Source organism: Hippoglossus stenolepis, chromosome 22, assembly GCF_022539355.2.
Source record: "Hippoglossus stenolepis isolate QCI-W04-F060 chromosome 22, HSTE1.2, whole genome shotgun sequence".
Classification (NCBI taxonomy): domain Eukaryota; kingdom Metazoa; phylum Chordata; class Actinopteri; order Pleuronectiformes; family Pleuronectidae; genus Hippoglossus; species Hippoglossus stenolepis.
The window spans coordinates 3,859,499-3,926,787 of NC_061504.1; the positions used below are offsets into that span (position 1 = coordinate 3,859,499).

The 67,289-nt window shown below is 41.5% G+C and overlaps 8 protein-coding genes and 1 non-coding gene across 9 annotated transcripts in view; 5 read left to right on the forward strand and 4 right to left on the reverse strand.

The window, feature by feature from the left end:
* LOC118101637 overlaps positions 1 to 5,642 on the reverse strand; it is a 9,492-nt gene extending 3,850 nt beyond the window's left edge. The window contains exons 1-12 of the mRNA XM_035147554.2: positions 5,520 to 5,642; positions 5,377 to 5,435; positions 5,219 to 5,279; positions 4,307 to 4,461; positions 4,150 to 4,214; positions 3,932 to 4,025; positions 3,315 to 3,578; positions 2,948 to 3,241; positions 2,443 to 2,694; positions 1,280 to 1,603; positions 915 to 1,036; positions 122 to 341 (exon numbers count right to left, since the gene is read on the reverse strand). Coding sequence (XP_035003445.1) covers positions 122 to 341; positions 915 to 1,036; positions 1,280 to 1,603; positions 2,443 to 2,694; positions 2,948 to 3,241; positions 3,315 to 3,578; positions 3,932 to 4,025; positions 4,150 to 4,214; positions 4,307 to 4,461; positions 5,219 to 5,279; positions 5,377 to 5,435; positions 5,520 to 5,521 — 1,912 coding nt within the window. The 5' untranslated portion in view covers positions 5,522 to 5,642. The remainder of the gene's footprint in view (positions 1 to 121; positions 342 to 914; positions 1,037 to 1,279; positions 1,604 to 2,442; positions 2,695 to 2,947; positions 3,242 to 3,314; positions 3,579 to 3,931; positions 4,026 to 4,149; positions 4,215 to 4,306; positions 4,462 to 5,218; positions 5,280 to 5,376; positions 5,436 to 5,519) is intronic.
* A 1,219-nt stretch (positions 5,643 to 6,861) lies between these two features.
* LOC118101860 lies at positions 6,862 to 9,729 on the forward strand. Its single transcript, XM_035147889.2, has 4 exons — positions 6,862 to 7,084; positions 7,215 to 7,380; positions 8,502 to 8,617; positions 8,917 to 9,729. The coding sequence occupies exons 1-4, from the start codon at positions 6,932 to 6,934 to the stop codon at positions 9,727 to 9,729; spliced, it is 1,248 nt and encodes a 415-aa protein (XP_035003780.1). The 5' UTR covers positions 6,862 to 6,931.
* On the reverse strand, positions 7,521 to 11,937 carry wu:fb74b10. The gene is made up of 3 exons (XM_035147891.2): positions 11,667 to 11,937; positions 10,770 to 10,939; positions 7,521 to 10,556 (listed from the first exon to the last, which is right to left on the reverse strand). The coding sequence occupies exons 1-3, from the start codon at positions 11,857 to 11,859 to the stop codon at positions 10,071 to 10,073; spliced, it is 849 nt and encodes a 282-aa protein (XP_035003782.1). The 5' UTR covers positions 11,860 to 11,937; the 3' UTR covers positions 7,521 to 10,070.
* A 3,640-nt stretch (positions 11,938 to 15,577) lies between these two features.
* Positions 15,578 to 15,660, reverse strand: trnal-cag. The gene has a single exon. It is a non-coding gene; the product is annotated as a tRNA-Leu (tRNA).
* A 1,095-nt stretch (positions 15,661 to 16,755) lies between these two features.
* mapk11 (mitogen-activated protein kinase 11) lies at positions 16,756 to 27,095 on the forward strand. Its single transcript, XM_035147417.2, has 12 exons — positions 16,756 to 17,077; positions 22,785 to 22,914; positions 23,021 to 23,079; positions 23,296 to 23,407; positions 24,183 to 24,212; positions 24,429 to 24,476; positions 24,569 to 24,683; positions 24,775 to 24,846; positions 25,153 to 25,232; positions 25,472 to 25,550; positions 25,732 to 25,905; positions 26,932 to 27,095. The coding sequence occupies exons 1-12, from the start codon at positions 16,965 to 16,967 to the stop codon at positions 27,003 to 27,005; spliced, it is 1,086 nt and encodes a 361-aa protein (XP_035003308.1). The 5' UTR covers positions 16,756 to 16,964; the 3' UTR covers positions 27,006 to 27,095.
* Positions 27,096 to 30,625: 3,530 nt separating this feature from the next.
* mapk12b (mitogen-activated protein kinase 12b) lies at positions 30,626 to 36,210 on the forward strand. The gene is made up of 12 exons (XM_035147418.2): positions 30,626 to 31,017; positions 32,051 to 32,180; positions 32,306 to 32,364; positions 32,460 to 32,571; positions 32,734 to 32,763; positions 33,501 to 33,548; positions 33,633 to 33,747; positions 33,838 to 33,909; positions 34,399 to 34,478; positions 35,133 to 35,211; positions 35,310 to 35,483; positions 35,980 to 36,210. The coding sequence occupies exons 1-12, from the start codon at positions 30,899 to 30,901 to the stop codon at positions 36,042 to 36,044; spliced, it is 1,083 nt and encodes a 360-aa protein (XP_035003309.1). The 5' UTR covers positions 30,626 to 30,898; the 3' UTR covers positions 36,045 to 36,210.
* Positions 36,211 to 36,942: 732 nt separating this feature from the next.
* Positions 36,943 to 41,345, forward strand: LOC118101631. Its single transcript, XM_035147546.2, has 7 exons — positions 36,943 to 37,059; positions 37,942 to 38,004; positions 38,160 to 38,420; positions 38,506 to 38,763; positions 40,366 to 40,614; positions 40,716 to 40,818; positions 40,999 to 41,345. The coding sequence occupies exons 1-6, from the start codon at positions 36,981 to 36,983 to the stop codon at positions 40,802 to 40,804; spliced, it is 999 nt and encodes a 332-aa protein (XP_035003437.2). The 5' UTR covers positions 36,943 to 36,980; the 3' UTR covers positions 40,805 to 40,818; positions 40,999 to 41,345.
* A 934-nt stretch (positions 41,346 to 42,279) lies between these two features.
* rpap3 (RNA polymerase II associated protein 3) lies at positions 42,280 to 48,073 on the reverse strand. Its single transcript, XM_035147580.2, has 17 exons — positions 47,855 to 48,073; positions 47,481 to 47,637; positions 47,202 to 47,387; positions 47,008 to 47,118; positions 46,803 to 46,930; positions 46,592 to 46,713; positions 46,444 to 46,514; positions 46,211 to 46,345; positions 45,807 to 45,934; positions 45,457 to 45,578; positions 45,077 to 45,147; positions 44,797 to 44,889; positions 44,227 to 44,426; positions 43,945 to 44,128; positions 43,612 to 43,709; positions 43,358 to 43,458; positions 42,280 to 43,264 (listed from the first exon to the last, which is right to left on the reverse strand). Exons 2-17 carry the CDS (start codon positions 47,631 to 47,633, stop codon positions 43,179 to 43,181), a joined length of 1,989 nt encoding a protein of 662 aa, XP_035003471.2. The 5' UTR covers positions 47,634 to 47,637; positions 47,855 to 48,073; the 3' UTR covers positions 42,280 to 43,178.
* A 944-nt stretch (positions 48,074 to 49,017) lies between these two features.
* Positions 49,018 to 51,792, forward strand: atp23 (ATP23 metallopeptidase and ATP synthase assembly factor homolog). The gene is made up of 6 exons (XM_035147581.2): positions 49,018 to 49,327; positions 49,518 to 49,563; positions 50,290 to 50,371; positions 50,458 to 50,595; positions 50,898 to 50,981; positions 51,071 to 51,792. The coding sequence occupies exons 1-6, from the start codon at positions 49,180 to 49,182 to the stop codon at positions 51,272 to 51,274; spliced, it is 702 nt and encodes a 233-aa protein (XP_035003472.1). The 5' UTR covers positions 49,018 to 49,179; the 3' UTR covers positions 51,275 to 51,792.
* Positions 51,793 to 67,289: the final 15,497 nt, after the last annotated feature.

The following is a 67,289-nucleotide window of genomic DNA, read 5'->3' on the forward strand; positions in this document are numbered from 1 at the left end:
TGACAAAAAAAAAAGCCAAAGCAAATCAGAGGATTATGAATTGACGAGATGTATTAATGGAAATGCGGGACTGACAGTGCCATTTAACCAGAGTGCACTGGTTTTCACCATCATCACCCACCGTCCCAGTGAATGACCCCATCTCTGACTGTGATGTTGGTCGCATTCAGAGCGCGAATGTGATCCAGCTGGTCGTCCACAGGAAGGGGCACGTCCTCGTCCGTTTGAGAAGCGTCAAAGGACATGAACAGAATCTCTGTTTTGTCTGGATCCTCTGCAGGTTCAACGGTGGCCAGCTCCACACGCGCCGGATGGTCGAAATCTTTCAACAGCTCCAGCAGCTGAAGACACAAACATGCAAAAAGGTAAGAAGTAAGCTAATGTGATTGTTTTTTTCATGTCCTATCTGTTAACAAAGAGAGGGTGTAGTGGCGATTTGTCCTCAAACAAGATTAGAAAAAGCAAAAGAATAAAAAACTCAAAGCCACTGAGGCACCTGAGGAGTGGATGTTATGCAGGGAATTAAAAGTCCATTTGCACAGGCGTCACATTTCTGCCTATGCCCACTGACCCATCTGTTAAATCACCTGGGGCCCAGTGTCTTCAACCAACAGCTAACTGAAAAGTTCTAAAAGTTAAAATTCAACTAGTTGTATTCTTTAAACAAAAACAGAAAAACAGAAAGCCACAAATAGCGCCAACACAGGAGTTCTATATTCTATACTGCAGCTAGCCACCAGGGGGCTTCACTTTCCAGAGTTGTCATTTCATATACATTGGTTTGGTGTAAATCTCAGACTTCTGAATGAGATAGGAGTTGTCATTGTTGCTATGACGCCAAAACTCTCCTCTGGATATAAACTATGATTAGTGCAAACGATTAGGATGAAAACGGAGTCTGCAGTGTGTGACACCTTATCTTTGAAGATCTTCTTCATTTTCTCTCTTGGCTCTGAGGCCTCATCCTCGAGATCCTCAGGCAGGGACCAGGGAACCACCATCACGAGACCTAAGCTGTAAAAGTCGAACTCCAGCTCTACAGTAACAGGAAATAAGAGAAGTTAGGTTTATTGTGAAAGATTATGTATATCATGATCAGATGTGGAACTAGATTTCAGAAAGATAAATGTTTTTTTTCTTTTGTAACTTTCTTGAAAACGTGTTTATCACTTATAGCGTTCAGTGGATTATCTTGATGACAAGATGAATGGAACTAGTGAGTCAAAATAACAATACCACACAACTACAGACGTCCTGTTGGAAGGTGCCTCAGACTGACCTAGGTCCTGACCAGGCCCAGCAGCTCCAGCGGACCTCAGAAGGAACCCTAGAGAGGAATTGGCTCCCTGGAAACACAGCTGAGAATGTTCGGACTCCCACTCTCCGTCACATTCCTCCCACACTTCCAGGACGTAGGTCTTCCCCTCGTCCAGCCTGGGGAGGCGCAGCTCGGCGTCGGCCACTCGGCTGCTCTGGATGGCGGTGCCGTTCTCCAAAGACAGCTCGTACAGGAAGGCCACAGCCGACTGTTGGGAGGTGCCGGGCGTCCACACGGCGGTGGAGTCGTTAGAGCGGAACGAGAGCTCAGACACACCATGAGGTCCTGGATACACAGTTTAAAAAGATACTTTTTTATATATTGTGCTGTACACATAGAAAATCTAAAAACATTACAATGTAGGCCCAAAGCAACAGAGTTGAGCTTTATCACCAATACATCACATGGTGCATTAGTGACCTTGCTCTTATCTAAATCCCAATTGTCAACAATAAGCTGTTCTGATAAGACATTTAAAATAAAAAATAAATCTTATTTAGCTGCTTTCACTTTTTCCAACTCATTAGGCATCAAAAATGTAAATAGGAGAGAAAGCAAAATGACTTATTTAACTCACTGATCCATGACAAACAATGATAATATCTGCTGCGGTTGCTGAATTATAAATTGTATGACTATAAAATCTCATCACTGGCTGGATTGTGGGGAGCTGCTGAAACAACCTGACATACTTCGCTGCATCTTTGCCTCCTGTGGCCCCTACACACTTACTCCATCCTCTGTTTGCAGGCTGGTTGGCCAAACTACAGGGTAGTCACAAAAAACCCTAAGTCTAGTATACAGTATAGTAAAGTGTTTTCATTCTTCATTACCTCTAACCAGAAGCTCAGCTGCAGGATACTGAAGATCATTCACATGACGATAGCTATACTTTCCTCACACTGCACTATGGTTAGACTACAAGGAACCACTAAGTCTCTGGTTGCACCACATATACCAATGTGGAAATTTTATGCATTTATGAGGGAACAGAATATAACTCGGCAAAGAGTCTATCAGTAATTTTTCTTAAATGCGTGAATGTTTCTAAATTAATTTTTGTATTATCCAACTAAATGACTCTGAATCAAGCACATACCTCCGCTAATCGGCCTCTGTGTTACCTGTGTGTGCAGTGACCGTCTTGGTGCTCATGAGCACAGCTTCTCCACACAGCGCCTCCACCTTGGCCTCGTACTGTTGGCATGACAACAGCCCCCCGACAGTGTAGTTGGTCTCGAGTGTGGTGCCGTGCAGCGCCTCATCGTTGTAAACTCTGAACCTGGAGATGAACGAGGCGTTCGTCACCTCCCAGCTCAGGGTGTAGTTGTCGGGGCCAAACGAAGACTGACTCAAGGCCCAGATGTTGGAGTAGACTGAGGAGCAGAGAACATCTGTTCAGCTCTACAGTGTGGAGATTGTGAAGAAATCTTAATATTCATAGAGCCAATTGATAAAAGGTGGTTTGTATTTTTTTGTTCATTTTCTCCACATCCTTTCTCATCAGAGCTAATTCATAAAACAGAAACAGAAAGAAACAATGGGAGCTCAACATCAACAGGAGACCATTGTTATCTCTATCCAGCGATAGCTCATTTAGTCAGTCCATTACCTCTGTGCAGGACTCACCAGAGTTTCCATCATTCAGGATCATCTCGCTGTAGTGGGACTCCACCCCTAACTGGCAAACGGTCTGTAGGCCAAACCTGACCCTGCTGCAGGGCTGCAGGCCGGACAGGGTGAACGCAAAGCCGTCCTCCTTTAACCAGAGGCGCTCCTCCTCTGTGACGTGGTCGGTGCCGTTTAGGTAGAAGGTGGTCAGGAGGAAGAGAGAGTACTTGAGGTTCTCGGGACAGTCCCACGTCAACGATATGCTGCTGCTGTTCCATGACATCACCTCAAAGTCTTTGGGAATGTCTGGGTCTGGTAGAAAAACAAGAAGAGACTGTGAAGGTGTTTACTCCTAACCCTCCTCTAAATCAGCACCAGTACGTACCAGTGAGAGCAGAGAGGCAGGTGAAGGAGGCAGAGCCTGCAATCTCCACACAGGCCACATAGGGGCTGCAGGAGTCCAGAGCTATGAGCTGGTAGTGGTCCAGTCGAGTAGAGTCCATGCCGATTATGGCATAGGAGGTGGGATCAGTGCGGTACAGGGTCACAGTGTGGCTGTCGTTGGTATGTAGACTGTTCTCCAACCAGGAGAGCAGCAGCATAGAGGAGCTCCTGGACTCAATCTTGACAGGGAGACGCAGAGTGTGGCCTAGGACCAGAGAAAACAGCAGGTCAGTCATAAAAAGTGTTAGAGGAGGCACAGACAATAATTAAAAACCATATTATACCATCAATAATAAACACATGTAGTTGGATGACTAAGACGTGGATGATGATAACTAGAAGGAAACTCTGCCAAGGTTCAACAGTCCCCTTAAATTCAAATAATACACACCAATTGATCATCTCATCCAACAGAATTCCCTTGTTTCCCAAAATGCTAAACTCTTCCCAAAAGAAGTGGTTCAACCCTCAGACCTGATCGATATACAGCGAACACAACATTAACCCGAAACAACTTAGAGACCCACACACTAAACACAAACGACCAAATAATCTCACCAGCAGCGAGAAAGAAGTCTTCACCCTGGTAGAAGAACACTGTTCCGTTTTCACATGCAAACACGTCAGTGGGACTCATCGAGTCCAGGAAGCTCTGCAGAAGGGAAAGGAGTTAAAACACACAGTAAGATGAATGTGTAACATTATGAGTATTAAATCAAAGAAAGACCAAATATCCATATAAAACTGTAGTTTGATGAATGTTGTGTTGAAAGTACCTCAGTGGCATTTGTTGGTTGCCTCAGGGGTCTGGGCAGACCTTTGATTTTGTTGAGCCTTATACCTTAAAATGATAGAACTTCATTTAATATATTATAGTACAATATACACTTAGTCAGTATAAATCTCAAATCATATTAAAGCTTGCATGCTTACTAGGAGAGATAGTTAAAGTCCATGCGTGAATGGTGCCTCCATACTTCAGGGTGAGCTTGTTTGCTACAGCTGGGTGCACCGTCAGGGAGTTTACTCTACCCCCCCTCCTTATGGACTTCAGGGTCGTCCTATTCAGCCAGAGGTTTCCATTGTGTCTGAAGGAATAAAAAGATAATATAGCACTGGCACATTATTGCCTGTTTAATGCTACCATGCTTATGACATGAACACACACTTGATTATTATTTGTATAATTACATCTGGAGCAGGTCCGCTCCACAGAGACCGCCATGTTTTTTACAGTAGCCCAAACTGGACAAACTAAACACCTTTTGAGTTTTTAGGACAACTGAAGGCTACCACATGTTCTCTTTCAGGTTTGCAAGGGGAGGGTGAGTTGAGGGGTATTCAGCTGCAACATGCAACTTCACCACTAGATGTCACTAAATACTACACCCTGAACCTTTCATTATGTTTCTTTTGTAAAAATGTTTCACCTTTACTTTTAGATGAAACAATTGTATCTGCCGTCATTGGCTTAAGATTTTGTATCATATCGTTTGAGGTCTTTGATTTTCATGACATTGTATTGATTTGCATTGATTTTTTGTATTTGTCCTCTTTGTAAGGTTGAAAGGTGTTATACAATTAAAATTATCATTATGGTTCTGTCCACAGCCCTGATTTCAATATCATCGAACATATATAAAATAAATTGAAATGAATGCCGAATTCAAGAGGGCAGTATAATAAGTCAGCAGGAGCATTTTACCATTGCTACAAGTTTGCTGCTTAACAGAGAACCAAACTGTGTTTTTCTGAACGAGGTTTGGCGTGGGGCTCTATTTCAAATGCACTCAGTCAGGCATGAGCTTTCACACATAAAAGCACAACATTAAAAACAGTGTGTACCTTTCCAGAGCCTCGTTCTTACTCATCCAACAAATAGAAAATTGTGTATCATCCGTGTGTCCTGGAAGAAAGTGCACACAAAGAATGTCTCTATAAGTCTATGTGACAAACTTTGATTTCAACAATAACCTCGGTGCGACAAAGAACTTTATACTCACCAAACGATATGACCTGCGTCACCAGGATCAAACACATGGAGGAAAACTGGAAGGAGTTCCTGAAAAATATTTTAAAACATTATCAATCCACCAAATCCATCTGAAGATGATGTTGATTCTGTATCTTTCAAGTTATTTCTTACATTTTTCTTGTATTCTTTAGTGAGTCACAGTGTGCTCATTAGAATGAGGTGTGGAGGTGACGCTCCTAATGAGTGACAGCTGTGCCCACATGCACTGAACTCTCTCCAGAGGGAACAGGAAACAGACCACCATGTGTATTTAATCTATCCCACTGATACCAATACTAATTGTAATAGTTACACTTGTAACAGTAAAAGTTACTACCGTGATAATCAAGATACATTTATATTTAAAAAACCTTTTTGATTTCGTTACTCAAAAGCAGTTGATGGCCCAATACCCCAAAATGTAAGACACCAAAAGGAAAATCAAAAACCATATATTCATTAAACTGTTTAAACATATATTCTGTGTATTTAAAAAAAACATATAGGTCCTGCAAGGCAGTGCAGTTTATTTATGAAGGAGGTGTTGTACAGGGACATTTAAAACAAACAACAGAGATAAAACAAATGGATTTAAAATCAGAAAGCAGAGTTTAGAACAATTTACAAGCAAAATAAAAGAGATTGTAAAAGAGTAGAATAAACGAGGTAAAGAGATTAAAATAGGCTGAAGATATACAAAAAAAAATGTTTTCATTTACGTACAAAGAGAAAAATAATATAAAGAAACTAGACAGAAATTAGTAAAATAATAATAGAGTAAATGAGATGATGGTATGTAGGTTTTCAGCCTGGTTCTGAACATTTCAATGGATGGAGCATATCTTAAGACCACCAGACAGTTGTTTGCAGCACTGAGACTAGGTGCTCCATGTTTGGACAAATCATGATGAAAGCGGCTTTCGGCTTCAGAAGCTCGTTGAATGGGATGTGCTGAGTTTCATGACAGAGAACAGAAGGATTTAGAAAAATAAATAAATAATGTGATTCTATGTCTGGCAAAAAATTCTCATTCACAAATCATCCCCAAAGTGTATCGTCTTCTTAACTGAATTTAAGTCCTGAAATCCTTACAGTTAGTTTAAAAGAATAAAAGCACAAAGATTGTTTGACATTTTATAAGGTTTTCCAATTAACACAGGAAACTGAAATAAAGATGCACCCCCTCCCTTTTTATATGATGATTTTCATTATTATTCTAGTGATCATAATCATAATTATTCTCTCCCTCTGTTGCTGTTGTATTCTTTTCCTCTTTGGCAACTACTTTGTACTTGTTATTTTTCTGATTGAATGATGCCATGTTTTTTATTGTATGCACATATTTTTTACACTTTTTAAATCTTTCTTTCTTATCTGTGTTTAAATGCTGTGAAGTAATTCTACATATTCTAAACATGTAAAAAAAATCTATACTCTCAATTAAGAACTGATCTCCAAACCACGCTCTGTCACGCGATACCGCGCGAGAAGTGAAACAGGAAATGACGCGAGACACGACTCGCTGATGAACTGCTGCTCCCACTATGGACGTCCGGCAGAAACAAGCGCTGCTGGTCGTTTGCGCGATGATCTCCTCGGAGGGAAGACGTGAAAAGAAGAAGAAACGAGTTTGGGTGAAGGAGTGGAGTGGTGGACGTGTGCAGCCCGGACTGTCTCTTCTGCAGAGGGAGCTGGAGGTCAGTGATCACACACACACACACACACACACACACACACAGACTCACACTCACACACACACACACACACACACTCTCTCTCTCCCCCTCCCTATCTCCTGATCTGTTGTTGCGTCTCCCCTGTGAACAGACCCAGGAGCAGACTGGCTTCAGGAAGCTGCTGCGCATGACCGCAGAGGAGTTTGATCTGTTGCTGGCGATGGTCGAACCTCTCATAACCAAACAGAACACCAAGATGAGACTGGCCATCTCCCCCAGAGAGCGACTCTCCCTGACGCTGCGCTTCCTGGTGACAGGTGAGCCGCAGCCAGGTTACAGTTGGTCACTATAACCGTGTGGCTGGAGGAGTCACGTGCACTCTGTGTTATTGTTGCAGCTTTATGTTTACTTATGCTAATTAGGCCACGTGGTTTTGTTGACGGAAGCACAAAGGGTGTCACGTGTTCACATTTTTTAATGCAAAAATATAAATATACATAGATGTGCACGAACAGAAAAAAATCACAGGTGAGACAATTCACAAGAAAATAAATAAAATGATAATGTGATTAGATCTATTTAATCTTCTGCTTGGGAACTAATGAAGTGATGCTGCTGACAGAGATATGATATGTGATAGGACGGCTTTTCCAGTTTTGATCAGTTTCAGTATCTAAGTAAAGTATCGGAGGCTGAACCACCAGTCTTCACTCAGTGACAGCACCAGACACATTTTGGACCTCCCCTTTTCTGATTCATTGACCAACCAGCACGAGGAGCAGTTAAGTTTCCCCCCCTCAGCCTCTCGGTGGCAAACATTTTGTCGCAGATTGTCACCAATAGTGGATCTGGAAGTAAAAATCCCAATAATTAGCTTAATAGAGATTTTGGTTATCAGCCACAATATGCAACCATCCAATGTGGACTTAGCACAAGTTACAAGATTGTGAAACAATGTCATCTGCTCCATTAGAAGCCACATGTCTGTATGATATAAACCCACAATCGTCGGGTGTAATATTGATGGCTGTGATTGGTGCATCGTGTTGTTACCATGGAAATGTTTTCCTCCACCGCAATTATTATGTTGGCTACAATCCGTTCGTTCAATATTAGACGAAGAAAAGAGTGAAAATCACAACAAGTTTCAATTCAAGAAGAAGCGGCTCAAAGTCGTTTACAATGAAAGGGGTCATTTGCAATGGTTGATGGGAAATGTTGGTCTCTCACTCTTAAAATAAATATGTTGCCTCATGGTCACGATTCATCTCGTGGCTCGTTGGCCTGGTTCCTGACTTGCAGGGATTTGCACAATTCTCTTTCAGAAATTTAATTAGAGAAGAGGAAGCTGTTCTAAAAGAGGACGGTCACTGTGACACTCTGTTGCTGTTCAGTGTCTGTTTCTGTGCACTGTGTAATTATTTCATTTCTCACGTAGGAGAAACCTTCAAGTCTCTCCGGTTGCAGTACAGGATTGGAACCAGCACGGTTTCACAGATCATCATGGAGACCTGTGCTGCTCTGCACCGGGTCATGAAGAAAGACTTCCTGAAGGTGAGCACCTCTGGCAAAATGGACTGTCCAGATTTCCCACAATGCAACCGTGGACTTGAAATCTTACTTTGAAAGTCTTACATCTACACACCAAGTGTTATTAGCCCTAGTTTTACATTCATATATCCAAAATGAAAAAAATAATCCCTGATTTCCATTTTGAAAACATCAGTGGATCTCCAGAATTTGCATCATGATAAGTAGAATTGCTGTTTCAACAATAACAAATGTAGCATCCACAAATACAATTTCATTTTATGTCTATCAATAATGCAACTGTTCTTTCCTTCCATCACTAGACACCTTCAACAGCGGCAGAATGGCGGACGATAGCCCAGGACTTCGATTTGAAATGGCACTTTCCACATTGCCTTGGGGCGCTGGATTGCAAACATATCCACATTCAACCTCCAGGAAGAAATAGCAGCCTCTACCACAACTACAAGGGCAGCTTGTCGTTGGTTTTAATGGCGGCTGTGGACGCCAACTACAAATTCATCTATGCAAGAGTGGCTACGCAAAGCAGAGAGTCAGACACTGGACCGTTCGAACACTCGGACCTGCGTAAAGCGATGGACCGGGGCTCGCTCAACTTTCCTCCACCTGAGCCTTTGCCCAACTCACACGTGCTGATGCCGTACATGTTCGTCGGTGATGACACGCACCCTCTACGGAATGACCTCATGAAGCCGTACCCTGCACAGGAGGTGGACCACTCTCACCGGGTCCTGAATATCCGGCTGACGAGGGCACGGAGAGTGGCAGAAAATGCCTTTGGGATTCTCGTGAACAGGCTGAGGGTCCTCAGGTCCACCATCTGCTTGGAGCCAGAGAAGGTGGTGAAAATAACCCTGGCCTCCCTGTGCATTCACAATTTCCTGTGCGAGCGCAGATCTGAGGCCTACGCACCTCCAGGCTTCGCCGACTGGGAGACCACCGATCACGTGATTGTCGATGGAGCCTGGAGAAATCACGGCACGGGGAATTTACAGCCGGTGGAGAACAGACAGCCGTGTGACCCGACAGTTACAGCAGAGCAGCAAAGAAACCTTCTGAGTGACTACTTTGTGTCCCCTGCTGGCTTCGTCCCCTGGCAGGAGGAACACGTTTAGCGTCAACCACCGAGTAACTCTCTGCAACCGGATTTTTGCACAGTTTGGCCTTTTTGTTGTGTGTATGCACATTTTGCACATTTTGAATACAGCCATTGTGTTATTCAAATAAAGCTGTGGAATAAAAAATGGTGTGTACTTTGTGTGTAAAGGTCTGATAGAAAGTATATTCTTGTAACTGTGGTTTCAAACATATATTGTCAAAGTAAATGGAGTAATAAAAGTGACACAAAGAGAAAACATGATGTATAGAATCAAATAGAAAATAAAACACTTGAGCATTAATTGATATTGAGCATTAAAGTAAAGAATATAAAACAGTTATAAGGTGGTTGAGGACCCTACGACTTGGACTGAACCAGTGGCATAGGTGCGGTGTTCTGTTTGTATTTGTGTGCCGCTGGCGGCTGCTGCCTTTCAGAGTCCTGGGTGTCGTATATCATGTTGACGATTCGCCTTTTCAGTCTTGTGAGATTTGCCGGGTCTTTGATTAGGCGGAGTTCGGATGCCACCTGGTTACCAAAAGTTGTAAACCCATCTGCTTGATCGGCGTCAACTTTAGCCGCCATTTGTTTTAAAACCAAAAGCTTCTGCAGCTCGATGTCCTCTGTTCTTGCCTTGCGCTTGACTCCCCTTGAAGCCGATTTGGCAGGTTCCCTCGTCGGGGAAGCCCCTTCGTCCGACAACTCGCAGGAGGAGGCCGAGCGTAGCACCCGGGGCATCAGGGTTTCTGGAGTCTCAGGTCTCGACAGTAGTGCTGATTCAAATGAGTCTGAATGATCCTCCTGCTCCTCTGAGTCGTCCAGCTCACAGAGCGACAAGTCAACCTGGAGGAGGTGACGCAGAAAGGGTTCGGTCAACATCACAGGTGGGTAGAGACACTAAATCATGCGATTATTCAACTATTCTCAACTTTACCATCAACGGTGTAATGATGTTTTCATAACTCAGAAAAATGAGTTAAAATAGCCCTCATGTACAGTGTGTATTTCATTGTATATTGTACACTGAGAAACAAGCTTTCAGACTGTGTAACTTACAGCTGTCTCACATGGACGATGCACAATATATGGCTTGATGAAGTCCATCGCGCTGATGAGCCACTGTTGCCTCGGGGTCAGAGGTTTGATCTCGCCCCCGTTGGGCTTGGGCTTTATCAGCCTGGAGTACTGGGTGCGGAGCGACGTAGCCCTGGTCTTCACCTCCTGAACTGCAAGGCAAACATTTACAGAATAAAAGAAGGCAAATGTTATCATTAGTTATGCATTGGTTTGGGTATTTTAAACTATCCTTAGAATACTGCTATTGTATGGTACTATTTAGTATATTACTACAACTACTATTGTATAATGCTATTTAGTATTCTACTATTACTATTGTATACTACTACTAGTGTGTAAACACTATTTGTATGCTACTACTGTTGTACACTGCTCTTTAGAATACAAAAAAAGTTAGGGCTGCAACAATGATTGATTCATTATCAACTACTAAATCAAACTCCAACTATTTTAATAATCTATTAATCGGTTTGTGTTTTTCAATGAAAAGATTGGCTTTGTCTACAAATAGTATTTCCATCTGTAGTGAAATGTGTATATTATGTACATATTCTCTCTAGTTTGTTATATTCTATACTTTCAAATGTTCTCACTGTCCCTCATTCTGACCATCTGCTGTGTAACAAGTGAATTTCCCAGGCGTGAAATCATTAAAGTTTATATAGACATATTATATTATATTATATTATATTATATTATATTATATCACAACAACAAACGCAATTTTTCTCAGGGGTTACGCGGTAACAACCTACAAGCACAATACCTCAGTGTTTAAACAGCAGCCAGAGCAGCAGCTGTCTTCACTGACAAACTGTGACAGCAGCAAACGTTTAAGTGTCTCATGTTCATCCCAATGCAACATGAAGACCGTACCTGGCTGCTGGAGACATTTAGCGATCTCTCTCCACGCCTTCTCCTTCTCCACTCGGTTGTGATACTGAGAACTGGACACGTCGAACAGACACTGGTGCTCCTGCCATATTTCTATCAAGCTGTGCTCGGTCTCCTGACCCCAGATCGCCCGATGGCCCTTTCTTGTAGCATAGCTGCCCGTCCTGTCGGCCATGTTTGTTGATGTCCTTCTTCTTCTTCTTCGCTCGGATCGCAGGCGGCTGGCAGCCAGCGTCACTGCCGCCACCTTGTGTTGGAGTGTGAATCTGCGTTATCTAGGTCCGACAGACAGACAGACAGATAGACAGATAGATAGATAGATAGATAGATAGATAGATAGATAGATAGATAGATAGATAGATAGATAGATAGATAGATAGATAGAGCCTTTAAGGAGCACTCACAGAAAGTGGACTTTCATATGTTCCCTGGTCTTTGCTGCCCTCCAGTGGATGTTGTCAGTATAAGTTCGTGTAAAATGTTAAAACTTGGTAAGAATCCCTCTCAATGAGCTTTAATGTAACAACACAACAGACGTTTACCTAGAAACAGACGCTCACACAGTCACAGTAAATACATGAAAATAAAAAAGTTATGTCAGAAGTGGGATTCGAACCCACGCCTCCAGAGGAGACTGCGACCCGAAAATCACGTTCGCGTCTCCAACATTCAGCGGCCAATCGCAGCGGCGGATTCTTCCCCTCGCTCCAACCTTTCCAACATTTGACCAATCACAAGGCAGAAATGTTGGAGACAGCGGCTTTGGGCGGGGCTGCCTCCGGTGGCGTGAGGGGGTGGTCGTAGAAGACGTGCTGACCCCAGAGGACCTGCGCCGCTAGCTTTACGCTAGCACGTTACGACGCTAAAGCTACCAAGTCATTTATTTGAAACCACCGAAGTTACACATCAAAATGGTAAGAATTTACACATTTAATAGAGCTGCATGACTTGCCCTTAAGTATAGAAGTCATTCCACCCGTATTGTCATGTTGTCATATCCATTTATTTAGCTAAATGCGTTAAAGTAAACTCTGTTATCTGACGGGGATTTCGCTGGTTGTCATCGACGGACATTTGTTAATGTTATTTATTTAAGTGGGTTCTAGGGTTTAGGCTAGTAACATAGAAGTCATTTCCCCTGTTGTCATGTTGTCATTGACATTTATTTAGTTTTCTACGTTATAAACTGGCTTTCTTTTTCTTGTGTTTGCCGAGTTGTGGGGGTGGGGGTGGGGGCTGGGGGTTACAGTATGAATACAGCTTACTCTCAGTATTTACACATTTAATACAGTGGTATGACATAACTATAAATATAAGAGTCATTTCCCCTGTCACTTCATGTTGTCATATACATTTATTTAGTTTTCTACCTTACAAACACTTTCACCATTATTTCACTTTTTATCTGCCGCCGTTGTTTGCTAATGTAATAGGTTATATTTATATATTTATATGTCATGTTCTCATAAACATTTATTTAGCTACCTTCTATAACATAACTTTAGTTTTCATCTGTTTAATAATACCCTTATGCCTTAGACCGCTCGGCCATCCTGACTGTGAGAAACGACATGTTGTACAAAACGGAGAAATATCCCTCACGTCCAACATTTTTATTAAACCTAAAACAGGACAAAAAACGCGTTTGCGCAAACGAGGGAACATTCATAAATCCAAGTGGGACAATGAGGAAGAAGGGATAGAGAAGAAAAAAGAGAAAAACAGTACAGGAAATACCTTCTGTGACCATGTTTCTGTCTCTCACTTTCAGAGTGGAGTCTTTTTGTCAAGTGTCAAGTTAATTAACGTGTAAATAACACGTGACCTCATTGTTGTCTTCATCGTCATTATAATCATCACTATTGTTATTATTATTGTACATGGAACAAAGAATAAAAGAAAAACTCTTTTGAATAAACGAGTTAAAACACACAACAAATACAATTAAGACTTCAAATATTGAAATTGTGATTTTTTTCCCTCCAACAGTAAAGTAACAGTAAAGTACTCAGTGTCCATGTGCTGGTATCCAGGGACATTATGTTCGTTAACTCAAATCAATAACGTCAACCGACACTGACTATACCTTCAAAATGCAGTGATGGAAGAGGAACTCAAATGTTTAACTTGAGTACAAAATATGTAGAAAAGTAAAAGTACCACTCTAACTTTTCTATTTGAGTAAGTACTTGCTTTTAAGTGAACATATTACTCAATACAATTATAAAACTGTCATGAAGTATGAAGTACAGATATTTGCTGATATATGTAGTCCAGTAAAAGTACCAAAAAATAAATCTACAGAAGTACAGATGGTAAAAATGTACCTCACATCATCTCACCACTGCCAGCTGGTACATAAACTGCAGTTCTAGAGGACAGAGTGTCAGGAGCTGGGGTGGATGTGCTGGGACCAGTAGAGGCTGTGTGAATCCCAGACCGGCTGTTCTCAGAGCCAGTGACCCGAGGCCAGATGTTACTGTAGAGCAGTGGTCGCCAACCCGTCGATCGCGATCTACCGGTCGATCTCGCAGTCTTCACTGTCGATCCCCGAACTCTCTGGACTCACTGGCTGTAGTCGCGCCGCAGATCAGCTGTGTGTCGGTTGTCTGTTTTTCACACGCGCTGTGTGTCTGCTACTGGCGGTGGAGTTGCAGGTTTGTCTCCTGCATTTCCTTCAAGAACAAGTTGGTTCATGTACTAAACTAAATGTCAGGACTCTACGGTATGAAGATGCACATCTTTCGGTCTGTCGATAACAAACAAAGACCCGTTGGAACAAATGAGTGGATTCAGAAGGTGAAACGCTGGAGTGCTTTTACTTTGAAACGGGTTCGGAGAGTGTTGTAAATACGTTTGTGTCATAGAGAGATTCCGATTGTGGTTCACAGCAGAATAAACAGAGAAAATGATCTTTCACCTGATTTTGTATGTTTATCTGATGAATTTATGTCACAAACAAATGGTTGCAACACTTTCTGTATGCCTTTTCAAAATAAAAGCACTCGAGCGTTTCTGTTGATGGAATCCATTCCCTTGTTTAAAAAGGGGTTATTATTGTGAAATATTTGCAAGCGCGGAAAAAGATTCACGGCTTCATACTGTGTAGTACTGGTATTTATTTGAGTACTACTAAATTGTTAGTTTAAACTTTTATTCAAGGTTTAGTTTGGCTTTCTTGATTCTTGTTGTTCTGGGTTTGTACCCTCATGGGTGAATGCACTTATTGTAAGTCGCTTTGGATAAAGGTGTCACCTAAATGAAATGTAATGTAATGGTAGATCTCGGCTTAAGTTTGGAATTAAAAAGTGATCTTGGGCTCGAAAAGGCTGGTGACCACTGTTGTAGAGGGACCAGGAGTCAGAGGCTGACACTGGTGGGATCAGCACTGTGATGTCATAGAAGCCACCATCTTCCTCCACATTGTACTCCATGTCATGCTCTTCATTGTGCTGAGCACTTACCTGTGTATCTGGGTATTTATCCTGCAGTGTCTGACCAGTCTGCTGGACCAGGTACTGAGCTCCAGTGAGCTCTCCTGAAACAATAGAGACTAAACAAGGCTACATTCAATTTCATAAAGGTAAAAGATGTAAGACAGAGTTAAATTCCAACTGTGTTCACTAAACTAAATCATAAACGTGTGTGGAAAAAAATAATAATTAATAATAATTAAATAAGAAATAGTTAATCATATACAGCGTATCTTCAACAGAATAATTAAGCCTTAAAGTTCAGTGTGTAAGAGGGTTAGGTTACCCTTACCCTAACCCTAAAATGTTAAAACTTGGTAATAATCTCTCTCAATGAGCTTTAATGTAACAACACAACAGACGTTTACATAGAAACAGACGCCACACAGTCACAGTAAATCTATGAAAATAAAAAAGGTATGTCAGAAGTGGGATTCGAACCCACGCCTCCAGAGGAGACTGCGACCTGAACGCAGCGCCTTAGACCGCTCGGCCATCCTGACTGTGAGTCAATGAGAAAAGGTTATTCAACTAAGTCTTTCATACTAATACAGAATCTGACTACACTACTTTTCACTTAGTTTTTTAAACATCAACTTTATTTATAACCCGTGGAAGGTCAGGCAGACTCAGTTGTGACGATGAAATTCGAAAGAGAATATTCTATGAATATCTTTTGGATTTGGAGCTCATCCAATTATGTGTTGGATCATGGCTCTCTCCCCACCCTCTGCGGGTGGTTTGGTGAAGAACCCGACACCTGTGATTGGTTCATTTGAAGTGGTTAGTGCCTCTGGATTGGACCAGTGGATGAGGGAAGACTATTTAAACCCCAGCTGAAAACAATCCTCTACTCAAGGACATCAGATCAAGAATGAGGTGTGGACACACTGGGCTGACGAGCACATTATACAGCATGAAATACATCATGAAATACATCATGAAATACATCATGAAGAAACATGGCGAAAAGGTGAAATAGGCTCTATTGTCATTATGGGAATATTGCCCCTGTTAAATATTAATCAAAATATCCTGAAGAGGGGACAATGAATTTCCATCAGGATGACCTCCACTATCTGATCTCCCAGAGCTCAAGAGTGACACTGAACTGCAGATCAGTGAAAACGATTTTCAGCAAGGTATTAAGAATTCAAAACAGGGTTTGATGTGTATTTAACAGTAACAGCGAAATAAAGTCAGCAAAAAGTTAAATGTACATGTGAATGCTCATTGTACCACTTGTGGCAGCAGAGGGCGCTGTTGCCCAGCAACAAGTTACTTGGTGCTGCTTTAATTTAACCTGAGGGAGTTAGTTTGTGTACGACTAGCTCACTTTTACATATCACCAACTGTATATTATTATATTACATCATGTTATTTTGTTATATTACATTACATTATATGATATCACACTACATTATATTATAGTATATTCTTTTATATTACGTTACATTACATTATATTGTGTTATATTATTAATAATGATTGCTATTTTTGACAGTGTAGGGGTGACGGGGTTATGACCAGAGAAAGAGGGGGGGTAGTGATAGAGAGGGAGAGAGAGAGAGGCTGGGGGGAGTGATAGAGAGCGAGCGAGGGAGAGAGAGAGAGAGGCAGGCTGTGAGTGGCTGGTCGGTGTGAGCAGCAGCAGCAGCAGCAGCAGCTCGCATGTGTGAACAGACGGCGGCCCGAGCCTCCTCCTCCGGTCTCATCTCCCGTTTCTTTTCTTTTCCTCCCTTCATTTCCATCCAGCGTCTCTTCTCCTGCTCGCTCCCCCCTGCTCCCCTGCAGACGGCCCGGAGAAATGTCCGCCAGACCGGGCTTTTACCGGCAGGAGCTCAACAAGACCGTGTGGGAGGTTCCGGAGCGATACCAGAACCTGACGCCGGTGGGCTCCGGAGCCTATGGATCCGTGTGGTGAGTGAGTGTGTGTGTGTGTGCGTGTGTGTATGTGCGCGCGCGCGCGCAGGGGCGAGGCTGCAACATTTACTGAAAACTGCCGATGATGCATCAGCACGGACATGTCAGGATGACCAGGCTGCCTGTGGGAACTGATGATGGGTTTATTGTTGTCATTGTTGTTATTACTGGTGTATTATCAAGCTATTAACACAGCTACGGTGTCAATAATTGATGGTAAACATGAAATGATAGTATTGATTCTATCATTTCCATGTTTTAATATGCATGCAGATGAATATACAATTTCTGTATGCATGCTATTGTCAGACATAGAAAAACAGAAGCTCAGCCACAGCTCAGTCTGCTGCTCATACATTGGTAGCAGGGGGATTATAGACTGAAACAGTGTAAGTACTGGAATTTCCCAAATACACCCCCTCACACACACTCTTGACTCTACACCCATCTCAAAATAGCAAGTGACTCTGCAGGGGCTATGTCTACTGGGACTCTACAGATGCCTGCCACATCTGGAGAGGGAAAACCCATCCAGGCACAGCTGCTCTCAGTAGAGATCATAATGCAAGTCTGCAGCATATAGGCGAATGCATCATCATCATCATCATAACTCCTTAAAATGCGTCCCACAGTCTGGATATTTATTCAATCGACCTTACAACATGCAAAATGCTTTAATTCTGGACCAGTAGATGTGAGATGGTGGAATCCCGTTGCCATGGCGATGGCAAGCACCTCCAGGAGTCAATAATAGTTAAGTTGTTATTGCAGGCTGAGGGAATGAATAGAAGACTGTTTAGTGTTTTCATGTGACTGATCCCAGAGGAATAATCACAAATTTGATGTTGAAGCTGCTCCATGTAACCTTGCACCTCCAGATCTTCTTACACAAAGCTTATATAAAAGAAAGTTCTCTGCAGTGATCTGCCGTCCCGCTGAAATGACACCTTTTTAAAGCTGATCTAATCCCCTGCACTTTAAACCCAGCCTCAAGCCCTTTTCACACCTCCTGAAAGTCCCGACCAAGGTTCATGTCTTTGTTACGTTGTTTACATTGGATCAGGTTTGTCTCGGTTTCACTTTGCAATGTAGGGAGCAAACTAAAGACTTCTGTATGACATAAGTGCATCCTGTCATCCTCACCTACATGGGCTGCGTCTACCTGTACCTGACATTTAATTGTTTGTAGTCGGGTGTGCGTCTGATGGCGGTGTGTTGTCCATTGGGTGGGTAGTAATTCTTCAGTTTGAATGGAGACTAACGTGATCTTTATCATTCAGATCACCTCTTTTCGGGCCTGTCACATTTTGTCTGGCCCGCGCCTTCAGACATTTCACAGGATTGCTTGCAGTCTTCACCTCCGACGACATTATATCTGAACAACGAGGACGTTCATCATACTGTTGGCAATAATATAATGATACTACAGGTGCAATGGACTTAAAGAAATGAACTCGCTCATTCATTTTCTCCATTCAAACAGAAAATCCAGAAAAATGACCCACCTAACTGACAAACTGCCTTTAGACACACACCCAACCACAAACCAATCAATGTCAAGTATTAATTGCCCACGTAGGTGATGATGACAGGACGTGCACGTCATGCAGAATTATTTAATCCGCACCCTAAATTACAACGTGAAACTAAAACTAACCAGATCAAATGAAAACAATGTAACAAAGACACAATCATTCAGGTGTGAAAAGTAAGAAAGTCCCGACCAAACCAGTTAGGTGAGAAAGTCTCAAGCACATGTTCACCCGTGAGCCGTCATTCTCTGTCTGTGCTTTGTCTGCACAGGAGAGTAATAGTCCACTTTTAATTTGAGCTACTCGGCTGAATTTACTGCTTCTCATCCTCACTTTGTCAGACAGGTTTTGTGTCTCTCTTATCCCTGAGATATCATCAAGCATTGTGTCAGATCACACACTTACATGCTCGTCAGAAACAATGGTTTGAAGCTCATGTTCTGGCCTGTTTATCTCCACCACTCAAGGAGGTTTAATCTGCTGACTTCTTGTCAAGATGTTGATTAAGATACTTTCTGAATTAGCAGGAGATGAGATGTGCTTCTCTGCCGGAGCTCCAATTGATGATTGAGGCTCCCACACGAGTATTTTGTGTATATAAACATCGAGCTTATATTGCAGCTTTAATGAGCTCTGCTCAGAATAGCACAGAGAGCGAAAATGAAAAGAGCTGGATCACGACTTTGCTCTCAGCTGATTCAAGATTATGTGCACACGGAGAACAGTAGTATTTTCAAAGCATCCATTCGTTGTTACGTGAAGCTTGTCTTTGCCAAGAGAAACGAGCTCCATGGCATTAACAGTCATTACTTGTAATCAACCAATTATCCATTACTCTTATTTGAAGTGATTATTCACTGGCTTAAGCTGAGTGCGGCTTCTCTGTTTGTAATGAAGTCTCAGTTGCAACACACAGTATTTAGGCTCAGGGTTGTACCTCATCTCTCTTTCTGTGATCCATTATTTTGATTGATCGGTAAGAAAGTACAAAAGTCAACACGGTATAACTATTTACACCAGGGAATGTAAGTTCATGAAATCATGAAGCAAAATACAGACCTCCTTAGTTTTAAGACAATTATTCTACAATGTTCCAGGAAGTGATTTAAGGAAAATACAATGTTTTTAAAACCAGAGAGGCCGATCATTTATATATGATTCAATAATAATATTTCAATATATCAAATTAATTCCACTGGCTTGGTTTGTTTGGACTAACGAGAGGAATAAGAAACAGCAGACGAAGATAGTATAGTATTTCTCAGGGCATCATAGCTATAAACATCTCATAATAATGACTGCTGGCACTGGTGAAATGCCTATAGTTCCTAGAACTCTTTTTTAAAATTATACTCACAGACAAAAGGCATTCCTCCACACAGCACCGAGCACTGCCCTGCATTGTTAATGTTGATCTCAAGCCATTGTCACTGACTTTCTCATGACGAGACTCAGTTAGTAAATGGCTGGGGGGGATGGGGGTGCAGAGTATGACATCTGTATGTGTGTGTTTCTCGGGATGGGGGTTCATCTCGTATAGGCCACCTCTTGAGATGTGCAGCAAACCACCTCTCATCTTTTATCTCAAATGGCTACTTGTTCTCTCAGCGAACCCTCTTGAGACTGCAAGCCTGAGGTCAAGGATCCGGCCGGCTCCTATGATCCATTATAGCTAGAGCTGGAGAACTTATACCCGCCTCACCCGCGGGAGAGGGGGAGCCGAAAGATATGGACACAGAGTTTAGCAAGAGGACGGGACAGTAGGTGTAAGAGCGGAAATTAAGGAGCGACGGTGGAAAGAGTTCAGACATGCAAACCACAGACACAAGAGATCATAAATATAAAGCCTGTTTAATAATTTAGCAGACAGTGCCTCTGGAATTTTGATAAGTCATGAGACAAAAGGTTTGGCAGACAGAACCCTGTCAGTTCTCTTGACTAATCCAGATTCCTTGTCACGTCAAACCCATTGAATATTCCCTTTTCTGCTTCTGTGTCCTCAGACAGAAACTGGGCCACTTTTGGTTCCAGTCGAGACTGAACATCAGCGGAGGATATGCACTAAGCTGCTTTCATCTCGTGTCTGCGTGTATAACAGCTGCTCACTTATGCAGAAATGGATTTGCCAAATTGCGAGTATCTGCTTCGTTTTCTCCTGTCAAACATGTTAAGTCGCTGCTTGTCAGATTGTGGATTGGAAATTGATAAATTGGCCATTAAACGAGATTGGGCTTCTGATTGGTTGCTGAAGGTGATTGGATGGATGGACGCGCATTTGACAGCAGCGCAGCTCAACAGAAACAAATGCATGTGGGCTATAAAAACTGTCAGTCATTTTGTGGAGCACTGAAACTTATCGATTAGTCAACATTAGTCAACAGACTGGTTTATTCAAGTCATTTTTTTAAAGCAAAATTTAAAAATCGTATTGACTTGAGTAAGATTGTGCAAAAACTAGGCGACACATTACGAAACTTGTTGGAAGGATGTAGTACGGGTCAGGAAAGAACTCATTATAAGGCTTGTTTTAATTTAAGGGGACTGTTGGGCCTTTGCAGAGGTATAAGCGCTATACTGGGTCCAGTTGTGGTCACTGGTTGCAGCTCAAATCCTATAGAAAAAGCTTATTGGCGTATTTCAATACAAATTTGGGCTGCCAGGTTAAAGAGCTGCTGGTTGTCATTTAGTATAAATATACAAATATGCTACTGTATGTAAATAACTATCAAGGTCAGAAAATCGACATAAAAGCTGTTGTCATTCGTGGATAAACTGTGAATCATTAGAGTGGGAATGTAAGAAAATACAGAGACAAAAGAAATCAATGCCTTGGCTGAGCTGTGTGTGCTGAGAGCCGCGCAGTCAGACCCATGTATGGAAGATGGCAGGGAGGAAGGTATGTGCGAGGCCTGTTTGATGTCAGCGACAGAGGAAGCTGGCTGCTGTCCTGGCCGAAGCCCTGCGGGGACATCCGGACTGGAGGCAGAGGGATTTCAGAGCCACATGGATACACTCAAGTGCTGCTAGAGTGTAGTTTACTCAAGCATGTGAGCAGTGCAGGTCACCATGAAACGACACAGTCATCTTTACTATGGCTCTCATGCTCTCGAAGCAAACGGGAGCCATTTGGCTGAATTGCACCGACAGCTGCACACTTCAGGTCCAGTCTTCTGCTTCAGATTTATCTGCAAAGAGGTCTCACAGGTCAGATTGTGGTTTCGCCTCATTACTGAGAAATTCCTCCAATGAACAGCACGCATTCATAAGAAGTTCAAGTGTAAGCAAGAGGGGATTTTCCTTTTAAGGTGACAAGAAATCCATAGCATTATATTCTAATAATAGTGTTTTAAACCACATAGTGACACATTTCTAAATGTTTTCACTGTTCATTTAAAAGTCCACTTCAGTGTTTCACTTCTTGCTTCATGTTCTGTTCCTGCTGTTCTCCACGACGTTTCTCAATTCTCACACATGTTTCCTTCCTGTTTGTCTGCTCCGCTCTCTGATGGCTGTAGTATTATTAGTGCTTCTGCATGTAAGGGCTGAAAAGACGCCAGCGCCACAAAGGCAGCGGCATCATTTACATTTCAAAAAGAGGCAGATGAAATGAACTGGGGCCCTTTTAACAATATCAGACATCCTCACGTCTCTCGTTCCACCACATCCTCTTTCACTCTCTCTCTCTGCAGCTCTTTCTTTGTCCCTCTCTCCTCTCGCAAACATTTATCACCAGCTGACATCATGTTTGAAGCACTAGATTGATTCTTGTTTTGGGGAGATGTGGTGACTCTCTATTTTGGTGAGAGTTAGATAGAGAAGATAAGATAAACAAGTAAATTGGTGGTTGGAGCCAGCAACCAATTAGCTCTCTTCTAAAGTACCAAAATTCTCTGACTAAAAAACTCTTAAGTTCATCTAAACCCTGCCTTCCCCATGTTAGTGGATGGGACATGGGACAAACTAAAAAGTCAGTTACGTTACATTAAATCCATTTAAGTGTCGCATGTTCTGGAACACAAGCAATATGATTTTCATAAAAAAAGAATAACCTCACCTTTGGAAAGTTACTACCATAATGTCAGTGGATACAGTCAGTAATAATTCATGTGTGTTGATGTACACTCAGACAAGTTTTTAATATTTATTTCTCTCTGCTCTCTCCCTCTCTCCAGTTCGGCCTATGATGTGGTCTTAAGGCAGAAGGTTGCGGTGAAGAAACTGTCCCGGCCGTTTCAGTCTCTGATCCACAGCCGCCGCTCATACCGGGAACTCAGGCTGCTCAAGCACATGAAACACGAGAATGTTAGTGCTCCTTATAAAAATACCCCGAGATAGACGGACACAGTTCTCTGCGTGGTTCCACTCTGCTATTGATCCGCTGTGTTTGTCTCTGTCTCTGTCTCTGCAGGTAATCGGGCTGCTGGACGTCTTCACACCTGCAGCAACATTAGAAGACTTCAATGAGCTGTAAGTCTTATTCACCACTAGAAGCTACACAACTGTCCACTTTCCACCAGAAATGCAGTGACTGTGTTGTTGAAGGGCACGGTGATGGTGATGGAGGCGATTCCTGGGGAATTGTAGGATGGTAGAGATGTCTGACAGTTGCCATGGCAATGCACATGTTCTCTCCTCTAACTGAACACCCCCCCCCCATATACTCACACTCTCTCCTTCTCCCAGCTACCTGGTGACTAATCTGATGGGCGCCGACCTCAATAACATCGTTAAATTTCAGCGGCTGTCAGACGAGCACGTGCAGTTCTTAATTTATCAGCTCCTCCGCGGCCTGAAGGTAATCGACTGCTTCATGATACATGTGCTGTATGTCATACTAAATGTAACGTAGTATCCAGTTAGTATGCAGATGGTACACCGACAGGTTCCCAGTTGTTTTTGTTGGATTTACCTCGACAGCCCTATCAGATATTCTTTTCATAAACATCACCATAATGAACCAGACGCATTCATTTGAACTCAATTTAAACTTGAACTTGATTCAAACCGATTGCATATTGATTATGGTGTTACAGGGATTTTTCATATAATTAAGTTGTCAGTGTTTAGGAAAATGTTTTGCTTAAAAAACTTAGAAAACCCTACTCTACTCTCTTCTCTAGGTTTCTCTTGTAAATTAAAATCTTGGTTACTCTCGTAATATTGCGACATTATTCCAGAAATCTCTGAATTTGTTTTCTTCAATATGGCCCTAATATTTTTCCATTTATCTCTCGTCCCCTGGCAACATAAACATTTGGGTACAAGACCCCCTGAGGGGAATCACTGTAGTGTCCCGTGCTTGGTGTGAATGCAGCCTGTCAGCAATCTGTCTGTCAGAATTTAGAAACCAGACTCTCTGCTGCACAAATAAAATATGCATCCTGTTATTCTTTGTAAATAAGCATCAGTCTAGCGGCGCTGACTGGCTGCTCTGTCCTCCTGGGACAGGGACAAAAGCAGTCTTCCCTTAGGCAGGAGCTAATATGGTGAACTGGACCATTGATGCCTGTCTCCCCTTATGTCCTCTTTCCCCCCTGTCCTCCTGCCCCACCCGCCTGCCTGTCGAACAGTACATCCATTCAGCGGGATTGATCCACAGAGTGAGTGCCTCCCTCTTTTCTCTTCCTGTCATTCCATCTAGCCTGAGAGATTGTTGCAGTGTTTACCTGATTTTAAAATAAAGAATAAATCTCTTCTAGCCTTCTAACGTGCAGCTTCCTCTGTACATGAATCTTTCAGCTACACACTGGTTAGACTACATCTTTATTCTAATCATGCTTCGCTCCTCCTTTGTCTGATTTACAATCTTTTTTCAGGACCTCAAGCCAAGTAATGTGGCAGTAAATGAGGACTGCGAGCTGCGGGTAGGACTGACCTTCAGTTGAAATGTACAAACCTTTCACTCACCCCCACAGTGCGATCCCCATCCCTTAAACAATATGCACCTGTTCTACAGATTCTGGATTTTGGATTGGCCAGACAGACGGATGACGAGATGACAGGGTACGTAGCGACTCGCTGGTATCGAGCGCCGGAGATCATGCTGAACTGGATGCACTACAATCAGAATGGTAAGATCCCATCAAGCCCAGTCTCTTAAATATTTAAAGACACAAATGATAGACCAGCAGAATGATTCAACCTCTGGTGTTTCTGTTCCAGTTGATATTTGGTCAGTGGGCTGCATCATGGGGGAGCTCCTGAAGGGAAAAGTCCTTTTTCCTGGCACTGACTGTATCCTTTATCGGCACGGTGTAGCCTCAACCTTCTTTAAAAGCCCCGTGGATGCAGATTTCTCTTGGATTTGCATCACAATCCCAGGCCATTCTGAAGGGGAGGTGCATCAACGGAGAGAACCGGGGGATGAATAGAGCCGGTCACAGAGGGCTGAGTTATCTAGGCTTCGTGTGTTTTGGTCCTTGAGCCGTTTGAAGAAGACTGGTTGACTTATATGGATAAAATACCACGATGAGCCAGATGTTGTAGCTCGATGACTTCTTACAAAATCTTGATGACCCTTGACCCCCCCCCTTCTCTTAGATATTGACCAGCTGAAGCGAATCATGGAGGTGGTCGGGACTCCGACACCTGACCTGTTAAAGAAGATCTGCTCCGAACACGTAAGGGAGGGCAGAATGAAACGAAGGGTGACTGGGAACACTGGTAAAACAAGAGCGTGAAGAAGAAGCATTGAACAAAGACTGTAATCGTCCTCCACAGATGAAAGCAGCCTGCTCAGATTAGTCGGTCACTCCTCTGACATGGCTGTTGATTAAATAGTCAATATGTGTGAGTGTTGGGCTGATTGATCGCTGACATCAGATGATGCACACTGTCATTGTCTGGTCTCTATTTGCAGGCGCAGAAGTACATCCAGTCTCTGCCCTTCATGCCCCAGCAGGACCTGGAAAAGATCTTTAGAGGAGCAAATCCACTAGGTGGGTGCTGCTCCACGGATTGGATTATCTACCTCTTAAATCCAATTGCAAGGCTTATTACAGAGGCTATTAAAGCTCAAGTTGCTCACTCCATATTATACATAAGGAATTTAGTTAGACAGGTTTGGATTTATCCTCAGCCCCCTGTCACCAGTCTGCCCTGTGTCTGTCTCTCTGTTAGCTGTCGATCTACTGAAGCGTATGCTGGTTCTGGACTGTGACGGGAGGATCTCGGCCAGTGAGGCTCTGTCACACCCGTACTTCTCCCAGTACCACGATCCAGACGACGAGCCGGAGGCGCCGCTTTACGATCAAACGCTGGAGAGCAAAGACCAAACTCTAGAAGAATGGAAAGGTAACGTTTTGATTTGGAAGTCACACAACAGATCAGAGGTTACCAATAAGCAGAAATCTCGACCCGGACCTATAACCAATAAATCATTGAGAAATGTCAAGTTTTGCATCTCTACGATTTTCTAAAATCAAGCACTTTGTTTTAAGATGCAAACTTTTAAAAAGCCTTTCTTTTAATGTATTTAATTTTTGAGAAAAGACTTGTTTATAAAACTGACAATATTGTTAAATTATTATTGCATTATACTTAACAGTCAGTTGTTGTCTACACACAGACACTGATACATGTAATATTTCAACTGAATCTTATCTAAACTAAATAGATATTACGATGTTCTGCACCTTTACCTGAGGCAATTATCTCTATCTGGAGGAGATGGTTTAAAATAACCTTTGATTGTAAAACAAAGCAGATATTTCCACTGTTTTGTCCTAGAAGACAAAATTTAAACCATGATGGGATTGGGGCATATTCACTGTATTTTCAAATGAGCAGCTGTTGTCTATGTCTTTCGATTCAATGCTCTCACTTCCTTTCACAGACATTTGTGGTGGGGGCAGAGTTAAATTTTGAAAGGAAGAAGTTGCACAAGCTCGACGCCACTGAGCTGAAATGAACTTGAAGCTGCAGAGCGCTTCACCTCAGGGATTTTGCAATGTTGAGTTTTAAGCTTGGAATGCTGACTTTACCACCAGTGCAATATGGGGTTTAAAATATTCAGCAATGTCCTTTGCAACATCATGATTATGATTCACTTCAGCAGGGAGTCTTATGGTTTGTTTAATGCCCCAGAGGTGATGTGAGTCATGGTGGGTAGTTTTGCATCTTAATTTTGAGTTTCACTGATACTCTAGTATGCCATGCACTGAATAAAATTTGCACCAGAAATATATTGGTATTCACATTAAAGTACCCTGCATTTTTTAGGACAAAAGTGCATGGTAATACTTTTGCAATTAAAATTGAATATTTCTATCTGCTCTCGTTGCTAATTTCACCTTGATTCTTTCACGTGCACGTGTGTAGAGTTGGTTTTCGAAGAGGTGAGCAGCTTCAAAGCATCCGGCAACAAAACTGACAGCCTTCAGGTGGAGCAGTAAGCCTCCTCCTGCTCTGCCTCTACCTGGAGAGGGAGCCGTGTACTCAGTGGGTGAGAGAAGAAGGACTGTGGCAAAGAAACCTCCCTCCCCGCCTGCTCAGCTTGACTGTGTTTGATTGCCCGTCATGAGTGTGTTTGAGCAGCGGGGAAGGACAGTCTTCACAGGATCAGACGCACACATTACAATTCACCGGAAGGATCTCTTCAGTGCAGAAAGTTGACTTCTCTTATGTTTCCACTCGGCGATGGCAAAAGGAGGAACAGTTCGACTGGACAACGTCGGGGACCACAGAGGACGCAAGGGTTCATACGAGGGAGTAACTTTAAGGAACTGAACTGTGTTTACAAACCGGATCTATGGACGGGGAAAAAAAAACGCACACTAGGATTTCCAAAGCAAAGACAAAAAAAAACACCCTCCAGTCCCATGTCATGACAACTAGATGTATGAAATCCATGTTTAAACGCTTTCAGCAGTGTCACGTCATATCACTGAACAGCTTCAGCCTGCATACTACTGCATGATTTATGTGCATTTTATTATTACAGAATATTACCGGTACTGTACTATAACCATTAAGACTGTGTATTGCATCTGCTACACTGGTATGAAACCAGTATGAGGGTCAGAGAGAGGCATTACCAGGAAGGTGTCCAACTTTCAACTCTTATCATTTCAACACGGTCAAAGACGCAAAAGCAAACCAAACGCTGCTTCTCTCCCTCAGATGACACTCATCCTCTCCCGCTCACAGACTAGTAAACACCAACTGTGCTATTAATTAGCAAGGTCATCGATATATATGCCAAAGCTGGAACGGAGTGGCTGTTGCTGCAGGTCTGTGTTTACAGTGTGACCTCGCCTCTCTCGTGTACAGATCTCTGATCACTTGTCGGGGCTGAGGCGCCGTGCCGTCAGGTTTCCATCGTTCTCCGCCGTGTCTTTCACAGCCATGGGTTGAGTTTACAGTAATAACGATTACAGGCCTTTTGTAAACTGTGGGAAACAGTGTCCAGAATGTGTGTAGCAGAGCTGGATAAAGATATATATATCGTACCAAACTTCTAGCTCCGTCCAAGAAATGACTTAACAACTGCTCTGACTGAGGATTCGCCGCATAAAGCAGCCAGGGAGCTCATTAGTGATGCTTCATGTCTCCTCGGCTTCCTTTCAGATTTCACGATGCCCGAGTATTATGCAGATTGTACACATCCATTATTGACCATCGTATTAAAGCATCTGGGTGTGTTCTTTATCTCACTTGTGGGCATTTCCATGTAGCTGCAGCTCATTGCTCGTTGCAACATTGACATTTGTGCAAGCAGCTTGCGGTCAATGCGTATCCAGAGTATTATTATAACTGGCCGACTTCCCCACTGACGCTGAGTCATTCATGTTGCGGCAGACTGGAGTTTTAGTTCTACAAACGTTTTGCTGAGGTAGAAATAATCTGGTTAAATGTTAAACCACACAGCACAGTGCCAATGAACCAAAGGCTTTGTAGCAAAACAGTGAAGGTCGGTAAAAAGAAAAGAAAATTCTAACCCCAACTTTTCTCCATTAAAGTTAAATGCATCAAACTACATGCTGTAATCTAACTGTCAGCTCCTATTTAGAGCAGCACCCCAATGGCTTACTAAGCACGGAAGATACAAAATGTCATCTGAGGTTTAAGCAGATCCAGATATGAGATAAGCAAAAGGACAAGAAGTCAAGTGGAGGCTTCATTTGGTGACAGCTGACGTTTTAGGAGCTAAGAGGGTCATAACTCAGCAGCAGGCATAAATCTAGTTTAAATCCGGATGTTCCAGATGTTCTTAAAGCCACGCCGTGCACTTATCAGACAAGTTGGATACGGACGTTTGTCAAAAGTAGCTCTTTAGGTACGTTAAAAGATTTCTTATTTCTACTTGGAATCAGCTGTCATGGCAAAGTAGACAAACAGGTTAGTAACATTGAGTTTGCAATCACAAAGTATTACTCTGTCATTTTTACAATTTTTTTTATCCTCTCAACGAAAGTTTGCACAAAGAGTAAAACCCATTCATTCATGAGTCAGATTAATGGTTTGAATGAATGAGTCATCTGCTAAATGACAAATAAGTGAAAAAATACAGGTACTGTTGAGACAGTTTACAATAAATGGAATTTAAGCACACTCAGTCTAAAATAGTTTCAAATATCTATGTTACAGTCTAATACGCTCATTATCATTCTCAAATTCAAATATATCTTTTACGAGTAATCGGTACTCCAATCAATCGATATTGCAGAATTTGGATTCGTAAATTCGATAGGTAATAACGAGGTGTGTCTATGTTGTAAACGTAAATGTTTCTGAAGATAACTGGCAGCCGTTGGTCAGCCGCACATCACCAGGCAATCCGTCTTGGGCTTAGGCTCATATCTGACTTCTGCAGATATGTTCTTAAAGAGATCGAAATACTCTCCGGATACAAGTTGGAAACTAACAGCCGGCGCAAACAGACTCCAGCAGTTTCTCGGTTTGTTTGGCTAACTGACCTTTCAATGCCAAGTAGCATTAGAAGTCCTATTTAATGTGTATTTGTTGTTGCCTTATTGTCATGCGAGGATGTGGCCCGCTCTCAAGTTCAACTCGATTAGATTATTTCTACCTGGAAAATATAGATACAGCTGAAACATTGTTTTACCGCTTTGGCGTCATTTTGGAGAAACACAAGAGAGACATTTTAAAGTATGTTTTCCTTCATGGGTCCCACTGGAGGTGCACATGTAGCCTTTTGTGCGAGTTGTCCATCCACACTGGAAGCGAAATGTTGAATTGACAGTCCAAATGAATTGAAGATGTCTCAGTCCGAGCGTGTTAGAACTCTGAATGTTCCAAGTGTTCCGTGCTTTTGTGGATGTTGTACACGTGATGGATTTGAATAGCAAACTGCAAAACCGAATGTATATGTATACTGTGTGTATGTATGTTACGACTTCCAAGTGTCTTTTGAATACGTGTTGGCATGTGATTCCGCTGTAGCCATGAGTTTCAAATCATCACGCTGAATGTGCGCTCTCAGATTTTTTAAATATTTCGGATGATTTTCTCATTCATCATTAACGGGTAAACGTCACTTGGCAAGTCTTGGCTTCAACAGAATAAACACCATCATTTCTGTTTGTCAGTGTGGGGTCACTTCTTTTTGTCCTACAACAAAACATGCATGACCCCAGTATAAATAGCATATTTTAGGCATTAAATTATTAAAAGTAAATTGACTGTTTTGGTCCCTGTGACTGATATTAGTATCATGTATGGCAGCATTCGATGATTAACACTTGCTTTTGGAGTTGGAGCTGGTTTGAACTACTTTATATACAGTTTTATATACAGAGACATCTGCTGTCAAAGAAATGTAGTGCAGTAGAATCTGCAGAAATCAATAGCAAAAACGCTATACTATATTTTATAAATACATAATGTTTTTTAAAAAAGTATAATAATCTGTGATGTAAACATAAAGTACATATCACAGTGTATATTCCAGGGGGCTTTTACAGCGGTGTAATTTAAGGGGGCCAGATGTTTGGTTTGCTGGTGGGTTTTTTTTCCACACATTGTAGACACACCCACATATTGCCCTGGGCGACCAGTGAGTGCCTGTGTGTGTCTGAGTGTTGGGGGGGGGGTGTAACGGGGAAACCCTGCGCGTCTCACAAGTGGTCGACTGGTTCGTCTGGAGGAATTTTTACGCACGCACCAAACTTCTGTCTGCGGGACGGACTGCGCGTCTCCGGCTTTGACTGGAATACAAGTAAATACCCAACACACGTTTCCTCACATGAGCGGAGCGGACCGGACCCGTGAGGAGAGCGGACCCACACCCTGACCTCAGCCGAGTTGAGTGTGAGCAGGTCGGGCTATGGCTGTGCGCTCCAGGACGGGGTACTACCGGCAGGAGGTGAACCGGACGGTGTGGGAGGTTCCGGAGAGGTACCGGGACCTGAAGCAGGTCGGGACAGGAGCTTACGGGACAGTGAGGTGAGTAAACACCCCCCCTCGAAAAGCCCAGAGGATTATTGACTGAATACTGTTTATATCCGCGGTTTGAGAGGCAGAGTTTATGTAATGCATAACAGCTGCTTTACCAAATGGATCGTGATCCTAAACCAGCGCTTCCTGGTCCCTGAAAGAGAAACCACTGGGAGCTCAGTGTGGAAACAACAGGAGAACTGGTCTCATTGCAGCTCTCCACTATAGGAAACCAACAAGTACTTCTTTTTGCATTTTCTGGTTTAATTTACATCCTCAAAGAAACTAATTTCATTGAATTAGCTATAATAATCATTTTATTCATCTGTGCAATTTCAATTTTATCCATGTACTTTACACTTTAAATTTTTTTGTATAGCTCTTTGTGTTTATATTGTATTCTTGTATTTATTTTTTGCCTTACTGAGTTTGGATTTTTGGATTCCCTCTTTGTAACACGGTGAATTTCCCCAGTGTGGGACTAAAACAGGATTATTGTACATCATATCTTATCAATACACCTAAACTCGACCCCAAAACTCACCACCATACTTTGCGTGTACCATTTGGACTATATGTTACCCAGGTAAAGTAGAGCAGTGCTTGTGTGTTGGGGTATGTTGGTATGTTATCCCTCCACAGCTGGCTCTGCAGGGCCTCTATTTGCATTGTGTTGTGTGGATGAGGGCGAACAAAGAAAAACCACCCCCAGTCTCATTGTTAGAAAGTCAAAGACCCCCGAGTTAAGAGCATAGAACGCACCACTATTTTGTCTTCAATCAAAAAAGGGCCTTTTCTTTACCCCACACACAGCATTCACTGTGACTGGCAGTCGAAGGAAAGACTCAGTTATACTTGATAACATTAATGATGGCTCCATTTGAGGCATCCCCCATGTTATTTATCACACGTGGACGTCCTGATTAGCACCACAGAAAAAAATGATCACTGTTGCTTTAGTTTTCCTGCAGAATGAGTATTTTTCAGAATAAAACTCAACCAGGACAAACTTTCCTGCATAATAAGTATCTGTCTGTTTCAGTTCGGCGTGGGACCGCCGCACTGGGATGCAGGTGGCCATCAAGAAACTGCACCGGCCCTTCCAGTCCAAGCTTTTCGCCAAAAGGGCGTACAGAGAGCTGCGACTCCTCAAACACATGAAGCATGAAAATGTAAGAAAAGCTCTTTGAGGAAATAACAAAAACAGGAAATTACAACATATGATTTCAAAATAACATCCTGTTTTGAGGTTTTGTGCACTCTATGATAATCAGATTTATTCCTCTTCACCGAGCAGGTGATTGGACTAATGGATGTTTTCACCGCCGAGATCTCATTGGACCGGCTTCGAGATTTGTGAGTTCCTCTGCCTCTTCCCAAACACCCACGTTGAAAGCATGTCGGAGCAATTGTTGGCAGATGGGACTCCCGTTCTCTCCTCTCCTCCACAGTTACCTGGTGATGCCGTTCATGGGCACGGACCTCGGCAAGCTGATGAAGCTGGAGAGGCTGTCCGAGGACAGAGTGCAGTTCCTCATCTATCAGATGATGAGAGGACTCAAGGTGAACACCAAACACCACACAGCATCTGTTTCGCAGTGTAAATACAGTTCAGAGAAAAACGTTGATGCTCCTGTGTTTGTTTCAGTGAGTTGAGCTGAACTTGCTGATGCTCTCTGTCCCCTCTCTCTCTCTCTCTCTCTCTCTCTCTCCCCCCCTCCTCAGTATATCCACTCCGCAGGGATCATCCACAGGGTGCGTGAACTTTGACCTTTCAGACTATGAGCTTTAGGGGGCTGGGGGTTCTTGCTCATTTCACGCCCAATTCCATTCATCCGGATTCCCACAAAGGGAGCTTTACTCTCTGTGTGTGTGTGTGTGTGTGTGTGTGTGTGTGTGTGTGTGAGAGTGAGAGTGTGTGTCTGTGTGTGTTAGAACAGAACTATACGCTGTTAAATGTTATTACTGAAAGTCCCAGATGTCTGAGCCTCTTTCTTCAACTGTGCCCTTCAGATATAGTAGAAGTTAGCTTTGAAGATATGAATTAGTTATGTTGACAATGAACAGTAGGATTTAGTTTGTTTTCAGCCCTTGTTTATGTCTTTAAATCTATTTTAAAGTAAGTATTCATATTTTATTTTATTATATCGTTAATATACATTGTAGATCATATTTAAATGTGTGATTATAATGTGTATTTTAAGTTAAGTTATATATATGCTTTCTGTTTTTTGTAATCATGTAAATCATCTTTGAGCATTGATAAAAAATATTATTATTATTATTATTACTATTATTGTTGTTGTTATAATAATAATAATTATCAACAAAACAAAAGCTTTTTTCCTAAATTATATTTATATATTAATTTGGTAAAAACCTTAAATTAACAGGGCAGTGTCACCTCAAAACAAAAAAATTGTCAAACAAATGTCTCCTGATGATCCTTAATGTATTAATATTGTCATTATTTCCTTTCTCTCACACCTCAGGACCTTAAACCTGGGAATTTAGCCATTAACCCGGACTGTGAGTTAAAGGTAACCCAACTCAAAATATCTTGACATGTATTTTCTACACATTTACACGTTTTCTTGTTCAAGCTTTTTTCCCGTCTGATTTAGATTCTTGACTTCGGCCTGGCGAGGCAGGCGGACGCTGAGATGACCGGCTACGTCGTGACGCGCTGGTACAGAGCGCCTGAGGTCATTCTGAACTGGATGCACTACACGCAAACAGGTGAACTCCCGTTTGTCCACAGGGGAGCGAGTGAATCAAAATAAGAATAAAAGATTAATGGGAAAAGCTGATGTTTGTTCTCTGTTGCAGTTGATATCTGGTCTGCAGGCTGCATCATGGCAGAGATGCTGCTGGGAAAGCCGCTGTTCAAGGGAAGCGATCGTATCCTTTACAAATACAGATATATCATTATCATTGAGCATTTCAGAGAGCATTTCGGCCAATGTGAGCCTTTCACAGGCACAACAGTGTCGGCGTTTATGTTTTTGACGATATGAAAACTTTTATTTGACAGAAAAATCCATACAGAAAAGACGTGCATTTATATTTGTATTGTAAATGTTAATTTCTTTAATTCAAGCTCTATATATTTTATGTATTTGTTTCTTTATGATTCCCGTCATTTATCCTGAAGTTTATGGTTAATCTGATTCATATAACATATCAGTGGGGCTCTATCAGCATGAGAAATGAAGCTTCCTTCTAGATCTGTTGTACTTGGCTAAAACTCTTTTAGATCCCGACTGTAAAGACATATTAGAATGATTTAATTGCCTATTTCTCTGTTTCTGCTGTCTCTTCGTGTTGCTCACATGAGCACTGTAGAAAGTTCACATGTAGCAGATGGAACTTAACCGTAGCTCCTGTCAGACCTGGACCAGCTCAGAGAAATCATGAAGATCACAGGAACCCCGGCTGCCGACTTCGTTTTGAAGCTGCAGAGCCAAGATGTGAGACACGTTAAAGTTACACTCGATGCTTCTGAGCGTGAAACAGTCTCTGGCTGAGTTGGGCAGAGCTGAACGGTTGTTGCACACTGTTTGTACTTTGTAGTTTGTTTCCTCAGACCTCAAAGAGGACAGCAACTGGGGAAAGTTTGGACTTCTTCATTTTTATAGTTTGTGTTACAAATACACAGAAATCACACAGTACATATACTTTTTGAAATGTGATGTCACTGACTGAATTCAAGCTGACCTGTACAACCCCCCCAATAATCATATCGTCAAACTGGATGAAAAATATGAACTATTATAAAACATGGTGTTGTTAGATTTCTAGATTCGATTTAAGATTCACCCCAATTTTACTGTACCTACTTCGGCTACTAGCTAGTTGTTATCATCTGTAAAGTAGTCCTATGAGGTATAGATACAAATAGTGATTATTTCTAAGGTTTTTAAACGATTATTCATTGGTGAGAAATAATGATTTAAAAATGATCAAGAGTATTTGACCTCAAACTCCATTGTAAGAATTTAGATGGTGTGAATACAATCTGTCAAATACAAAGATAAAGAAAGGAGGAAAAAATATTGTCCGTTCAAATATGCTCAAAACATTCCCTCAACTTACCATCTTCTGTCCCCTACTTCTCTCAACAGGCCAAAAACTACATCAGAAGTCTGCCAAAAGTACCAAAGAAAGATTTGGATGTTGTTTTCTCCAAAGCCAGCTCCAATGGTACGTGCAGCTCTCTGTTCTCCACCTGTTTAATCCACCTGTTGGTTCTGCTGGGTTCTGTGGTGCTGACTGTGACGTGTCCATGTGCACCGCTGCAGCCGTGTGCGTCCTGGAAAAGATGCTGCTCCTGGACCCTGAGCGGAGGGTGAGCGCCTCCGAGGCCCTGGACCTGCCTTTCTTCAGCGAGTTCAGAGACACAGAGGAGGAGACCGAGGCGCTGCCCTATGATCAGACCATGGACAACACGGACCTGCCGCTGGACCAGTGGAAACGTAAGAGGGAGCGGAGAGGATGACTTGGGTTTAAAGCTGCTTTCACCAATATTTTGATCTCATTAAAAAGCCAAAACACTATCTATGTAATTGGTAGGCTGTAGAATCTACTGACATCTAGTGGCTGAAGTTGCATTTTGCAGCCTTGTTTCCAGGAGCAGCTGATTTCAATGAAATGAACGCCACAATATATATCAGCATTGTGTTCACATATTGTTGTACTGTCTAAAAAAGCCGAAGAAAAAATGTATTAATGCAGGTTTTAGGTTTTATTCTCCTTAAAATAACTTTTGGCTTTGTTGATTTGTAGGCCAGTTAAATTCAGAGGCACGGCAGCCAGCAGAGTTGTTACAGAACCTGCTGTTCGCCAGAGGAGGGCGCTAATGGACATAGAATGTATTTGCAGGAAAAAGAAAATTCAGGTTTATTAAGATAAGAGGTAAATGTGTCGATGTAAAATAACTGATGCATCATCTTTCCCTTTGTGTCTGTGCAGGTCACACCTTCACAGAGATACTGACCTTCAGGCCGAACAGGGACTCGAAGGAGACGTCACTTTAAGAGCACACACACACACACACACTTACACTCAAAGTTGCACAAGATCCCACTTAGAAACATGCAAATATATTCTTGACTTTTTTGTATTTTTGTAGAAATAATGTTGTTGAACTGATGTAATTAGTATTTTTTTTTGCTTTCAATAAATGTGACTTGTGAAATGGTTCAAAGGCTCCGTTTAGTGCTATTATCTCCTTCATCCATAGAAATCATGTTCGTGCTAATTGTTGTTCCTCCAATAAACTCAGTCAGTGTGTCCATTATGCAACAGGTTTTTTATCTGTATGCATTTGGATCATTTATTCAGATAATGGAGGTTATTTCTGGAGCTGAAGGGCGAGGTCACTAACTGTAAAGCACCAAAGTGAATGCTGGGAGGGCAGAAGTGAATAATACGGTGACTCACACTTCATATCAGCGTCTGTAGCTCTACTCCAGGACTAATGCTCACAGCCTTTTTTTGTTTCCTCTGGAGCTGATGTTTTTACACAGAGCGATGATTCTTTTGCACGTTATTTCGAATAATCCGATTTAAAATCAGCATTTTCCTCTTTACAGAGATCAGAACTGTGACATTACATGTTTTGGACTCACTCTCAGAACCAATACATTCTGCAGATCACTCCCTCAGACTGGATCTGAGCCAGAAACATAAGAACTTACTCCTGCGACTGCAGGGACTCTTGTCTCATCTGGAAAACTGAGGAAATAATCAGTCATAATTATGTTGAAAATGCTGCTGCTAAAGAAAATCGGGAAAAATAAATCAAAGGGAAACTTGTTTTTTATATCCACTATGGTAACAATCCAGTCAATATATTATCATCAGAGTGACCAATGAGGCAGATACCCGCTCAGATAAGAGCGGGTTGCCTGCTAATGTTTTACATATCCCTTATTTCCTGGTTGCCTTTACACGTCAGATTCTTACAGAAGATGGATCAAACCTGCACGTCTAAACAGAACAGACGACTCTCAAACCTCAGCGGACTTTTGTTGCTGCTGCTTCTGGCAGGTAACACAAGGATTTATTTTACTTTTGATAAAAATACCAGTGGGAGGGTTGAATTGTTTCGCTGTGATGACTTCAGCGTACATTAATGCTGCCGTACTGACTTTGACTCTTGTTTTTATTATGTTTATTCTATGAAAACCACTTTCTCTGTATATTACCATTTTTAAATGTGACTGATAATACACTACAATGGGATTTTCATTTCCATTTCAGAAGGAAATGTACCTTTTACATATATTTTAAAGCTATTGTAGTCCATAAGCATATTAAGATTTAACATACAAAATCTATCCGCTTTTTGGATATAGTTTATACATTGAGGATATATGAGTATGTGTATATATGACTAAATAGCAGATTAGTGTTATATATTAAATTATGCAACAATATGGGAATCACAGTAAGCTCCACCTCTACCATCTACAGCAGTAATCATAACCAACTAACATAATTACATTATATTACTCACAAGAGACAATTTTCTGCATAATGAGTGCTAATAGTTTCTATACTTTTAATGTGAACGATGCATTGTGAAAACTATATAATGTCTGGGGCCTAAAGCCACATTCATGAAATCATGGTAAAAGCTAAGAGTAGTAGAGTGATAGCAGCATGAGTAGAAAATAAATTAAGCAACAACTAGACTTATTAATGTCAGTTCTGATTATATCCATGGCACTTTTATGCCTTAGCATGTATTTAAGCTTCAAAATTAGGCATCAGGTCTCAGTCTTGAGTTATAGTTTGACCAAACAATGTCTACTGGCTTTCAACTTTCTGTGACAAATGGAGAAATCCTTCCACTGGTGACAGGCAGAGGATGATATCATTAAAAGCTGTAGACAATGCTAAGTGTCAGTATTTTCAACTGCCTGATAGGACTTCAGTCTGTACTGTCTTCGGATGGAGAGCAGCCTGAACAAGGTGATAGTGATGATAACAGTAAGTGATTTTAAATTCAATCAAACAATAAATCTTACACTAAAGATGTTGCCTGTGTCAAAAATGTTAAATATTAAATACCAAGATACAATTAAATTCTCATATCTCGGTATGATTGCTGTAAATAAATGTGAAAATGAATGTTCCTCCATTAGGGACATTTTCAGGAGGAGTGAATGTAACAATAATCGGTCCGGACTATGTGACGTTGGGAGTGCCGAGCACCGTTGAGTGCGATGCCGGATGCCCTGGATGTCTCTACTCCATGTCTTTGGATGGGCAGACCGCTCAGGGTCAGGGTAACGTACTGGCCTTCACTGTAAACGAATGGGTGGGGGCTGTAGTGGTGTCATGTACGGCCACAGACGAGGACACACAGCAGACCGCCACGACAACGAAGAAACTACAGGTGTTAGGTAAGAGGTTGCTGATTTTGTCAGTTGTATGAGATCCTTCAGGATATCGATGTCCTGATGACTCTGATCTGTCTTCTTTCCTTAGACGGACCTGCCAACATTTCCATCGCAGGCGCTGATTTGATGAATCCAACCTTGAGCCACACCTACAGCTGCCACGCCCACTGTCGGCCATCTTGTTCCTACACCTGGAGGTCAGATCATGGCCCGTGGATTGGTGGTCAAGGGAATGTGATTTCTATCGTTCCTCAGGAGATGAATAACTCCACAGTGCTCACCTGCAAAGCCACCAACACTGTGTCTGGGCTGTTTATCGCTGCCACGCGACGCATTACTGTAATAAGTAAGTCGAGAGTTTCATGATTTATCTGTGGCTGAAAGTTAAGGCCTCAAACCTGGAAAAATGCCAGGTTCCTAGCTAGGCCCCTGCATGTTGATGTTAGATTCTAGCTATTCAACAAAGGGAAATTAGCTTATTTGCTTTTTTCCCAAGGGTTATATGAGAAGGTTGACCACTGTCTGTAGGGATAGATATTCACAATGAGGAGGTTAGCTTAGCTGAAATGCTACATATAATTACATAATATAGAGCTAAGCTAGCTATTCACCATGTTTCCAGTCTTTTTGCTAAGCTAGCTGTTTCCCCATGTGTCCAGTCTGTATGCTAAGCTAGCTGTTTCCCCATGTGTCCAGTCTGTATGCTAAGCTATTTGTTTCCCCATGTGTCCAGTCTGTATGCTAAGCTAGCTGTTTCCCCATGTGTCCAGTCTGTATGCTAAGCTAGCTGTTGCCCCATGTTCCCAGTCTGTATGCTAAGCTAAGCCAGCAGTGGTTTATTCAGCATGCCTGCATGACAGTGGTGTAAACATTGTCTTTTAACTCAAGGCAAGAAAGCAAACAAGCATGTTGTACTATTCTAATTTAACTAACATCAACATGTTAGCTAATTAGCTCATTGATCATTTAGATTCATTATTTAGAAGAAATACTGTAACTGATGTTTACTTTTACTTTGAAAGATGTTGCACAATTCTAAACTCATAGCTGCTGGTTCATGACAGAACTGCAGCGTTGCCAGATCTGTGAGACAAAACCAGCCCAATACCAGAACTCACACAGTTCTTTAACCAAGGTCTTAAAACAATATTGTTTAATAAGACATTTAAATAAACAAAAGCTCTGTTCTTCTCCACCTGCCTGGATAACATGAGTTTATGTCCTATGCATTTACTGTAGTTAATGTAGTGCTTTATTTCAACTGAAACACCTCATCATGTTCCTTCACTGTATTTCAATCATATACTTACAATAAATACACGTGTAAATAGCCTATTTATCTATTCTGGGCATTTTATTTACCTTATTTCAGCTGATAAAGCTTATCATGTTAATTCACAACCGTTTAATAATATAGGTTACTCACAGAATATATATATATATAGATGAGCCACAACATTAAAACCTGTCAGTGGTTGTATGAATTACCATGATGAGGTGTATTCTAGTACTTATACAAGTAAAAGACTTATAAACAGTAAATGTATGTCTTCCAGGCAGGAGGAGGAGGAAACGGGGAAGAGAAAGGAAAACCCTAACAGTTAAGATTGTGTGTTATGTGTAAATGGGCTATGTATATATACTGGATTTCAGCGTCCCTTTTTATCTTATATAAGGTTAAACATGATATTTTTACAGCTAATCTGCAGCAACTTTAAAAGTAACCCAATTCCACGAGAAAACCATAGACCTGGCAACCCTGCAGTACTGGACCTCTGAAAGTCTTTACACAAAACGTACCAGTTTTAGAAACAGCCTACTGAGTTTTCCTACAAACTTCTGGGTCTTCTTCATGGTTTGCATTGATGTAGTCTATTACATTTGTATTTTTGAATCACGTACAGTTCAAATTTGCGATGTCGTGATCTGTCCTCACTCTTTGTTTCAGCCGGTCCATCAAAGGTCCAGATCGAAGGCCCCGACATTGTAGAAATCGCACAAAAGTATAAGTTCATGTGTTCTGCCGAGTGTCTGCCATCTTGTCGCTACTTGTCGTCTGTGGACGGTCAGACCGTGAGGGGCAACGTGATTGAGATAAGATTGGATCATCCGCTTAAATCTTTCACTCTCAAGTGCGAGGCACAAAACACTGCTTCCAGGAGGACAGCCACAGTGTTAAAAAGTGTACAAGTAAAAGGTAGATAAGCTGGAACATGCTTTAATGTACGATCTCACATCATAGTGACACTGTCCTGACCTGCATTCTGTTTCTGTTTGTTTGCTTGTGTGTGTTTTCAGGGTCAAATGGAAACCTGTCTGTTCGTCCTGAAGAGACTTCAGCACTGCTGCTGTTGGCCTTCATGATGACTGTCGCCTTATCACTGTGATCCACTGCACACAGGTGAGGCTCTTAAACTAGAGCAGGGAGAATTATTATTATCCAAGCAACATGATTGACTGTGTTCATTTATTATTTTACTCTTAATTTGTCTTTTTACTTGCTCTCAACATATTATCTCACTAATATAGTCCAGTATTAACATATTTGTCTTTCCCTCATACAAATCATTTGTGTCTCTAGGTTCAGCGGATGAATAAGTAACAAAGAAATCTTTCTAAATTGTGGGAAATTGGTGACTCACACACTCTACAAATGACTCCTTTACACTGGCCTCACATGTTGACAGAGGGCTGATCCCTGTTTGCACATTGCAGGGAGTGACGTGGAAAAGGTGCTTAAATATCAACAGCGCGAAGAAAGGAGCATTGGATGTCAGAATTGGTCAATTTGTCCTCAACACTGATTTAGCTGAAAAGTCTAAAAATGTGCCGATGCGTAAATGATATACACTGACTTCTATAACAAAGAGTTATCAGATTTGTAAAAACGCTGTCTTACGCTTCAATTAAAGTCTTGAACAGATCCAACAGGTTTCCATTCTTGACACAGGGTTTCTCAGTTACGTCTCCGCTCCGGCTGCTGAGTCAAGCTGCTGTATGCTGAAAATGATTAAAGGTCAATGAACCTGATCACAGGACGGTGAGTAGAGTAAGTTGTAAAAACACCACTGTGGGTGTGTGTAATAGTTTAACTCTTGTGATCACATTTCTGCTTTAGCTTTGGCTCCACCTGGCGGCTGGATGGTGATTGCACACCACAAAGATCTGGAAACTCAAAATACAATTATTAAATCTTACTGCATATTAAGGGAAATTGTAAGTGGTTCTACATATTTTACTTATATAAAAAAGGCTATAGGTCTGTTTCATGTATTTATTGGAACATGTTTTGTTATCCGTACCAATACCATGGGTTCATATCAGTCCACTGGTGAATACTTTCTATGAGGTACTTCACTGTGGCTTCTAATCGTTCACGCTTTGATTTTTAAAAAGCTGCCCTGTCAATTCCAGCACTAGAGATTTAATTCCAGGAATTTATTGTGATTTATGGCAATTTAAAAATTAATGAATAAAGTTTCCTCTAATAACGGAGACCATGAGCTCTCCCATAAACCAGCTGTTCCCCTCTCCATCCCTGTTAACTCTTTTTAAAAAAAAATGATTTCTTTCAAATGCGAGATATGTCTCAACTTAAATGATTTGTTTGAAAATAAAATGTGTCGCAACACAAAAACATAGAATTCATCACGTAGGATTAAGATTTTAAAATGGAACAAAACAGCTCACCCACGTGTAAGTCTATATTAGCTAAATCATTGTCTTCTCGGCTGTGATGGCCTGTATGGTGGCCTAACCAGGTCGTTTGACACAATGCACCCTGGGATGAGTTCCAAACATTTTGTGACCCAGAACAAAATGAGGTGGATGTAGTTGTAGTGACTCAATAACAGCCCACGTGTAAATTACAAAATACACCTTTATTTGTCATTCAGTTGTCCAAACTCTACATATACACAACAGTCAGGCAGGTTTAGTCCAGAGCAATGTCAGTTTCTTTTTTTCTCTTTCAACAATGAGAGGAACATTCACACTGGGTAAAGTACTCACAGAGACCAATCCATACTTTTACACTGGGTTCAAGATAAAGTCACACTTCTGTTGAAAGGACATGCATCCTAGCTGGGGTTTGACGACTTGTAAGATGCAGTAACCTGGCTCCATGCTAACACATCAACATGTTAACAGTAACAAATGCATAGAAAGCTGTATCTGCATATAGAGATGTAGCTTTCACAAAACCATGTTACCATGTAAGGATTTAATTGGATGTGTTGCTCAAACGCACTGGATATAAAGACTGCTTACAGGGATAGTTCACCACTATGTCCACAGGAAGTGGCTAAGCTAGCGGACGTTAGCATTCAGACGGTCCCTAATGCACCTCGTTGGGAGATATCAGAGGACAGTGAGGCTAAAAACTTGGTGTAAATGACCTTGTTTCAAGTCAAATATAAATGTCACTTAGATGACACCACACAAGCAGTGTGGAGACATGTTATGTTTTTTTCAGTTTTATTACGTCTGAAGAATAGCTCACCATTGACTTCAATTGTATTGGATTCTGCTGCAACACAGTTTACCCGATACTCCTAAAGTGTAATGTGGACTCAGACACTTCACCCACCCCTCCATCGGCATAGTGGCGAGTAGATGTGAATTTTAATTTCTGGGTGAACTATCCCTTTAAGTAACTTTAATGGAAGTTAATTGAGTAATAAAAACTAACACTTCATTTGCTTTGAATTCAAAGTGGCGCTCTGTGTTGATGTTTAAGTTTGTTGCTTGAGACGTGGAGCGTCACACACCATACTTCTTCTGTAAGAGTGCGACGGCTGATTCTTCCAGCTCAGCTCGGTGAAGGAAGTCAAACAGGTCTTTCAGCGCTGGAGCATAGAAAACACACAGCGATCATCAACATGAAAAAGACAATGAAAGCGTGAGTCGTCTGCTTCGGCACATTTAACACACACACTTACCTTTCTTCTCTGTGGACGACATGAACATTACAGCCATGTTGAAGCGCCGCACATTCGATAGACTGCTGAGGATCTCCAGTATAACAGCAGGCGTTTCATTCCTACACAATAGCTTATCTTATTATACAATGCAAACAAGTAACTACAAATACACTTAACAAGAACTAAGAAAACTAATTAAAAAAATATTCAAAATTTACTAAACAAATCGGCTCTTGTAGTTATTCTCTGGGCATTTTTTTCAAAAAACTTACTTCGTATAGAACTCGTGCAGCGTCGTCAGGATCTGATTGAGGATGTCGGGTTCGAGGGAGTTTTGTAAAATCTTAACGTACGATTCAGCCTTGATTTGCTACAAGACAAAAGATTAACACAAAAAAACTGACGCATGAAATCTTAACTTTTTCATGAATTCATGATTTCAGATTCAAGCCATATTGTTTATTTGAAATGTTGACAAGTCTGAAAATCCGACTGGGTTATCATGGTAATTACATATTATTCCTAAGAAATAGTGATGAAAATGGAAAGTTCTATGATCAATGTGATGCCTGCAATATGTTATAATAGGTAAAAACTCAACTCACCCTCAGATATCTGTAAATCACTTCTGGCTGCTTTCCGATCTTGCGGATGTCGGCCTCCAGCTGGAAGCTGCTGGTGGGTGGAGGGGGCAGGTCTGTAACTAATGAGGGGGTGTTGGTGGTTGTTTCAGGCGGGTGACTGATTTCCACCTGCGCTGGTTGTTCAGTCGGTCTGCTGGGAGGGAGTCTGGTGAGCGAAGGCAGAACACAAACAAATATATTAATCTACATAATGACTGAAATGTGTCAAATGGTTTTAACCAGTAATTAAACAGTGTCACTAACTTTTCTGATACGTGCGAGGGAGCATCTGCCATCTCCTCGATTTTGATTATTTTGGCGCTGGGGGAGGTGGACAGTGGAGAGGAGTCCTCCTCAGGCTCCCTCACCACTTCCTGGATCAAGGTCTTGGACCCACTTGACTCCACCTCAGGCACTGTAGCTTTCCCACTGACTTCCTCGATTTCAATTCTCCTCAGAGGTTTCTGAAGAGCATCAGCCAGAAAACACAGACAGGTTTTTCCCCCCAATCAAACATAATAATGAAGTGACGCACTGATGTCTGCTGCCACATGCTGGACAAATAAGGCTCGAGCATAATAAACATGTTTGTGTTGAAACCAGGTGATGGGGAAGATTACACATGTGTAGATTACTTTAATTTATCTACTTGTTTCAAGTATAACTCACTGTTGGCAATAGTTATTTATAAACATAAATAATCATTAATATTAATTAGATTCCTCAAACAAAGTAATTTCTAACACAAAATAATGTCCTCACATTGTCAATTTTCTCTGACAGTCTAAAAATAAAGAGGGAAAAGTAGAATTGGAAAAAAAATGAGGAACTCACGGTTGAGCGCAGGTGAGTTGGTTTATCAATCGGCTGAACTGTTCTCCTCTGTGAGCTGTCGTCTGTTTGAAGAAGTCCACTGGGACCAAGGTCCTAAAACAAGAGGAGAGAGGAGTGAAGTCAGACATGTCCACTGTTCGTCCAGACAACAGAAATGAATTCAAGCACCAGAAGGGGTTTCTTCTTTTACACAGGAATTACTTTCCTGTTTTGTTTCACAGGCTGAACTACATTCTTTACTTAAATATGTGCACAGGAACTAATAGATTTTGAAACGTACAATCTGGAGTTTCTGGAGTTCATTCAAGGCCTGTTTGTTCCCTGGCTCCAGCTTCAACACATCCTGAAAGTCTGAGAATACACATCACAAAACTTTTAATACAAATAATCACTTTTACTCATTTCAGTGCAATTTAACAAACATAATTTCAAGACGACTCTTTAAATGTCTCTATATCGAGTGTGAGATAATTTAGTAATTAAACAGATCTGGGAACTGTGTTGATGCAGGATAAGAAAAGGCGACAATAAAACAAACGGTAGAACGAGAGAAAGAATGTGGATCTGCTTCAGATTTCTGGGCCACTCCATTAAAAATAAAAACATGGAATACTGTGGCAGCTGTTTAACTTTAGAAGACAGTGTTGTTCTGTGCAGCACCTTGTTGGGCCTCCTCCAGTTTCCTTAAAGCCACTCTGGCTGTTGCTCGACGGGCAAAAGCCTTGGAGTAAGTACTGTCCAGATAAATGGCTTTAGTGCAGTCTTCCTCTGCCTCCTTATACCTGCAACAAATTAAGAAAAGGTATGCTGTCATTCTTTAACTGTCGAACAATATTTCGGCAATTAACACTCAATTTAAATAAATGTCATTTAGTTTTTTTGCTGTAATAAGAGTTAGACAAATGCACATGGTACATATTGACAAATTTTGAAAGGTTTTGCCTAAATATTTCCTCTCTCGAGAACCTATAAGATTGTAATGTATTTTATAGTGAAGAGAAAACGATTACTTGTCAAGCTTCAGGAAGGCCATGGCTCTGTTGGCGGGAAGTAGGACGTTCATGCCGTCTGCCTCCATACCTCGGCTGTAGCACTCGATGGCTGCTTCGTACTTCCCCTCTTTGAAATAAGCATTCCCCTGAGAAGCACAATCAGAAAACATAAACCAATTGGGGAAAACTGTCTCCAAGTAAACCCACTGTTAAAGGAATATCAGGAACTGAAAATCACTTTTACCCAGTGTTATGAATTTTTATCTTTGGTGCAATTACATATATACCTTAACAATAACAAACATGATCACTGCATAGGTGAGTAAACTTGCCCCACACATTATTTGATACTGCGGAGAAAATATTCTGTGTGCACATTTTTAGTTTGAGTGTCCAACTGGGAAAACCACAAAATATCTTACTCTGTCTTTTTGTAGAACGGCCTCCTGCCTCCTCTGCTGTTCCTCCATCAGTCCCTGCTGCTCAGGGTCGACTGTGGAAGCCTCCTGCGGCTGCGTGGCTTCACTCTGCAAAGTCGGTGCCTCCTTCCCAAGGGCCTGAAACCGCAAAGCGAAAAAGTATTGAATAAAAAAAAAAGAGAGAGAAAGGCTTGAGAAATGACGCTCATCGTCAGATCTGATCTGATCCCACTCACCTCATTGATTTTCTTCACTTCATTCTGTGCTTCCGTGTTCCCGGGGTCAAGCTTCAGAACCATCTTATAATCTATCCAGAGGAAGATTCATGTTGTTATCTCAGAGGAATCAAGATTGAGAGGTGATCAAAAAATGTTGCTTCTTTACCTTCTAAAGCAGATTCATAATTCTTCAGTGCAAACCGGGCCGCTCCTCTTCGCGCATAAGCTTTAAAGTAGTTGCTGTCCAGAGAGATTGCTAAGTTGCAGTCGGACTCCGCCACAGAAAACCTGCAATGAGCAAAGATGAATTAATTTGCAGGGTGACAAAACCAACGTGACACCAGCACAAAACAGCAGCCACGTGATCTGTGCTTTACTTTTTGAGTCTGAAGAAGGAGGTGGCTCGGTTGGTGGGAAGCACAGGGCTGTAAGGATCTGCACTCATCCCTCTGGTGTAACACTCAATGGCCTCGTCGTACTTCCCTTCCTTGAACAACATATTACCCTGAAAATGAAAAAGTTAAATACTTTAGGAAAGAAATCATTATTTTTCCTTTTAGCACTTCGGTATTCGGTATTTACCTTTTCCTTCTGTGACAGAGCTTTCTCTCTATCGACTGCAGCTTCCTCTGAGTCAGACTCGTTTGACTCTACTGGACTTTCTTCTTTATCCATCTCCGCCAGAGCCTCGTCCTGCGAACACAGAAGCATTTTATAACCCACTCCACCATTTCACTTGTCATATGAAGTATAGTGCATACGAATTAGCTAACTACCACGTCAAACTTGTCCCATGATTGATAATCATACGCCTTTATCCTTGACGATTGTTGGAGATCCTCTGCTTTTGCGTCACCATTCCCAGCATCACCATTCCCAGTCCCAGCATGCTCCATCTTCTTCTTCCTCTTCTCCCTCATCTTTGTTTTGTATTTTTTGTTGCGCACAGGTGGCAGTTTCTCCTGCAACACATGAAACAGAGATGCTGACACCTGAGGGGGATCCAGAACAGTACCTGCTCCTGAGGAGGACGAACACGAGCAGCAGGATCTCACCTCAGTCTCCTGTGCTCCTCCTGTCCTCAGCTCCTCATCCTTCGTCTTCATGTCACACTCCCAGCCCTCCAGCTCCTTCATATAGCTGTGCAGTTCCTCCGCGTTCTGTCGCATCTGAAGCTGCAACTCGATGGCTTTGTTTCCCCCGGACATGTTACTGTGAAACACAGATTTGTAAGTCACAACCTTTTATATACAGTCAATGGTCACAACAGTCGCTGCTGTCGTTGTGGTCGATGCTGTTTCAGGCAGGAAGAAAACACGAGAATCACGCTGGCTAGCGGCTAGTTAGCTAGCTAGCAGAAACGCGAAACACTACGGGGGATTAAAGTGAATAACTGAGACTCTCTGGTTACTTGAACCTGGTAAAGTACCTGTCGCGTCTCCCTCCTGCCGGGAAACACACTCAACGTGGAGCTGTGGCTAGTTTGGCTCAGTGGTTATACAAAATATGCAGAGTCAGGGCAAGCTCCAAATCGTGGCAGCGGTAGCTCGTAGAGGCACTTCCGGTGTCAACAGAAACTGCCACTGATATGTGAAGGCAGCTGCCTCTGATGTCAACACTTTTTTAAAGGCAGCTGCCTCGGATGCCACACTGTTTGGATTCCAAGTCTGATCTGATTTGCATATCTGCAGAAAAAGACCAGATATTGAATCAGATGAAGATATGCACAATAGGCTACATTAATATACATATGGAAATACGGGAATTTACAGACGCAATGAGGTGTCCACTTGCTGCACATTGTTACAGTGCAAAGTAGTAATGATGTCCTCAGAAGTGTTTTAGTTTGTAATATAGCCTACACGTATCCAACAGTAATATCACTTAATTTAAAAAAAATGCTGTTCAAAAATCATAATTACCTTTACAAATCAGTGGCAGTTTCTGTGGCGACCGGAAGTGCCTCTACTTGCTGCCGCTGCCGCTGCCACGATTTGAGCTTGACGTCTCTCAGAATATATCGCTGTTCTGACTTTCTGTTTATGTTGGGAGCCATGACAGCGGAGTCCCAGCAGCCACTGCGCCACTGCTGCGCCGTGCGTCAACAGAGATCGTCTGTGTTACAATAAATACAAAAACAATTCAACCGGTTGGTAAAATCTGCTCATTGACAACAAATAAGAAGCAACACCTTGAAAAGGTATAAATGTAAATATTAAACGATGTAAATGAGCATTTATGTGGCTGCAACATTCATACAATTGCGTTATATAGCATATGGGCTTTCAATAAAGTCAGCCTGAAAAAACAACATATAAACAAATATGTTTATTAAAAGATGACCCATGGGCTCGTGTATTATTTATTATTTGTAGTTTAATATCATTGTACTGGCAGCTGCAGTAATTTTAAGTATTTTGGTCCACAAATCTCGCTCCAAGTTGACAGCTTCTCTGCAGATTCTCAATAGACGATCTATACAAGAAAAGGCTCTAAGAAAACTCCATTGTAATAATTTTATCACTTTAATTCATTTCATTGAAATTCATTCAATGAATGCATTTTTATGTCCAAGGTGAATGTTAATAATAAAAAAAATTAGCAAAGATCCTTTTTTGTTTAGTTTTACCTTTGACCCTTGGTGAGCACGTGACTCTGACAACAGACGACCTCTCTGTGCTAGCTAGAGGAAGCTAACCGGGGGGTGGGCTCGATGCTAACACTTCCTCATTGTAGTTAACATTTCTCACTGTCATGGACCAGACTAAACAAGAGGAGGAATATGGCTACGACTTATTCCCGGAGAGGAACAGGCCGAAGTTCAAGAAGGGCTCCATCGCGGAGAGTCTGTTCACGTTCAACCACAAGTGTCAGGTCATGTTGCAGTTCGCGACGGAAACCAGTGAGTGTCCCAGTTCAGGTTCCAGTTCACTGTCCTTCCCACACAGAGACACCTCAGTGATGTGGAAACACACATGTTTATGTCCATGGTGGTTGTGATTAACATGCTAGCTGCTAACGTTAGCTAGCTCATTGTTAGCTAGCTGTGGTCTGTGTGAGTGACCACATTAACCGGCCTCTGTCTCCTTCAGGTCCTTACGCCAAACTCCTCCTCAGTGCCATGAAAAGCTCAGGATGGTGAGTATGTGTTTGTCATTGCTTATTCACACTGTTCATATTACAGGCTGACAGGAAGTACGTTTGCTAAACAAATGGTTGGAACACAGAAGTAGTTAAATACAGAAGGACTAATGTTTATATTAATAAACAGCATAATTGTGCTAATGCATCTTATGTTGATAATAAACAATCATTAGTTTTCAGGATACCTAAGTGTGCTCATTTGTACGGTGGCCCGAGAGAGCTCAACACACTGCAAATTAAGAAAGCACATGCAAATAGAAAATACACATTCAAATTAAGAAAACAACTTCATCAATATGACAATACATGCAGCTGCAAAAAGTCCCAACACATGCAAATACAGACACGCGCTGCAAATTGTAAAAAAAAAAACGACAACAGAAATGTTTCCAGGGGACCCAAAGAAGTGATGTACCTGGCTGTAGTTCAATGCTTTGTGTTAATGAAGTCTGCTACTCGTCAGTGGTGATGGAACTATGATTGAACTACAGCAGGGGTTCATCACTTTTTTGGGTCCCCTGGAAACATTTCTGTTGTCGTTTACACAATTTGCAGCACGTTTCTGTATTTACATGTGTTGTGACTTCTTTGCAGTGCAGGTTTAGTCAAATTGATAAAGTTTAATTCAAGTTTGTTGTGATACTTGCAAACCAGTGATTACTTGTAGCAATATCAGATTGATTCGCACCCAGATGACTTTGCCTTCTCTTCTCAACACAGCAAAATATTTAAAGACCGACATTTTTCCTGTGAAGACTGTGACGGGACCGTCAGCGGAGGCTTCGATGCAGCTTCTTCTCAGGTAAGAAAGAAGATGACATTAATAATAACAAAAAAAGATGGAAGATAACTTGCCTCGCCAGTAATGATCTTTGCTCTGGTTTGCAGATAGTTTTATGCCAGAACAACATCCACCAGCAGTCCCACATGAACCGAGTGGTCACACATGAGCTCATCCACGCCTTCGATCACTGCCGGGCCCACGTGGACTGGTTCAACAACTTCAGACACCTCGCTTGTTCTGAGGTGAGTAAGACTGTGTTTCTACACCGGCTGCATTTGCCGTGTGTGTATGGTGATTCTGATCTGGTTCTGTTTAGTTTCTGCCAGTGTTGTTATGGTCCTGTTGTCATGATTAAACCTGTTACATCATTAGAGTGTGGATACAGACCCAGGCCAGCCAGTCGAGATCCAACGGGCTGGTCTGGGTTCGAGACTGTACAATATTAAAGGGAATCCCAACAGTTCCCACAATGCCATTATCTCACAGAGCTAAAAATCTTGTTTGTTGAGTTTTGAAAGATACACTTTTTTTGTCACTGTTTCAGATCCGGGCAGCTAACCTCAGTGGCGACTGCTCCTTTAGCAACGAAGTAGCCAGATTAAACTTCGGCTTGAAGGAGCATCATCAGGTACCTGCGCTGGGATAAATGTGACTCTGGCAGCTTTCAGCTCAGTCTCTCTAATCCAAATCTTAACCTCACCCTCTCTCCTCGGACAGGAATGCGTCAGAGGCCGCGCCCTCCGCTCCATCCTGGCTGTGAGGAAAATTAGCCGAGAGGAGGCGGAGAAAATAGTGGACGAGGTCTTCGACACGTGTTTCAACGACCATGCGCCCTTTGGACGAATCCCGCACAGCAACAAGGACGCCAAGTTTGCCAACAGAGATTACGAGAGCAGAGATCGATACTACGCGAACCTATAGTGCCGTAACTTTTTCTCATTTCATTCCTGAGGCTGCTGGGACTGGCGGCGATGCTGACAAGAGCTCGGCAGCGTCCGGGCCTCGGTCAGCGCGAACGCCTCCACAGATTGACTTTGTTTTGAAAACGATCATATCCTTTCAAAAAAGGATTTTCAGAGAATGATTCGTCCTTGGAAAATTAAAGCAAAAGGAAGGAGCTTCGGTACACTTCATTTTCTAGCCTACGGACGCTAACTCTGTAAAAAGGGATTGCAAGGACTGATTTTGCTCTGCAAGTCAAGTATTCATTGAGGCACCAGTGGGTTTTTTTGTCATTTGATTTAAGGTGATAATTCGGTGCTACGGTTTTCCTTTTCGTCCATCGATGTTTGCTGTGAAATCCTTCGATGACAAGAAAGGATGTACAGTGTTTCTCTTGTTGCCGCAAACTTCCACTAACTTCTTGTTAATAGAGCAGGTAATGCATAAATTAAACAGAATTAAATGTATTAGAATTAAAGTTTGATTCCACTGAAAAAGTATGTTTCACCCATTATTGTAAGAAGTGTTTTTTTTTCCAAGTTATTTCTTTTGGACAAGACCACCCCTCTCGTTGAGTTCGACCTTGGCACAGAAAGTTAGTATTTCTGACTTGCCCAAAAAAGAAATGAGAAAGGATTAGTGAGTAAATTGCTAATTATAGCACATTTATGTTTAATCCTGTTAGAGGATCCTTCAAGTTCCTCCACAACAACATGGACAACTTTGTTCACATCTGCTTCACCACAGTAAAATGTCATTGCCGACATCTTTATTGGACATTAGCATTTAAAGAATATCGTATCGCTTCGCAGAGATTAATGAGGGAAGGCGTTATGAAGGAATTAGCCTCATAATCCTCCCTTTCTCTCCTCCGTCTCCGCCTCCTCCACTTCTGCTTATCTGAAAGACAACAGCCTCTGCATCCTAATCACAAAGTCACTCAGCGCGTCTGCCGGCGTAGTGTTAATATGCCACTTATATTAATATTCTCCACTGGAAGAACAGTGCGAAATCACAAGAAGAGCGTGGGCTCCAAACAACAAGGCGGGTTGGTGGGATGGGATGAGCGGAGAAGATTAAGTTACTTCTAGAAGCTTAATAGAGGAAATGATGAAAACGTCTTCAAGGCGCTGGGACTAATGTGAGACTAACACGAGGACAACAGAAGGAAATGATTTGGCCAATGTCGTACACCCAAGTACGCGAAATAAAGAAATCATACAAAACAACAGAATTACTGCTGGAATTGTGTAAATATCAAATGCTAGCTGCTAAATACATTTGACACAATTAGACATGCCAAACAAGGTTGAGAATTTGTAAGTTGATTTATTTCACGCTCTCGAGTCCAAGTCCTCGCTGCAAACCCACCTCCACATTTATGTCTCACATTCAGACTAAAAATACTGGAATCAGCTGATAAAATGAAGGTCAAGTTTACTGTTTAATTATATAATGATAACTCCTACAAGGTTGTTAAGATTGCTATGTTGCTAAACAACTGCAGAGGACGAGATCGCATAGTCCTAGCTACAGCCTTGACTGATTCAGTTGCTATTCCTTTATTTAAACAAAAAGAGGTGTAGAAAGTGGGAAGAAGACAAATTAAACAGTAGACTCATAAATTTATAAAGTTGTTGGCAATTGGTTGGCTCGCATTTTCATATTAAAGCATTTGGCTGACCAGAGGCATCGATAGGATCTTGAAACATAGTTTATCACCTGATTTTTCAGGAAGTAAATGTAAGTATTCAGACACTGAGCTTTATATAAGGTTCTGCTTCAGGTGTGTGGACCTCTTTTTTTTAGAGCAATCCGACTCTCGCTGAACTTTGCTATTACCTCCACCTAGTATGTGTTTTCATCTGTGTTTGTTTATTTGTTTGTTTGTTTGTTCGCAGCATTACACCAAAAAACTACAGGATGAATTTCCACAAAACCTTGTGGGAGAGTGTAGTATGGGTCAGGGAAGAACCCATTCAATTTAGGTGCAGATTTAGGCGTTATTTATCTATCTATATTTATCAGAGAATAATTCGTGGATCTCAATGATTAGGGGACTATTATTTGTGAGTGCGTGTAATTCGGCGCAGATCCAATTAAAAATCTGGATCTAGTGAATTTAAATATAGTTTTATAGGGGGATTGTGGCGAAGGTACGTCATTCTAGTTATTCAACGTGATGATTAGACCATGAACACATATCTTCCCTCTTAATTTAGTTTATACATAGACTCAATTAATTATTTAAACACACCAAGCAATATCATAGTGAGCCATTCATGTTTCCCAATATGTTCTTTATTGGGCTTACAGTTGCACAACACAGCAACACTACTGGATGTAACATCCTGCTTATGTCTTATCTGATGTTTCAGCCACAGAAGGTAATTCCCTCCCACCTCCTCTAATCTCACCCGCACCGCCATGTTCAAATGAAGTATAAAATATTCAGTGCCGTGGCCTTACCCCCAGACCTAAAAGTGCATATCTCATGTCTTTCAAGTCCAGTACAACAATATATGTTTTTAGAATAATGATAAAATGCTTTATACAAAGTATTTGTGGGCTGCAATCCAAAAACAAAACTGAAATAGAAACAGAAACAAACATTTCAGTTTAAGTTCAAGCAGAGAAACTTAATTATAGCAATATTTCTCTGCACCATGAGTCATTATCCAATCAGCTGCTACACTGTGATCAGATTGTGTGGTGAGGCCGTAAAAAACAAGTCCTCATTAACGCCTGCAGCACCGTCCCTGTCCACTAGATGGGAGTTGTTACCCACTTATGAAGCCAGTCCAATCCAAACTGGAATAGAAAGAGCTCTCTATGTTTTAATGATACATATAATTTAATCAATTTCCCTGAGTTCTGTTCCAGGTGAACGTTGGGCCTTTCATGAGCGGAGATAGGGGCGCGCTAATCAAGTCGCCGCTGAGAAGAGCGACGACTTTCATTATTCCATCTATTTAAGCAGGCAGCACCCACTGTGATCTAATTAGGATGCTCCAGCAACTCTGAAATCCCTTCAGCTAATCTGCTGTAGGACAACACATTAACCCAGAGAGTGCTAATGAACTCGTCTCATTAATTAGAATAATGCCAGATTTACTTGTAGCGTGGAGAGGCGACGACAAGCGAGGACACCCACTTGTCTTTGTGAAGTCGTGTCCGCGCCTCGTGTTGGGTGGAGTCGATAATGAGAGGCCGCTGAATTATTTAGCTGGATTTGAAGAAGCACTGAGATATTGGTGCCATTTGGCTTTTGAAGAAGACGTTTCTGCACAATACTTCCTCTCAGAGAAATGTCTGATGAGTTTTGGGGGAGTAGTTTGCACACAACATTTGCTTCCCGAGCCTTTTTTCGGAATGACTTTGAAATGAACGTAGCGGAAAGAAAAGAAGCCGAGGATGAGACCTTGGGAAAAGCCGGGCGACGTGACATCCTTTGGCCAAGATGGCCGTTCTTCTGTCCCGTCTCCAGCACTCTGGGGAAACACGTGAACAAAGAAAATATATTGAGTCCAGTCACCTGCTCTGTAGCCTGAGGAGAACAATCATGTTCAGCTGATTGAGGACAAGAGTGCATGTCTAAAGATGGCCACCGCAAACTTCTTTTATCAGCTGACACCATGTATTAGCACAAATATATTAACATCCACAACATGAGGAAATATAACAGTTTAAAAAAAGAGCTAAATTAACAGCTAGCACAGCGGACGATTCGCAGAATGATCAGTTTAGAGGCCTTAGCTGTATTAGCACTATCGTTAGTTAGTCAACAGCTTCTTTGCCTCGCTTGAAGAATAGGGAAGTTATGCTATGTTCAAAAATAAATTAATAAAAGCTACAAAATTTGAAAATGCTAAAGCCCACAAATGGAAAATCTCTCTTTTTCAACATGTACGAAAACAAAGTGTAAGAATTCACAACACTTTGTGGTTTAACTCCGATAAACTGTGGTGGTAAGCTAACTGGCTTTTGATGTGAGCTTCATGTTTCGCGTATTATCAACTAGCAAGAAAGCATATAAGCGTGTTTTCCATAATTTCAAACTATTACTTTAAGTATTATCATATCAAGTGGTAGTAGCATTACCCATAAAAGTGGTAATATGATATCTTTAAGCTTTTTAAAATACACCCATGGGATGCTTTGACCTTAAGTACTTGAGGTGTGTTTTGGTTTGTACCGGACTCAAGTCTTTACACAATCTTTACAAATTATACATTATTGAAAAGTCCCTTGATTTTATCTGCACAAAGTATTTAAGGACCTCCTTGTGGCGATGGCTCTAAAATGTCTCCACAGACCTCAGGCTCTTATATTTCATATTATGACAAAAAATTAATATATTAACAATAAATGAGGCATAAAAAAAGAGCATTTCTGCCACGTTTGTGCTTCTGTAATTTTAGTCCAATATCTCTTTTTCTCTTATTGTAAAATTTTGAGTTACCTCTCAAAGCATTGGTTTTACGTAATAAAGTTCTTTCAAGAGATACTTCGGGAGGTGGTGTTATTCATTAGGCTGTTAACAGGCGACACTGACAGTGGAAGAAGAAAAAGTTTCATTAATCATTATAATTCACGGCTCAAATCCCCGGGAGGAGAATCCGTCTAACCTGACAATTAACTTCCCCAGCAGGGAGGCACTGTTTGAGGCCGTGCTACAAGTAAATCAATTAATTATGTGTGCAAGTTGAGGATTAATTAAGGACGTGTTTAAAGCTATCAGCTCTGTGTACGATAATGAATGTTGTACTGTAATTTAATGTGATGTGAACACAACTTTTAGGCCTGTCTCTCTCACAGTCAGGAGACAGATACATTAAACAGAATGGTCGGTTGAGGCTAATCAGAAAAACACGTTTTCTCCGAATAATCCACCGATCTCATTGTCTTTAAACCAAATAGTCCTACGAAAACTGTAAACAATGTTCAACGTTCTGTGGAGTGGCTTGAGAAGCGAGGACACTGAAAGATATTCGATCCTACTTAAATGCCCCTCTGTTGTACAGGGGTGGGCTGACATTTACATGTTTTTCATTTGTAATGAGAAAAGTTTCAATTTTGAAATTTACAAATAAGATTTGGAAAGAAACTCTAGGTCACATCTTGACAGGTCGAGTCCCCTGTCCATATAGAAAATAATCCATTATTAATAGAGACACAATCGTCATTATATATTGATATTACAAATATAATTGGATGGTGTGTTTGAGCCTCCTGATAGAGGAGATGTGGTGACCACCTCATCTAATCAGATGTTGCCATGGCGTACATCGAGCATCACAGTCTACTGTGTGTGGGTTTATGTTTTAGATAATGAATTAGATAAAAGCTGTTTGGTATCTTTAAAGGCAGGATTTGTATTAAATACGTCCATTAAAATCCTTAAAGTAAAAACCTTTCTTAATTACTGATTGGTTCTGGCATAACTTAAAGTCGCATGTTAATTTGCGTACACATTGTACCTTTAAAGGTTCATAGTGTAGAATTTAGTGACATCTAGTGGTGGAGTAGCTTGTTGCAGCTTGATACCCCTCACCTCCTCCTCCCCTTCCAAACATGAGAGAGAACCTGTGTCAGCCTTCAGTCGTCATAAAAACTCAAAAGGTGTTAAGTTTGTCCAGTGTGGTCTATTGTGAAAAACATGGCGGCCTCCGTAGAGAGGACCCCCTCCCGATGTAAATATAAAGTATTTAAATATAAAGGGCCCAGTCTAGGCTAAATAAAACAACAATTGCTACAATCTAGATGATCACACACTAGGATTATCTATTTTCTCTGCCAATAGATCCCTTTCACCTAAATCATACACAGTGGACCTTTAAGAGAAATATCTACAACACTGTTGTGCTCTTTAAGATAAAAAATTACATTAGTCTCTACTTTTCCGTGGTTAATCGCTGACAGACCTGTCCTGTGTGGCCAGCCATGTTTTCAGTCATTCAAGTCAAATAGAGAAGGAAGGAGGTGGAGAGTCGGCTAAGTGCCCTTTTCCTTTTCCCACGTTGTCTCAAAAACAGCGATAAGTCAAGGGATTTGTGGCACAATGAACAAGGTTTATTAGGAATGAAAGGCCTGGAGATTATACCAGGAAATCCCCTTCAACTCGCTCACACAGTAAATCATCTTTATACTGCTAAACATCCTGTAAGAAAGTAAGTACAGGTTTTACTGGACAGTCAAACAGCAAATACAGAAATGCACATAAAATACATAGATCACTGTTTGTTGTCAAATATAGGCCTCCGTCTTCTTTTACTCCTTTCCAATATCCCTGAAAACATACAGAATCTGCCATTTAGTAATTGTACTGCACACATGAGAAGTTATCACCGGCAGACAGTTAACATTCATGGCAGAAATGTAGATGACTTCTACAACAGTAATTAAGACACACTGGCATTTGAATCTTCACTTTGCTAATGAGATGCATGGTATTAATTAGGCCTGAGTGATTAACATAACAACCGCTGGACAATGTCCCAGGGAGGAGCAGGGCTGTTTTTGTCTTTATTAACTCTCCCTGAAGCCACAGGCTCATTAATAAATCCTTACAGACGGCTCAGCTAACCTTGACAAGTATTGTTTCTTTTTCTTTTTTCGGAAAGTAATTTGATTAACTTTCTTGATTGAATATGTCTGGAAGTAAGGACATGGCAAAAGTGAATTGCAACAAAAGTGACACAATAGAGGAGAACAAAAAATTGAGACAAGATGACGAACTCAAGGAGAATGGAATGCAGCAAATACTGGGAAAATACACAATAAAACAGACCACAACAGAATGAAACCGCAGCAAATCAAGTAGAACACATAACTAAATCAATGGGTCTGGCTAAATTCATCTTAATATTTGTATATTTAGGGGTTGAATTTGTGGATTAAGAACCTTGATGCACTTTGGCCACTCTAGGTCATTAGCAAGTAGCACAAGTCACGTTATGAACACTTAAATAATCCAAAATCTAATTGTCTGTGAAGTCCCCTCACTGAAAAACCTAGTCGTCTGGAAACATAGCAAGCTGTTCGTGTCATTGCACTGACTCAAGCACATAGTTGAGGTTCACGATGGTTCCAACTATTGGTGGCAGCGAGTATAGACAGACTTGACGTGATTCATCAACTGTTTAATTTTAAACTTCAGACAGGAGCTCTTGCTTTGTTCATGTGCTCTGTTGGGATGAGCTGACAGCGTCAAGACGTTAAATCAGACATGAACTCCAGGAAACTTTTCCAGCCAGGCCCCCCTGTTCACAATGTAACCCCTGGGAAAAAGCCCCAGAGTTAATATATACATAATATAAAAAAAGCCCCAGAGTTAATGTATACATTATATAAAAGCCCCAGAGTTAAGATATATATTGAATATAAGCCCCACAGTTAAGCTATATATTGTATAAAGCCCCAGAGTTAAGATATACATACTATACAAGCCCCAGAGTTAAAATATTCATAGTATAACAGCCCCAGAGTTAAGATATATATTGTATTAAAGCCCCAGAGTTAAGATATATATACTATAAAAGCCCCAGAGTTAAGATATATACATTATAAAAGCACCAGGGTTAAGATATCTATATCTATATCTATTTAGAAATATCTATATCTATATAGCTGTAAAAATCCTACCATTGCTCTACTAAAAGCTGTCACTCTAAAATAAAGGGGTATGTTACTTTAAGAAGGTAACTTTACCATAGTTTGATTGAATGCCTCAGCACCAGGTGAGATCGTGTGTGTTTCATTTATATGATTGGTCCTTACAGAGAGACCATCCATTTTTTAACAATATAATTGGTTAAAGGGCGGGACTAAAGGAGGAAGAGAAATGTCAGTGCGATACTCTGGATGTGGAGTCTCTGTTCTCCGAATGTAGCTACAGCCAATAAAGATTTAAGTCAAAGTAATATTGTAATAAAGTGTTAAACAGCTGGTAAGGTTTGACCATGTTAGGGTGTTTAAGGAGCTAATTCCCAACTCTGCTCGCTTTGTCTCTTTGTCACTTAGCATCTCTGCTAGTGTTGTGCTAACGGACAACGTTGAGGCCTGCACAGAGCATCACCAGACACCATGTGACCAGGAAAGCACAGCTGCACCACTGGCTCCTTCATGACCTTTAGGACCAGGGAGGACCGCTTTAGTTTTTTTCTCTTTCTTCATCGTCTGAGGACCAAATGTGGACTTAATGTTCTTCAGTGCATGAGACCTCTTTCGGATTGGAGCTATGCATCTTGGAAGAGTAATCCACTGCTGCTCAGTGAGCGAAGACATTACCAGCGCTGCTCCGAGGTACCACACACACACACACGTGGCATTAAAGCTGCACACAGGCCTTCAACTGTGTTTATTTCCAATATTTTTTAGTTATTGAATTTCTATGTGGGCCCACAAATGCTACAGCTAAATGGTTTCTCCTTGGTTTTGTGAATTGTTGGTGTTTCAGTGTTTCATTAAGAAGTTTACAAAGCTACATTCCTACTAAAATATCAAAACATTTCTTTCAGATCTTTAGTATTTACCATTGAAGGGTAACATTAGGACCAGAAATCACGCCTTTTCGTTTGTAGCACGTGGTGAATGTCATTCCAAGTTGACATCTTCATCGTTAGAGTGTATGACTCCTCTTTTCCATCCTGTATTTTTCCAGTTTTATGTCTGGCACATGATAGAAACATCCACGTCGCTCGCTGTGAATTCTCTGAACATTTTCCTGCTGTATTCTCACATGGGCTCACTCGGACATGTTCTGCACTGGCAGGAAAAGTTAGGGGAATAACTGAAGCGGACATTTGCTTTCTCACATACAGCCCCTCCGGAAAAATTCAGGAAGATGTTCGGAGTTTACAGCATGACTGGAAGCAGCTTTAATCTGGATCATCATGGAAATAAATAGTTTGAACCTTAATTTAGGGCAAAGTCACCAAACTTTTCAAAGTTATTTTTATCCATGGATTAGATGCAAAGTTGTAGCCTTTGTTGTAGTAATCCACGCACTTGAGCAAAAACAATTACAGAATGAGTCAAAACAACAGAAGCTAATTAAGTTGCATTAAAGATAAAAGATTCTTAAAGATCAATAGAGATGTGGTTTTGTCTGCGAGTAATTTCTGCACTAAACCCTTCTGCTTACACCCAATTAGATTTTAGCTGAACCATTAGCTCTTAATTGAGTCTCCGCAGGTGAAATCCATGTATCCTGTGCTCGGGAACGATGAACCACATAGCTAAATTAATCTGTTATTAGTCTAACGGCTCAGAGAAGTGGTCTGGAGGCCGGACTGCAGTTTGTCAGCCCTGTGTAGTCAGTTTAATCCCAAATCTTTCCTGCCTTTTTAAATTCTTTATCATTCGAAACTCCAAGGGCGCCGCAGGATCACCTCTTTCTCCTATTCGCCCCAGTTGAGCGATGTGGCCGGGTCTTCTCGGAGCCGAGCAGGGGGCTCCGGTGGGACCTCCAATTCATTGAAGGGAGGAACAGGAGATTGCCTGTAGGGTGGACCCCCCTCTCTGGTGAGCCAATTTAGTTTGACCTCTCGTCTCGTCTCCTGCGTTGCGAGTCCAGATAACTGTCCTCCAATCTGGCGGCTTTGTCACGGATGTGTGGTTGAGCTCTGGCAGCGGCAGAGCAGCTGAACCTGAACATCCACAACCGGAGGGATTACTGTGTCTTCGGTGAGGGGTGTGCGAGGGGAGGAGGATTGTTTCCGTTTGTAGAGTAGATACGAATTGGGGCAGAAAAAGGGGGCTAGCGGCTACAGCCAGGCCTGCTCACCTGTGACTGGAAGGGGCAAAGGTTTGATCCCTTAAACCGCCACAGTGTCCTTGAACAACGTGGATGAAACAAGTCGTCTGCAATTACAGCTACAGTTGTGATCAAGCAAGTGTTTGGGGTTTTGAGATGAGTATAAACTTTTAGTTGAGGCCATGCTGTCTCCGTTGAAGCAGAACTATTAATCTTAATGAGAATATATCTTGAACGGTTACATCGCTCCGTCTAATTATCATTTGTTGAGTTAACCTGCGCTCTCTAACTCATCCTGTGGTTTATTATTCCGGAGGGTGAGGATGGCACTGACTGTACACTATGCTTATTAGTCAACAGTGGGTGATGCAGGATCAGCAACCATCCAGCTTTTAACCCCTCACCTGACACTATTGATCAGCAGCCGACTCGGGCAATTCTCTCTGCCACAGCCAGCAGTCAATTAAGGAGTGAACCAAAAGAAAAGACATTTGGAATACGACCTCAACACACTTCAGTTATCTCATGTGGTGAAGTGGGAGAAACACGACGATGTTCAAGTGAATTTGAATGGAGAGATGTCTGAAGGTGAATTGACAAAGGACTTGTAAAGATGAGCAGTCTGATACTGACCTTCAAGAGATCGTATTTCTGTTTTCTTAAGAAATTATGAAATTGCCTCTTAAGGTATCACTGAATAGCAAAAGTTACAGATTGATGAGAAACATTGTACGAGCAAAAAGACATCTGACATTGTAGACAGAAATATCTTTTATACAGTGGTGGAAGGGAAAGTACCAACACAATAATATAAAAGTACTTCCAAGCAAATGTTCTTCATTCAAAATCCTAACTAAGTAGAAGTGCAAGTATTTTCAGCAAAATGTACTCAAAATATCAAAGGTAATGGGGGTTAAAAGGGATCAAGCTGCTCTTTTTTCCCCCTCCTCAAGTGCTTTGCTCAAGGGCAGTTAAGCTATAACTATGATAAGTGGAGAACATTTTAATTTCCCCAATGACAATCCAACCATCAGCGTCTCTCTTACACTTACATTGGCCGTGCATTGCAGATACATTGTAAGTTTTACCTTACAACATTATAATGATAATAAAAATAAAATAGATCAACATTAAATAAACATTCCTATGACAGTACAATTATTTTTTTTTAAATTTGATTTTGAAAATGCCCCCTTCTCCAAAACCCAAATGTATTTACTAAAGGAACCACTAGAGGACGCTGTGATGCTGCTTCCTGTTCCACACAAGAAGCCTTCTGGGCAACACTTCACTTCACACTGGCGTTAATCCAATTTATTTACCTGTAAACTAACCTCAGGAACTGACAACAGCATTATAATGTAAATACAAATTAAATCCTGTATTTACACATTTGTGTGTATGTGTTGTAGAGTGAATACAAACACAGTGTGAGGGAGTTGTGACCCTCTAGTTTCCATAAATTATTTATTTTACGTTTGAATCCTTGCATTAAATAACTGCACACATTGAAATGAGAACCTGCAGTCAGAAAAAGACACAACATTTATTTCTGAAAAGTTATTCCCTATAATGTGAGTTGAAGTGAATCATCTCACAGTTCATTAGTTAAGAAAATACTCTCCACCCATGTTTTACCTCTCAGGTCGAGGTGAACATCTTCAAGTTGTCTCCAGCAGCAGTAAATCTTGGTCTGCATGATTCAGGACTGTTGCTAATAAACAGTGAGCACAGGCCCGTACCACAGAGTATGAGGCACATCTCACTTTTATCTACAGCCCGGCCTCCCAATCCCGTCACCCCCCCCCCTCAGGACGAAGGGGGAGAAAAAAAACACATCTCCAGAAACCACTTCTGATGGAAAACGCAGCTGTTTGCAAGTTTGCTCGCTGAGAGAGCATGGAAACGGCTTGTAAGGCACGCTCCGACAGTACTGCAGGCCTCCTGGCAGACTCACACAAGGGCACAGAGCTGTGGTTTCACATGGTTCAACATGCGGCATGAGTCACTGACCAGAAACATGTCTCTGCCATACTCGCTGACTTGCACTGAGGTGGGCGAGAGCCAAAGACAATAAGCCAGGGAGGCTGCATCTGAACATATGTGAATGATGCCCAGCAAAATATGCAAAGTCAAATCCACGTGAGGACCAAGAAAAGCCTCTTTAACGTGTCGTAAAGGACGGAAACCCACAGAGTGAGAGTGGAAGTTCATTAAAGTCCATTTGGTGTTGTTGAACTCCAGCTTCGAGGCTCTTTCCTGTCACGCAGGACGTCATGCATTTTCCGTATGTTTGCAAAAACAAAGCAATGCAACAACCTGCAGATATTCATGACCCAACGCTGACATTCCCAGTTGCTGTTTTCTTGTGGTTTGCGTATGCTTACGGGAGTTTGCCCTAATTTTATATCCCACAACTTAAATTATTTAAATTGAACTCTCATTAACTTCATTTCAATATGCAGCATAGTAATATTTCTTAGCATGAAATCTCTTTTCATTCTACAATTTCTCAGCCAGCGATATACTGCAGACACAGTTAGCAACTAGCTTGTGAACAATGTGGAGCGTTTTTGCAGCTTTTTTAAAATTCCTTCATGGGGCGGTGAAGACCAAAACAGAGCAAAAAGCAGAGTAAATATTGGAAGTGACATGGTGGTGTAGTAGTTCTCTCACTTCACAGAGAGAAGGTTCGGTCGCCACCTGGTGGCTGGCTGCAGTAAAGGTCATAAACCCTGCCTCCTCCATGTTAGTGGATGGAACATGGACCAAGCTAAAAAGTCAAAGTACAAGTGGCATACATTTTTCTCAAAGGTTTCTGTCATTTTTCGATAGTTCTTGGCACACTGTTGTATCTTGTATGTGTTTGTTTCCTGAAAGTTTGGTTTTAATTCGTTATTTGATGCTATAAAAAAACGGGGTGAAACGTCATGATTGACAGCTGAGACTGACTCACTATCGGTCGAGCACACGTATCTCGACGGGACTTCATGGTAGTGAATGGGAGTTTGAATTGTTCTTTGTCTTTATTTGTTGGCTCTGTGATAGCGCTTCTCTTTCCCAATCTCATTTGGGATTTGTTCCAGCCACGCCAGTTAATGCGTGGATTCACTGAACGAATGCCAATGTCGGCTGGATGTGTAAATTAGCAACTTTGCTGACGCATTAACCGAGGCTACTTAATAAGGTGATTCTATGTAAATTATGTTTACAGTCTGTTGCACTGCCCCCCAGTGGCCAACATAATGCTGAAGACTGAGAAAGCCTGAACAAATAATACCCGAAAAGTTAGCATGAGCAATAAACAGCATCACTGACAAAACATCCGAGAAGGCATCGCTGCCCTCCATTGATTGGTTTAGGTGACCTCTGGGAAATGTAGGGATTACCAGTGATTAAAAACCATGTAATTATGTTACAAGATTGAGACTCCCTTAAGGATTCACCACTTTGTCATGTAAACTGAGAAATCTGTATTTTTATGTTTTTGTTTGTGCACTGTGGTGGTATGTTTTTATAAAGGCCCGTTTTTTAAAAGCACATCCGGGAATAGAAAACAATATATTCATGAGAATTTGTTCTCTCATTTAAAAAACAATGGGAGCTGGTGGCTGAGATTTTCGCTCTAAAAATTGTGGTGTTTTTAATATTCCACTCTTCCATCTTCCAGCATGTAGCTCTCAGCTCTTTAGTAAGGCGATCACTGCCGCCATGGCAAGGTGATTAAAATCCGGGTGTTACTATATGATGGACGCAGTGTGCGCCACACATGTGCTGCTTTCACGTTGGTAATTGCAACACTTTCAAAAGATGTGGAATTCGCCGTTTGATGTATGTTCGCCTGCAAGGACTTTAAAGAACTCAGCACAAGAACCATCTGGGACTGAAAAGAAAGTCGCTGGTGAGATAAAAGAAAGAGGGGGGGGAGAAGAAAATGCTTCCGTCATGTTAATCTCTGAAAATGGCATGAAGCATATTCTTTGAAGAGTAAGAGTGTTTCTCTGAATCAAGACCTTAGATGAGACTGTTGTGTCTTTAGTTTGTAGGCGTATGTCAGTGATCATGTACCCACATTTATGCGACATTTCACAAATGGATTCTCACAGTGGTTTGTATTATAAGCTTTAAAAAAGTTGCTATACAATCATATGGTTTACTGTTAATTTGTAATTATTTTGATGAATTAATAAAATTTCTCAAATTCACTATATTTATGTGAAAGCTGTGAGTGTTACTGACAAACTTCGGGGACTGTTTTCATCCTCATCAACATTGTTTCAGCCCACTGTCTGCAGCATTTTTCTTTGAGCAAAAACTTTATATATATATTATATATATATTTTTGTATTATTATATTTACTTTATGTTACCTGCAGCAGCACACAGCATAAGCCGATTTCAGACATGAAACCAGCATTGGTCCTTATCACCAAAAGCTCTCAAATGTCATTGTCTTTCCAAGTTGACATTTAGTTATTGACTTGTACAACTGTTTTTCATCCTGGTATATTTGTATTCTTCCAGTTTCATGTTCATCACATGTTAGAAATGTCATCGCTCACTTGCGGTTGATTTTATCGGACATTTTCCTGCTGTGTTATCACATGAGCTCACTAGAACATTTTAATTCTGGAAAAGGCAACTGACATTTGCGTTCCCCTCTGGAAAATTTCAGGAGAACTTCTGGACTTCAGTGCATGTCTGAAAGCTCCTATAGTTAGATGGTGAGCGTAGTGTTGTGTGTGTGTGTGGCAGATAAAGAGGGAGATATGTCCCTCAGGAGCTGGGGAAGAAAGTTAATGTTACACATCAGTGTCTGCTGGATGTGTCAAATGCAGGTTACTTTGGTTTAAGTTAATTTGCACCGATGTTTAGCCGTCATCTAGTGACAAGGAGAAAACCACAGACGCCATTATTTGTTTTCCATCCGTGGCAGAAAATAAATCAAAAGGTAAAACAGCTACAAGACAGGTGGAGTTGTGAGTGAGGAGGTGCAGTGACATGTCTCCCGACTTCCAGCTCACGCTCTCCTGATGTGTGTGTGTGTGTGTGTGTGTGTGTGTGTGTGTGTGTGTGTGTGTGTGTGTGTGTGTGTGTGTGTGTGTGTGGTTGTGTGTGTGTGTGTGTGTGTGTGTGTGTGTGTGTGTGTGGTGAAGTTGTCATTATAATCTCCTCCTACTCTTAAAAAACTGCTGGAGGCAGCAAGTCCAGACATGTCCCCTGTGGGTAGTAGAAGGGCACCCTGGGAAATGTAGGAAGGAGGAGAGAGCGGAGAAGGCACGTAGAGGACAATAAAGTTATTTCACTTTATTAGAAACATGAGGCATCAGCCCCGTTCGGAAGCTCTACTTTAATCAGCAATCAAATGAACAGCTTTTCTCTTCATTATGTCAATTTAATGAGATCATTTCCTTCATAGATTAAATAAAGAAATATATAATCCTTCATCTCATCCAGCATTAATACCCCTCTCACGTCAGACAAGTCATTTGCATCAATCCTGCAAGTCCTCGCCATGGAACCGCGTAGGAATCCCCGGCTGAAGGCAACATCTGGCTGCTTTTAAGAGTCATGGACAGTTTGCCGCAGGTGGCGGTGGGTAGGATTCATATGGGTTATATGGGCCGTGGAAGTTTAAAAGGGTCAATACATGCAGATACAACACGACGCTGGCTCATGTGGAGCGCCGGAGAAAAGGGAAAAATGGCAGAATGTCAGGAAAACGGCATTCCTTCCACTTTCCCTAAAATAAAAGATCTTTGCTGATCGTCTGAACGCCTTTTATAGACATCGTGAAGTTGCTTATTTGAGACTATTTAATTGATGTCTTTGTTGTGTTTTGTGCCTAAAATGTCTCTTTTTGTTTTTAAATACATTTCTTGCTGGTTCGATTGAGAAAGGGGGGGAAGTGCTGTTTGAGCGCTGGATGATGGAAATGATTATGTTCCCCTCTCTATCATGGAAAGTAATGCTCGGCAGCAATTTGTCCACCTGCACCTCTGAGCAGCGGGCTTGGTAACAATTACTGGTCCAGGAAAGAAAACATTACAAAGTCATTACAATAATGATAGTAATTCAGGCCAGGATAGACGTAGCCTCTGCAGGATTTCCCTCCTCCCCCTCCCTCTCTTTCTGCCTCTCTTTACTTCCTATACCTTGACTTTCAATCTTTCTTTTCATGCAATCGTCTCCTTTTTGCCCTCTTTTTGTGCCTTCTATGACTCTTTTCATTAACTA

Excerpts from the sequence above, each read along its gene's own strand:
- mapk12b (XM_035147418.2), top strand. The coding sequence starts at position 30,899 with ATGGCTGTGCGCTCCAGGACGGGGTACTACCGGCAGGAGGTGAACCGG. Across the intron at positions 32,181-32,305 it reads AACACATGAAGCATGAAAAT|GTGATTGGACTAATGGATGT; the intron begins GTAAGAAAAGCT and ends TTCACCGAGCAG. Across the intron at positions 32,365-32,459 it reads TTGGACCGGCTTCGAGATTT|TTACCTGGTGATGCCGTTCA; the intron begins GTGAGTTCCTCT and ends TCTCCTCCACAG.
- mapk11 (XM_035147417.2), top strand. The coding sequence starts at position 16,965 with ATGTCCGCCAGACCGGGCTTTTACCGGCAGGAGCTCAACAAGACCGTG. Across the intron at positions 17,078-22,784 it reads GGAGCCTATGGATCCGTGTG|TTCGGCCTATGATGTGGTCT; the intron begins GTGAGTGAGTGT and ends CCCTCTCTCCAG. Across the intron at positions 23,080-23,295 it reads TTAGAAGACTTCAATGAGCT|CTACCTGGTGACTAATCTGA; the intron begins GTAAGTCTTATT and ends TCCTTCTCCCAG.
- wu:fb74b10 (XM_035147891.2), bottom strand. The coding sequence starts at position 11,859 with ATGGCCGACAGGACGGGCAGCTATGCTACAAGAAAGGGCCATCGGGCG. Across the intron at positions 10,940-11,666 it reads TAAATGTCTCCAGCAGCCAG|TTCAGGAGGTGAAGACCAGG; the intron begins GTACGGTCTTCA and ends TTTGCCTTGCAG. Across the intron at positions 10,557-10,769 it reads ATCGTCCATGTGAGACAGCT|GTTGACTTGTCGCTCTGTGA; the intron begins GTAAGTTACACA and ends CACCTCCTCCAG.
- LOC118101631 (XM_035147546.2), top strand. The coding sequence starts at position 36,981 with ATGGATCAAACCTGCACGTCTAAACAGAACAGACGACTCTCAAACCTC. Across the intron at positions 38,764-40,365 it reads GCGACGCATTACTGTAATAA|CCGGTCCATCAAAGGTCCAG; the intron begins GTAAGTCGAGAG and ends TCTTTGTTTCAG. Across the intron at positions 40,615-40,715 it reads AAAAAGTGTACAAGTAAAAG|GGTCAAATGGAAACCTGTCT; the intron begins GTAGATAAGCTG and ends GTGTGTTTTCAG.
- atp23 (XM_035147581.2), top strand. The coding sequence starts at position 49,180 with ATGGACCAGACTAAACAAGAGGAGGAATATGGCTACGACTTATTCCCG. Across the intron at positions 49,564-50,289 it reads GCCATGAAAAGCTCAGGATG|CAAAATATTTAAAGACCGAC; the intron begins GTGAGTATGTGT and ends TTCTCAACACAG. Across the intron at positions 50,596-50,897 it reads GACACCTCGCTTGTTCTGAG|ATCCGGGCAGCTAACCTCAG; the intron begins GTGAGTAAGACT and ends TCACTGTTTCAG.
- rpap3 (XM_035147580.2), bottom strand. The coding sequence starts at position 47,633 with ATGTCCGGGGGAAACAAAGCCATCGAGTTGCAGCTTCAGATGCGACAG. Across the intron at positions 45,935-46,210 it reads CCGTTCTACAAAAAGACAGA|GGGAATGCTTATTTCAAAGA; the intron begins GTAAGATATTTT and ends TGTGCTTCTCAG. Across the intron at positions 43,710-43,944 it reads TGATTTACAGATATCTGAGG|CAAATCAAGGCTGAATCGTA; the intron begins GTGAGTTGAGTT and ends TTTGTCTTGTAG.
- LOC118101860 (XM_035147889.2), top strand. The coding sequence starts at position 6,932 with ATGGACGTCCGGCAGAAACAAGCGCTGCTGGTCGTTTGCGCGATGATC. Across the intron at positions 7,381-8,501 it reads GCTGCGCTTCCTGGTGACAG|GAGAAACCTTCAAGTCTCTC; the intron begins GTGAGCCGCAGC and ends TTTCTCACGTAG. Across the intron at positions 8,618-8,916 it reads TGAAGAAAGACTTCCTGAAG|ACACCTTCAACAGCGGCAGA; the intron begins GTGAGCACCTCT and ends TTCCATCACTAG.